The 72089-nt window shown below is 34.9% G+C and overlaps 1 long non-coding RNA gene across 1 annotated transcript; it reads left to right on the top strand.

The window, feature by feature from the left end:
• Positions 1-39237: 39237 nt before the first annotated feature.
• Positions 39238-45492, top strand: LOC129060807 (uncharacterized). Its single transcript, XR_008527702.2, has 3 exons — positions 39238-39308; positions 41846-41907; positions 45298-45492. It is a non-coding gene; the product is annotated as an uncharacterized LOC129060807 (long non-coding RNA).
• The last annotated feature ends 26597 nt before the right edge of the window (positions 45493-72089 follow it).

Genomic DNA, 72089 nt, shown 5'->3' on the forward strand with positions numbered 1-72089 from the left:
CCAATTTATAAGCCTAAAATAAAAATAACATCTACTTCCTGTGATTGTGATATATATTTAGTGCATCTAGATTGAAAAGGGCACTGCCGAGCACAGAGTAAGCACTAAATAAATCGTAGCTTCTAAAGAACTGGGAGTCTAGAATGGAAAGTTGTGCATACAAATATGAATGTAATAAAAAGCCATATGCAGAATAACAAGAGACTTATCTTCATAGAGTGGTCGTAAAAGAAGGAAGTAGCCAATTCTTATGAGGGAAGGATTTTTTTATGGGTGAGGCAAATTGAATTTTGAAAGATCAATATGTTTTACCTGATAGATAAGGTAGAAATGTATTCTACGAAGTGTGGTGGAGACTATGAAACACTGAGAAAGAAGATAATTATCTTAGACTGAATAGCAGTGGCTAAATCTGAACTGAACTTGGATGGAAGTATAGGAAAGCTAAAACAGTGAGGCAAACATATTTTAGATGTAGGTAGGGACCAATCATGGGGGACCTTATGCAATCTGATTTGTTTTTTACTGAGATTGAGGGCTTGGAAAAGGGAATCATCCAATCTCTGAGAAAACTATTAGGCCCCCAAAACGTTCCAAAACAGTGTAGTGGCAACTTCTAGTATGGCTCATGTTACACCGATTTAGTTAATAAGTCCAGGTTGATTTAGAAAGTGTATTATAGTACGGCAGCTAACAGGAGTTCGTTTGGATCATTTCTTTTAGCCTGTGAAGTCTTATGGGGGTGATGCGAGGGTGGCCTAAGTGAATGTTACACAATGGTCTGTGTCAAAGCTGAGAATACTGAGCTTAAGAAACTCACAATCCAAGCACTGCCCGGAAGTCCCCTTTCACTCTGGATGCACTAAACATATATCACAACCATATGAAGTGGATGTTATTTCTGTTTTAGGCTTATAGGTTACAGCAATGCTCAGAGACGTTTTTAGATAAAGGAGGCAGGACTCTCATCAAATTCTTTCAAATCCCAAGGCTCTAGTTTGCTTCACTATGTAATTAGAGCACCTGTTAGAACCAGGAAATAATATGAACTTTATACAGATAAGAAATCTGAGTCTCGGATATTTTAAAACATATTCATGTTCAGAGATAAGATCTGATAGGCCAGAAAAACTGCCCATCTTCCTTTCCAGAGAGAAATATTATCTTTATTACTTTGGAATATAAGCACATTTTCTCTGGAGGGAGGAGGGGTTCATCTTTGCCATCTTAGAATATACGTGGGGAAGGAGACATACTTTAAATCTGCACATTTTCTAAATCTGAGTAAATTAAATACACTTTGAATGTCTAGGAATGAAGACATGTAAGAGATTCATTGAGATAGATTATTTTTTATCCAACCAAGAGAACTCCTAAGCATAGATTTCAATGAATGTGAGAAAGCTAGCACTAGAAGATCTGAAAATGAGTGTTCCAGGAAGTGAGGACAAAAATTTAAAGTTCTCAGTTTCAATACATGGCATATTTGAGGTAAACAAATACGGCATGTTTGACAAAAGCAGAGTAAATAAAGGATATGGTGTCAGAAAGTTAAGTCAGAGAGGCATGCATAGGCCAGATTACATAGAATGTTTATTACAGGTATCAATTTGAACCTCATCCTGGGTGTATTGTGAAGCTACTCAAGGGTTTGAGAAATGGGATGACAAAATTTAATTCAAATTTTAGTAACTGCACTCTGGATACCATGTGGTTGAAAAATTCAAAGAAAGAGGACCAGTTAAGGAATATGACAGTATTAGAAACCTATGCCTGGTGCGGTGGCTCATGCCTGTAATCCCAGCACTTTGGGAGGCTGAGGCAGGTGGATCACCTGTGGTCAGGAGTTTGAGACCAGCCTGGCCAACATGATGAAACCCTCTGTCTACTAAAAATACAAAAATTAGCTGCACATGGTGGCATGCGCTTGCAGTCCCAGCTACTTGAGAGGCTGAGGCAAGAGAATCGCTTTAACACAGAAGGCGGAGATTGCAGTGAGCCAAGATTGTTCCACTGCACTCCAGCCTGGGTAACAGAGCGCGACTCGGTCTCAATAATAATAATAATAAAACTGAAATGATTTTTGCATGTAATACATTGAATAGATTTGGTACATATTTTGAAATCAGAGTTGATAGAATTTTTTGGCAGATGGAATACAAGAAAATAAGAGTAGTCAAAAATGAAACCTGTTATTTTGACCTGAGTGTTAGAGTAAGTTGATTTGCCATTATGACCATGGAAAAAAATAAATTTAGGAGAGAAATCAATAGGACAATTTGGATAGAATGTCTGTGTTTATCATCCAAATCAAGATCCCTTTGATGTTTGATGGAAACAATATTTAATAATTATGAAGAGACAATAAGGCAATAAGTGTAAATAATGATTGTCTTGGGTAAACTGGGGTTCTTGGTGACCCCAATTTTAAATATTTGAGATGTTTACTAGATATTCAATTGTATAAGTCAAGTTGGGAGTTGTATAAGCAAGTCTAGCATTCTGTGAGGAGGTCAGATAGAGATTTAATTTGGAAATAATCAGTGAATGGATATTGTGTAAAACCATAAGAATAAATAATATTACTATGTTAATTAATGTAGAAATAAAAGAGACCTGAGAAAGAGCACTGGATAAGTTCACCTCTTAGAGTCTGAGAAGATAAGGCAGTGCCATAAAGAAGACTAACTGGGCTAAGCACAGAAAATGGAAGACTGAGCTCCATAGGAACAGAGAATTTTGTTTGGTTTTCTGATATACCATGATATTCTAAAAATATGCTTGGCACATAATAGGCACTCAATAAATATTTGTTGTATTAAACATTTTAGGCAAAAACTGTTGGCTGCAGATAAATCACTTAATTTGATTGTGAAAACTCTTTAAATGGATGAAACATCAATAAAAGCTACTTTTAGAGTTTGCCTGATTCTATACTATTAACAAGGTTACTTAAATATGCATCACACATGGTGCAAACGAGACAGTAAATCATTAGTCAGTGTCATGAGTCATGTTTGCATTAGGCCAGCAAAACCAAAATGAATAAGCCCATTTAATTGGCTGCTTCAGAACCCAGCCATAAAAATAAAATGTTACCAGAAAATCTAATATTTTTCTTTAGTTTATGTATATAATTCTTACCCAATAAAATGCAAAGTTCTTATATTTTTTGTTTTGATGTGTTTTGAAATTGTGTACAATTACTGCCACTATCCAACATTAGATGTAGAAATCACCATGGAAAGTACCGTTAAGTTGTTTTTCCAATCAATTCCCAGTCTTTCTGCAAGTCTCCATTCACCCCTCCCATTCTCAGGCCTTTGAGGAGACCATTCTCTATGTTGCCGTGATTATTTTGCTTATTCTTGGATTTCATACAAATAAAATAGTAAAGTATGAGTAGATACAATTTGTCTAATTGCTTTTGTTAAATTTAATGCTTTTGTATGTGCAAAATTTTTTCTCTGTCAAAGATTTTTTTCTAGACTGAAGAATGCTCTTAATCCAAAATTGCTGAAGATTTTTATTACAAATCCATGCTGAATATTATGTTTTTTTCTGTATCTATTGAGGTAATATACTCTTCTCCTTTATATTCTTAATGCATTTAAGTAAATTGATTTCCAATGTAAAATTAGGTTTTCATTATTGAGATGACTTATTTGGTAGTGACATATTAACCTTTTTGTATGTCACTCTATACAATTTGCTAATATTTTGTGAAGGAGTTTTGCACCTCTGGTGATGAAGTGTTATTCTGTGATTTTATTTTTTATAATGTTCTCATCATATTTTCATGTCAGTTTTATTGACTCATAAGGTGGTTTGGGAATTGTTCCATTCTGTTGGATTTTCTGAAAACATTTGTGTAAGATATTTTATTAATGCTTCATAAAATTCATCAGTGAAGCCATCTAGGCTTAAAGTATTTTCTTATTATCTTGATATAGTCTTGCTCTGTGTCCCCACCCAAAAATCATCTTGAATTTTAATCCCCATGTGTTGGGGGAGGAACCTCATGGGAGGTAATTAGATCATGGGGATGTTCCGCCCGACAGATGCTGTCCTTGTGATAGTGAGTGAATTCCCACGAGATATGATGGTTTTATAAGGAGCTTTTCCCCAACTTCGCTCTGCACTTCACTCTCCTGCTGCCAAATGAAGAAGGATGTGTTTGTTTCCCCTTCCACCATGATTGTAAGTTTCCTGAGGCCTCTCTAGCCATGCAGAACTGTGAGTCAATTAAACTTCTTTCCTTGGTAAGTTACCCAGTCTCAGGCATTCCTTATAGCAGTATGAGAATGAACTAATATATATCATTTTAATTGCTGTGATATCTGGACTATTAATATTATCCATTCTTTTATTGCTGATATCATTGATATATTTTTTCTTTTCTTATTTTCTTGATTTCTATCCCTGACAAGACAGATAGCATATATAGTTGGTTCTTTTTAGACTAACATAACTAGTAAATCTTTTATAGTTACATCGCAGTGATGGCTCCTAAAATGATAAAAATAATGTACACTAAGTGAGGTAGAGATGTCTGTAGTGGATATAATAGAATGAATACACTATCTACTCTATAAAACTCATGAAATGCTCATGTACCAGAGGAGAGCTTGGAGGTTATTCAATTTACCAAAGTGATAAGGAATGCACTGGTGAGTGGGGCACTAGCATCGTGGCAGCTCAGTGGTGTCTTCTCTCAGAGAGCCACAGCTGACCATAGATGATTCTTTTACTTGGGATCACTAATAACCATAGAAATATTAGGATCCTAAAACTAGATAGTCCAAGTGTCAATGCTTAGTCATCACAAGCCAGATACGTTCAACAATCTTAATAAACAGCAATATCAGAATAACAGGAAAGACCCAAAGAATGTTATGGGATATTAATTCTAACTTTGCACCATCACAAGAAGTCAAGGATGAATGGCCATGAGTATGAAGGCAGTTATTCCACAAAACATTATGATGTTTTGCTCAGTTTCTAGACCTAAGTTAGTTATTTGATTCAAAACAGATTAACTGAACTAGATATCCAGTGCCCAAAATGAAGGACTCTACATTGAAATTATATAGATTAATGATTATCTCAGTCATTCCCAAAGGGAACTAAGAGACAATTTCCCCAACAACGCTGCACTGATACAAAAGGAAATTAGGAGCATACCTAAATATTTTAAGCACTGCTAGTGACAAGGTCCAGTTTGCCATGAATGTCTCTAATGACTATTGGTATATGATTCGCCATGGTCCTCTCAATTTCTACACATCTTAAATTAACTTTTGTTCTGGAATATGTTTTAAATAGTGTTTATATAGAAAACAACCTCAGAAGATAGGATCTCTTTTCAGAGCAGAAGTAATATTTGTTTGCTCACCGTAATAAGAATAATATCTCTCTCTAGGCAGACATTCAAGCAAAATTTCTAACAGCCCCTTTATCACAGAGTATGCTATTTTTTAAAACCTGAGATCCCTCAGCTGTGATGCAAAGTCATTGCTTGTGCACTATCCACCTGGTTTTGTTCTCATGGACTACCATGGCATGTGGAGAACAGAGGAAACTTATGCAGGCATGGAACTCAAGATTTCTCCTTTGTGTTGAGTAACAAAATCCTGTCTTTGACTGAGGCATCACATGCCTTCTGCTAGCATCTGTGAACTTGTGACAGGTTTGCCTATTATCTTGCAAGTGAAAAATGCTGACTTTTCTTAGTTCTTGATAATCCCCTGCCCTCACACCTGCTGCATAACTCTGGAAATAAAGGGGGTAGGTAATAAGTTGAGTTCAGACCCAGTGGACCCATAAGGCATAACCACTATGTTTGGTCCTTGGCCTGTGTGGTAGGAACTGTTGTAGTCTGAAAGTCTATGTGTAATAGCCTCTTAAATTATCTTCCCCACGGCAAAAATTTGAATTTGAAAAATAAAAATCACATCTTTAAGGGAATGGCAAAAATTAATGATACCTGAAAGAACTAAAGGGTACACGAGTGGTAGACTTAAGATATTTTGATTTAATTCATAAATCCAGACCCTGCAAAAATCGAGCAGGATCTGGAGCATGATAATTGAACATGATCATTTGAAGCAAGTGGTGACTTTAATTTCAGACACTCTACCAGACATGGTATCTGTAGTAGAGAGAAATATGGCTGGATGCAGTGGGTCACGCCTATAATCCCAGCACTTTGGAAGGCTGAGGCAAGGGGATCACTCGAGGCCAGGAGTTCGCGACCAGCCTGGCCAACATGGCAAAACCCTATCACTACTAAAAGTACAAAAATTAGCTGGGCATGGTAACCCAAGCTACTCAGGAGGCTGAGGAAGGAGAATTGCTTGAACTTGGGAGGCGGAAGCTGCAGTGAGCTGAGATCACGCCACTGCACTCCAGCTTGGGCAACAGAGTAAGACCTTGTCTCAAAAAACAAATAATAATAATTAGCATGATCTCAGATACATAGTATGTGGCTATAGATTTATCAAATTAATATGTTTATATCTCTATTAGGAAAGATAATCAGAATTAGCTCACATTCATTAGGAAGTTATAATAGTACACAGTTACAGTTTTTCAATATCATCCAAAGATATCTAGAGTGGACATCCTATAATATACCACTGGCACACTTAATTGATAATATCAAACAAATATGATAGGATGAGCAAGAAGTGACTAGTATACTGGTGTGTTCAGACATGCACTCCAGAGGGTGGAAAATAAAGACTCAGAGACCTGCTACAATGGCAAAATGTTTGAGGAAGAACACTCACAGAATGCTGAGAAATATCCTCCATAGGAAAAACAAATTATTTTTTCTGGCTCTTCCATCATGAAGATTTATTTGATTTATTCCTCTATCTTACTTTCTAGTGGTTGTTCTAGAATAAATAATATCTATTTTGCCTTATCATATTTTGTCTTTTCAAATAACATTACTGACTTATGATGGGGTCATGTCCCAATAAACCAACTGTGAGTTGAAAAATATCATAAATCAAAAATGCATTTAATACACCTAAACTACCAAACATCATAGCATAGCCTAACTTGAAGGTGTTCAGAACACTTATATCAGCCTACAGTTGGGCAAAATTATCCAAAACATAGCTTATATTATAATGCAGTGTTGAATATCTAGTGTAATTGATTGAATATTATATTGGAAGTGAAAAACAAAGAATGATTGTATGGGCACTTGAAGTATGGTTTCTACTGAATTCACATTGTTTCTGCACCATTTTAAAGTCTAAAAATTGTAAGTTGACATCACAAGTCTGTCACCATCTGTATACTGCCTCATGAACAATATGAAAACTTATAACAATATAATTCCACTGATTTCTTTCCTATACTTTGTTCTTGATATGGTTTGGCTGTGTCCCCATTCAAATCTCAACTTGAATTGTATCTCCTAGAATTCCCATGTGTTGTGGGAGGGACCCAGGGGAAGGTAATTGAATCATGGGGGCCAGCCTTTCCCATACTATTCTCATGGTAGTGAATAAGTCTCACGAGATCTGATGGGTTTATCAGGGGTTTCTGCTTCTGCTTTTTCCTCTTTCTCTCTTGCTTCCACCATGTAAGAAATTCCTTTCACCTCCTGCTATGATTCTGAGGCCTCCCTAGCCATGTAGAACTGTAAGTCCAATTAAACCTCTTTTTCTTCCCAGTCTCAGGTATGTTTTTATCAGCAGCGTGAAAATGGACTAATACAGTTCTGTTGTTTCCATATCCTTTGAATATAAAATATTCAATAGCATATCATTTGAATATAAAACAGAATTTTGTTTCCGTGACCTTTGCCACCTGGTGCCACGCCCAAGGATATGTTACATAAATGAAAAAGGGGTCTTTGCAGATGTTATAAGGTTGCAAATCACTCAACCTTAAAATAAAAAGATCATCCTGGATTATTCAAATAATTTAGTATAATCACATAAAACCAGAAAAAGACAGAAAAGGAAGTCAGAATTAGAAGCACAAAACAATATGACCTTCTATTGTTGAAATAAAGCTAGAGGAGGTCATGTGTAAAGCACAGGAAGAAAATTAATTCTGGCAGCAATCAGGGAACCTGGAAGTGGATCCAAAGCACAGAAGATAACTGCAGCCCAGGCCAATACCTTGATTTTAGCCTAATGCTAATGAGACCCTGAGCAGAGGATTTAGCCACTACATGCCAGGCTTTTAACCTACAGCAATGGTCAGATAATAATTTATGTTGCTTAAAGTGATGGTAATGTTATAAAACAAAAGAAAGTGAATTATGTATATTATGTACATAATTCTGTATATTACTTTTGTATACTACTATTTATGTATTATGCACTGTATATAATTATGTATACGTATATTTGTAATGCATAGAAAATAACTAATGCATCTTTTTGTGTTGTTCTTCCCTCCTACTTCTTGTCAATGTGGGCTTCCATTGATTTATCACTTCCCATTAATCTGAGGAATTTAGTGTTTATTGAAGTGCATATCCATGAGAAATGAAATTTCTCAGATAACATTTTTCAGAAAATAGTTTTATTTTACATTCATTTTTGAAGGGTATTTTACTTTGTATATAATTCTAGCTTGAATTTTACTTTCTGTTAGCATTTTAAAGATATCTTTCTACTTATTTTTAAATCTGACAAGAGAAGTTAGCTGTCACTGGTGTCATTTTTCTGTTTGTAGAATATGACATTTTTCCTTTGAATTCTTAACAATTAATCTACAATATGCCTAGCCATATTTTCATTTTATCTTCCTTCATGTTCACTACAATTCTTAAATTTGTGGTTAGTTTTTCACTAATTTTGGAAAATACTCACATATCACATATTCACACATTTCTTCTGTCCTACTCTTTTTCCTCTTCCTTGCAGACTCTAATTACACATTATCTTAGAAAATTTGATTTTGTTCCACACATCTCTGACATTTTTTTAGGGCCTCTACAAATTTCTATTTTTACTATTAAGTTTGGATACTTTCTACTGATCTGTCTTCAACTTCACTAATCCTTTCATCTGTTGATCTCATGATGTTGCTAATCGTATCAAATAAGTTCTTTATTTCTAATAACATATATTTTCATTTCTAGAATTTCCATTTTTTATTCATTTTTCTCTGTAGAAATTTTCTATTTGTTTTTATGTGTTTTCAACCTTTTACAATTAATCATTGAACATATTTATCATAGTTCTTTCAAAGTTCTTATTTGGTCAATAGGCTATGAGAACCATATCTTGGTCTGCTTTTATTAACTATTTCCTCTCTTGACCTAAGGTCACATTTTCTTGCTTTTTTTGCTATCTCATTACTTTTAAAATTTTATTTTATTTTTAACTTGTAAAAGCTCAGTAGAGGCTGAAGCAAATAATGTTTTTTTCCCAGAAAAATACACATCCTTTCTTCTTTCAGGCTGCCATAGGGTAACTGAGTCAATGTAATATATTGTTGTCTTGGGCCTGGACTTTGTTGCAAATTTAGTTAGAGGCAGTTTAACTGACTTCAGATATTTTGATGGCAGAATTTGTGCTTGATTTTAGCAGGGCTTAGGGTCTGAGCACCATAAAGCCTTTGATCTTTTTATACTTTATGTAAGAATAAAGCCTTCAGTTTCCTAAATCATATTACAATTCTTCCTGCTGCCAGCTTGTAAGTATCTTAATAGTTCTCATTGCTCTCAAGCCTCAATCCTCTCACCCTAGCCTCCTTGCTATTAGGTAATCTTTTTCCAGTCTCCTGTTTAGCATCAAATCTTTGGCCTGTAGAATCTTAAATGAATTTCTCTAACTTTTCCTGGACTGTAGATTTCAACATGTTGCTACATTTACTTGGTATGGCAGAAAGATTCAATAGTGTCTCTCATGCTTCTCACCTCCTGCTATTTGTACCTTTGTCTAATTCCCTCTGATTCAAGAACTGTAATTTCTTTTAATAAATGGATGTGTACAATATGACAACGCATGCATGATTACATAAGAATATAGCACCTATGTCTAGAGTCAGATCCTTTCTTCTTTTTCCGAATTGCTCTTTCTCCCTTTCTCTACCACTTCCCAAAGACAGCTGCTGTTAATCTCACAGGTGTAAGAAAATGAAATATGCCAATGTCTGGAGGGAGCATGGATGTAGATTATTTCTCAGTCAAGACTCGGATGAGATACCAGAACTAGGGAATACCTTAATTATAATCTGTGTGGTGCTCTATGGAGGACTCACATAAGCCATTCCTGTTTTGTAAAACCACATAATCCATGAGAATCCCTGGTTCTCTTCAGTTCTCTTGTCCCATTCTCACTGTTCTATGTATTACCTTCACACATTTGAGGAAGATTTGTAAAGAGGAGTTGTTGGGCAGAAGAGGACTTGCTTGTGTTTTGGTTGTGCCTTAAATTTCAAGACTTAAGTTTAAAATCATAAGTTATGCTGGCCAAAACATGACTGATAAACAATATTTATATATCTGTCAGGTTCTTCCTTTCCATTCTCTATGGGATATTCTTTCTCCTTCGGCCAATCCACTAAGTTGACAGCAGTATTGGTCTCTCCTCTGCTGAGAAAGTCTTGCCACATTCTGGAATTTAGTTCATTTAGCATTGATACTATATCTTACACAGCAGTTACAATGAGGGTAATACTTTGTTGAACTAAAGTCAGTCAATAGTAATTCTTCAGAATTTATGATAGGAACACTATTTCTTTAGGGCTTTAATGGGATTACTAATATGATATTTCCCTGGTATGCAATGTTATTTTTGACTTACAATCTTGGCCAATGTTAAAGGACAGATGTAAAGGTCTCATTTGGGCTTTATACACTGTGATAGTGTACTTGTCTCATAGGCCAATATTTCAATGTGGGAGTTACTTCAACTTTGAAATATGTCAATCTAAATTATAGCCTCAGGAAATGCTCACTGGGGGATTCCAGGTCTCAATGGGCTCACTCCAAAAAAAATCATTAGTCAGATATCTTTTTATTATATGATGACTGTAAGTCTCCATTCTGCTATAACAGAGGATTCAACAGATATCAATGTCAAGTCAAACCTTGTGTTGAATAGTTTTCAACATGTCTGAATATATTCTCCTTTCCCCAGTGTATTGTCACCTGAGCAGGATGGGAATAGACTTGTCAAAGATTGGTATAATCCATATGGTATATACTTTTCATGGAGTTTCATGATTCTTCTACTATAGTCCTGGTCACCTCTCTTATCCATGGATTCCAGAACAGAAAATAGGTTCAAATCTCAGTAATGACCTTTTCTTTCTATGACATCCCTTAGTTTCCTTCTCCTTTATTTTCACCTTCATCTATAATTCTTCCATAGCAGAACGCTTGTTTGTTCCTTGTCTGTTACAATGCAGTGTTTATTAATCATCTTCACAATGGCCAACAAATCAAGCCCTCTTGCCGGCTCTTCTAACTAGGCCTGATATTTTGGTATGTTTTTAACACTGGCTCCATTGATTAAGTGCCATAGTTTGGCATGATTTACTTTGGTGTCTTATCATCATAAGGCTAATAATAAGGTCAGCTTAATGACCACTTCTGCCATCATCAGCCCTGATCTGTAGTAGAAAATCCATAGAATATATATTATGCTAAATTAAGGTCATATTTATACTTGAAAGTTATTGTTTATAAATTTACAAGCAAAAAACAACCCCATTAAAAAGTGGCAAATGACATGAACAGACACTTTTCAAGAAGATATTCATGTGGCCAACAAGCGTATGAAATAAAAACAAGTTCAGTATTACTGATCATGAGAGAAATGCAAATCAAAACCACAATGTGATGCCATCTCACATCAGACAGAATGGCTATTATAAAACAGAGTCAAAAAATAACAGGTGCTGGCAAGGTTGAGGAGAAAAAGGAATGCACAAACACTGTTGGTGTGTGAAAATTAGTTCAACCGTTGTGGAAAGCAGTATATTGATTCCTCAATTACCTAAAGGCAGAAATACCATTCAGCCCAGCAATCCCATTACTGGGTATATACCCAAAGGAATATAAATTGGTCTATCATAAAGACACATGCACACGTATGTTGATTGCAGCACTATTCACTATAGCTAAGACATGGAATCAGCCCAAATGCCCGTCAAGAGTAGAACGGATAAAGAAAATGTGGTATATATACAACATTGAATACTATGCAGCCATAAAACAGAGTGAGATCATGTGGTTTTTTTTGTTTCTTTTTTTTTTTTTGCGCAGAAATATAGATGATGTTGTTGGCCATTATCCTCTACAAACTAACCCAGTAACAGAAAACCAAATACTGCATGTTCTCACTTATAAGTGAGAGCTAACTGATGAGAACACGTGGACACATAGAGAGGGAACAATAGGCACTGGAGGCTATTGGAGGGTGTAGAACAGGAGGAGGGAGATATTAGAAAAAATAACTAATGAGTCCTGGGCTTAATACCTGGTTGATGAAATAATCTGTACAACAAAAACCCATGACACAAATTTACCTATATAACAAACCTGCACATGTACCCATAAACTTACAAGTTAAAAAAAATACAATAAAATGTATCGATTATTTGAAATTCAAGGTTAAGTGGGTCTTAAATTTTTTCTGGCAGACACAAGTGGATAATCACCACCAAGTATTTTTTTGATCCTTGTGTCACTCCCACCAGTTCATCCCTGATGGCATTGATAAATGGTGAGTCATTTTGGCAATCCTAGTGAGTATGATTGTGTGGTAGATCTTATGGCCAAATATAACATGTCCAGTCAGCAGGTCCATCTGAACTTTTTGGTATCATCCTTAATGTCTGTCAGAGCAACTCAGAAATTTATACTTTGCTTAACTTGGATCATTACTTTTCTCAGGCTGCAAAAAGCCACCCTAGAAAAAGGTGTATCTTATTCCTGGAAGTCCTTGCCAGGCTACGAATTCCTGTTTCAAAAAAAAAAAAATCTCATGAACATCATTTTTACCTAGTACTATGTTATAGTCTCCTTGATCAAGCACCCTCTCGCGTTGAATTTCGGGGATACTTTCTGGCTCATGGTGGAATACGTTGACTAGATTATTAGTCTGTTTTGCATTGCAATAAAGGAATATCTGAGGCTGTGTAATTTATAAAGAAAAAATCTTTATTTGGCTTATAGTTCTGCAGGCTGTACATGAAGCATAGTACTGACTTCTGTCCCTGGTGAGGCCTTAGGAAGCTTACAATCATGACAGAAGATTAAAGGGAGCCAGCCAGCATGTCACATTGCACGAGATGGAGCAGGGGAGGGGAATGTGCCAGGCTTTTTACAACAACTGGATCTCATGTGAACTCTTTGTCATGGGGAAGGCACCATGACCCAAGGACCTCTCCCCAGGTCCCACCTCCAACATTGGGATCACATTTCAACATGAGATCTGGAGGGGACAAACATCTAAACAACATCATGGATCTTTCAGTCACTTGAAATAAAACTACTTTCCATGCCTAGTAAATTCAACATGTCCCTAGACGGCTTATGAAGGTATAACCTTTATGTAGGGCCTATCAGTCAGGACAGTAGCTCTTGAGGAGGTCCCCTGGTTCCCTGTTACCCTGTAGAGGAAAAGGCTTATGTGTCATCCTTCATGTGGAAGTGCTACTTCATGCCACACAGAAGTGGATGACCTCTTCCATTTCTCAGCAGCCTTCAGATAAAAATTTTTCACAGGCCTCCATGGAGATATCCCATCCCATGTTGGAGGGTCTCAGATTTTCCAAACTGTGCCTGACTTTAGGATGCCAGACCGTCCTTGATAGCATTTAAACACCTCTGCAGCTCTCTTACCAGGTCTTATCAGATCTTGGATTCTATACTCATCTGAGTTGTTGCACTGCATCGTAGGAGATAAAGGCCACTTTGAATGCACCCAAATTGAACATATGGCTCTCACCTTGATCCTTGAACAGTTTCACTGCCCTCAGTTATTTCTTATCCTACTATAGGACATTAATGTAGTTTAGACATAAACAGACAATTATACTGCCTTTGCAGGCATTATTTTCCCCACATCTTTCAAATGTCTACATCATCTCATCCAACTGGATAGGGCACCCCCACTACTGGAATATTTTCTCAGGTTACACCTTATAAAATCTTTCAGAAATAAACTCGCCACCTTGCACACTATCAGTACTCAGTTCCACTCAGAATGGAGTCATTTTTGCTCGGTAGGCTTTGAGGGAACTCACCTTAAAGTGACCTCTTACCAGCTTGTTATCTCAGGACCAGGACCTAGACCAAGACCACTTGATCTAGTTCAGGTCCTGTAAGAAGAAACAGATTCCAGGACATGATTAGTCCCACTTGCCTTTTTGTTTTCTTTTGGAAAAAAACATCTTTGAAAGGTAAAAGATGAGAAAGAACAGCCTCTGATACCCTGAAGCTGGCCTGATATGGTCATCCTGTTAAGAATTGGCCAAGCATTCACAGTGCTGGGTATTGTCCTATTTAAATGAATCATTTCATAGAGCATCAATATCTGTCAAAGCCACTCTGTAGCCATGATAAGTCAAAACAAACAAACAACCAAAAATCCCTCTGTAAAGGTACACATAAAATACAAAAATTATTCAAGCCACAAAATGTCAGACATCCCCTTTTTTCAGCTAACCTGTGGGACTGGGGCTTCATTACCAATCATAGGTTTATCCTTTCATTAGTCTGGCCTCCTCGTAAATAAAATTTCTTAAAATACTCAATCATAAGTTAAACTCACTTTCTGACGGCATTCAATCTAGAGCTAAGATATGCTTTTTGAAATCCTCCCATAAATCACTTAGCAGAAGCCCAAATTCTATTCTTTCTGACTTTCTGAAGCTAAAACTTTCAATGGTTTCTTGTGATGCACACTTCATCTCATGAGAATGAAGAATAACCCCACTTTTTCAAGAACAAGAGGGTTTCTTGTGCTTTTTGCCTAGATTTAAAAACAAGTATGAGGGAATAGGCATAGACAGGTAGAACCTTCTATAAACAAAACAAAAAATCTCCAATATTTGTGAGGAGAAAAAAAAAAAGAGGCTTGGTCAGGAAGTCTTAGAATACAGCACAATTCTTTAAAAAAATCTTATCCTGGCAAATGGGTAGTCCCCAAGTGAATATCTCATATTCGAGATGCCCTTCATTTGGCAAAAATGACTCAGTTTTAGCTGAGAGCAGTCTGGGGGAAGCATAGCCTTGGTGTGATTGATGGAGCAAATCCAAATGCCTGGCAGCTGACAGGCACCATTCAAATATGCTTCTCACAACAGCTTCTCTTGAAGGGATATCTGAGTAGTGCGCATCCATAGATGCTACAGAGAGAAAATAGGTAATAGTGATATAAATTACATGGACAATATATTATCACTGATGAAAGACATCACATTTTGAGAATGTTAACAAAGTAATGGATGCAAGTGCAAATTCAAAGATATGATTATTACAACTTCACACTGGATTGGATATTGGGGTTTAAAGAACAGAAAGAATGAATAGATTTGAAGCTGGGGGAGCTGGGGAAATGGTGAAATTAAACAAAATTACAATAAGAACAGTTTTGGAGGAGGATATAGTGAGATGATTTTGATATTCTGGAGAACTTTATTGGTCAAAATTCCAGCAAAGTTTAAAAAAGTTCTGTCTCTATGTTATAAAAGGTAGGGTAAGATTTTTAAAGGAAAAGAGAAAATAAATATTTGATATATATTTACTTTAAGATTATAGTTTAAATGATAGGAGGTCAAATCATTAAGATAACCAGTATAGAAGGAAGGAAATAATGCAAAGTCTAGGAAACAATATAGAAAAACAGCAAAAGTAAGGCTTAAGCAAGAGGGAGATATGCTAGTGAAAATCAAGTCAGTGTCCTAAAAGTTTGTGTAATAAGGGATGATACAATATCATGCATTCCAATGGAGAGTATATAAATGAAGTGAAGGAAAATGACAGATTTTCAGGGAAATCAAAGACAAGAATAATTAATTTACAAATCAGAGCATCTCTGGTATCCATTGAAGAGGGTGGATATGGAGTTTGTGGCAGAGGATGATATTCTAGGGATAGAAAACGTTTTCCAAAATTCATTCAAGAGCCCACTTGGATCAGAAATAGAGGTTCCTGGGCACTCCTCAGAATAACTATATCAAACTCTATCAGAATATGTTGAATGGGCCACCAAGTGAGTTATATATTCAATGTTTCAAACCACTAGTAATATCAACTTTCTAAGAAAGTTTGGTAGCAAATGATGAGATACAGAGAGGTTAGAAAAATAGACAATCACATTTTAATAAGACTAATAAGACGTTACAAAAAAAATTGTGATGAACTCTATGGAGAGATGCTTGAGATAGACCATCTGATAAGTAATGAGCCAATCAAGAACTCCCAGATGGCAGGAGAAGAGGGAATGAAACTTACATATTTATAGTTACCCTTACAATAGAAAAGAGCCAACTCTTCATTGGGAGGGAGATAAAGAAGGGAAAGAACAAACCTTGGTGAAAATAAACTCATGAGAGAAGAGTGAGTTGAGAGAACACTTGTCAAGAAGTTTGAAAATAGTTTGAGCTCATTTCAGCCCTCTCAAATTACCAATATATCACTGCCTAAAATTATCAGTAGTCCTTAATCTTTCTAACTTTAGATACAATTTATTTTTGTTTCTTTGTTTTTCATACTGATGGGCATGTAAGTATGTTAAGGAAATTAAAATGCTGCAAACTGCACAAAGAGGTAATATTTACATGTGATCAGAGTGAAAAATTATTCCAGACTTGTGAGAAGTATGTCACAAGGCCAAAAATAGCAGAAAGATTGGAGACTTAAATATCTATTCCATGTTCACATCTCTATAATGGGGGAAGGAAGGGAGAAGAGTGTTTTGATAACCTACTCCAGCATCTATCACTTGGATATTCTAAAAAGCCACAAGTCACAGAATCATCAATAAAGAGTACACTTTATTTTTAATATAGTGAATGGATTTTATTATAATCTGCTTATTTAATAGGGCAAAGAGAAATACTGATTTATTACATTATTATGTTTTGGGTAAACACAGTGTGTGAGTGGGCATGTGTGTGTTTGTGTGTGTGCGTGTGTGTGTGTGTGTGTGTGTGTAAGTGGGGAGAGAGAAGGCACATGTATGTGTGCCATACTTCCAAATTCTGGTAATTGAGCTTTATATTTAAGCTGATATTTAAAGCTTTGGAAATTGGTTTTCTCATCATGAAGTACCATTTAAAAAATCGAAATCAATTTTTAAAACTAAAGAAAATATTTTCATTGTCCTCATTTCACAAAGTCTGTGTTGTCTAATAAGGATATCATTTACTTAGAATAAAATGACTCTATAATATGTAATAGTAGATAAGGTGAGAATTGAAACAGTTGCTTTAGAAATGGCATATGAGGAGGTGATAAAGAGAGGGATAAGAACTTGAATAATACTCAAGTTATATACCTTTGGGTTTCACAAAAGCTGGACATTATTATTATTTTTTATAGAGACAGGGCCTCACGTTGTTACCTAGACTGGAGTGTAGTGGCACCATCATGGCTTACTGTAACCTCAGACTCCTAGCTTCAAGTGATCCTCCTGCCTCAGCCTCTGGAGTAGCTGGGACTATAGGTATAAGCCACCACGCTCAGGTAATTTAAAAAAAAAATTTATTTGTAGAGCTGGGGTCTCGTTATGTTGCCCAGTCTGATCTGAAACTCCTAGACTCAAGCAATCCTCCTGCCTCAGGCTTCCAAAGCACTGGGCCTATAGGCACCAGCCACTGTGACTGGCTGAGCTAAGTATTAAATAAGATGAATAAGAATAAATCTGCTTTGTTAGATTTTAGCTTTTAATGTAAATAATTTTAATATGAATTATGAAATAAATGAATTTTCATATACTGTGTTATAATTAGATATTAATATTCAATGAAGATTAACTTTTATTCATGTTAAAATCTTTAGATGATTATTTTATTAGAAGATTACATTTTACTAATAAAATGTTACTAACTTGTATTTGAAATATGTTTCAGACAAGTCAATACTGAGGTGTAAATTTAAATATATTTTACATAAATTTCACTCAATTTTTTTAGTAAATTAAATGTTCAGAAAAATAGTAGAGTTTAGATTTAGGTATTACATGGCACCATGTCTTTCTTCAGTTTTAAATGGTCTGTAGTAATAAAATATGTCAGGACCATCAGCCTTCCTGGATTTCCAAAATGTCATTTTAATTCTAAAAACTGAAAAACAGTAAAAAAAAAAATCAGGATTCATTTGCCAAAAAAAATTCGATTTATGAACCACTGGGCACTAATAAAAATAATTTTTAAATGTAATGAAATTAATGCTAAAGAAGATAATAATATACTGTTTTACAAAAGGAGAAAAACCTCATTTTATGACAGAAACAAATTTGAGACCCAGCTTTCAAACTTAAAAAAAAAAAAAAAGAAAATTGTTAATTGATAAGGTTTGGCTGTGTCCCCACCCAAATCTCATCTTGAATTGTAACTCTCACAATTTCCACATGTTGTGGGAGGAACCCAGTGGGGGGCAATTGAATTATGGGGGTAGGTTTTTCATGCACTGTTCTCATGTTAGTGAATGAGTCTCACGAGATCTGATGGCTTTAAAATGCAGAATTTCCCTACATAAGCCCTCTTTTTCCCTGTCGCCATCCACGTAAGATGTGACTTGCTCCTCCATGCCTTCCACCATGATTATGAGGCCTCTCCAGCCATGTGGAGCTGTAAGTCCACTAAACCCTTTTTTCTGCATAACTTACCAAGTCTTGGGTATGTCTTTATTGCAGCGTGAAAACAGACTAGTAAATTGGTACTGGGAGTGGGGTGTTGCTGAAAAGATACTGGAAACTGTGGAAGCAACTTTGGAACTGGGTAACAGGCAGAGGTTGGAACAGTTTGGAGGGCTCAGAAGAAGACAGGACAATGTGGGAAAGTTTGGAACTTCCTAGAGACTTGTTGAATGGCTTTGCCCAAAATGCTGATAGTGATATGAACAACAAAGCCTAGACCGAGGTGGTCTCAAATGGAAATGAGGAACTTGTTGGGAAGTGGAGCAAAGGTTACTCTTGTTATGTTTTAGCAAAGAGACTGGTGGCATTTTTGCCTCTCCCCTAGCGATTTATGGAACTATGAACTTGAGATAGATGAATCAGGGTATCTGGTGAAAAAAAATTCTAAGCAGCAAAGCATTTAAGATGTGACTTGGGTGCTGTTAAAGGCATTCAGTTTTATAAAGGAAGGGAAATATAAAAGTTCAGAAAATGTGCAGCCTGACAATGTGAAAAAAAAAGAATGCTATTTTCTGAGGAGAAATTCAAGCCAGTTGCAAAAACATACATAAGTAACAAGGAGCTGAATGTTAATCCTCAAAACAATGGGGAAATGTCTCCAGGGCATGTCAGAGGTCTTTATAGCAGCCCCTCCCATCACAGGCCCAGAGGTCTAGGAGAAAAACATGGTTTCATGGGCCACACCTAGGGTCCCTGTGCTTTGTGCAGTCTAGGGACATGGTGCCCTATGTCCCAGCTGCTCTAGCTGTGATTAAAAGGGGCCAAGGTATAGCTCAGGCCATGACTGCAGAGGGTGCAAGTCCCAAGCCTTGGCAACTTCCACATGATGTTGAGTCTGTGGGTACACAGAAGTCAAGAATTGAAGTTTAGGAACCTCCGCCTAGGTTTCAGAGGATGTATGGAAATATCTGGATGTCCAGGCAGATGTTTGCTGCAAGGACGGGGCTTTCAATAGAGGACCTCTGCTAAGTAAGTCCGCAAGGAAAATGTTGGGTTGGAGCACCCACACAGAGTCCCTACTGGGGCAATGCCTACTGGAGCTGTGAGAAGAGGACCACTGTCCTCCAGACAGAATGGTAGATCCACCAACAGCTTGCACCATGTGCCTGTAAAAGCTGTAGACACTCAACACCAGACCATGAAAACAGCTTGGAGGAAGGAAGTAGCCTGCAAAGCCACAGGGGCAGAGGTGCCCAAGATAGTGGGAACCTACCTCTTGATCAGTGTGACCCAGATGTGAGACATGCAGTCAAACGAGATCATTTTAGAGCTTTAAGATTTGACTGCCCTGCTGGATTTTGGACTTGCCTGGGGCCTGTAGCCCCTTTGTTTTGGCCAATTTCTCCCATTTGGAACAGGTGTATTTACCCAATGCCTGAACCTCCATTGTATATAGGAAGTAAATAAGTTGCTTTTGATTTTACAGGCTAATAGGCAGAAGGGACTTGTCTCAGATGAGATGTTGGATTGTGAACTATCGAGTTAATGCCAAAATGAGTTAAGACTTTGGGGGACTGTTGAGAAGGCATGATTGGTTTTGAAATGTGACAACATGAGATTTGAGAGGGGCCAGGGGTGGAATGATATGGTTTGGCTGTGTCCCCACCCAAATCTCATCTTGACTAACTCCCGCAATTCCCACATGTCATGGAAAGAACCTGGTGGAAAGTGGTGGAATTAAATGGGCAAGTCTTTCCTGTGCTGCTCTGTGATAGTAAATGAGTCTCACAAGATCTATTGGTTTTAAAAACAGAAGTTTCCCTGCACAAACTCTCTTTTTGCCTGCTGCCATTAGTGTAAGACATGACTTTCCCCTCTTTGCCTTCCACCTTGATTATGAGGCCTCCCCAGCCTCTTGGAACTGCAAGTCATTAAACTCTTTTTCCTGTGTAAATTACTCAGTCTCGGGTATGTCTTTATCAGCAGTGTGAAAACAGACTAATGTACTAATATTCAGTGTTTAAGACTTATCTATTATTTCGTTGTTTCTTAGACTTTTATCTTCCATTCTGGATAAACTTAAGCATTAATTGCTTATTGACAATTTATATAAAATAAGAGCTAAAAATGATTATACACTGCATTGTGATAAAGAGATTTCTCTACCAAAATATTGTCTTTATTGCATATTTTCAACACTGGCTTTGAGAGATAATATTCCTGTAATCTTCAGGTTTTATGAGGTAAAAATGTACAATTTTTAAATACAGATAGTCCTGAAAAACTGAAATTGCTTCTGTATCCTCATGCTTCGTTGGAAATTAATATTGTGGAATTATCACATATATTTCATGGGTAGCAGCATTTCTTATTTTCACATAGGCAGAGACTATTCATCACCATATGCACTGGTAAACTACAAATTTGAAAATCCTTTCTTGGATTCTATTATATTTATTGTGTACATATAAATAAGAAACCTTCATATGTAAGAAGTGGAATCTTACAAACTATTTGTGATTATAGAAACATGTAAATTGTGGTTACTATTAATAAATGTATTTTCATGACATTTTCATCTTTCAAACATGCTTTTAAAAGATAATAGAACTCTTGCTTTATCTATGGTTCCTTGTCTTTTGAAGATTTTAAAAGAGGCTTTGAATTCTTAAAGATTACTGTCTGGAAATGTTTTATACTTAGCATCTGTGGTTGTTAAAGTCATTAGGGTGGTGTTTTCTCTCTTATGGCCGTATTTCTCCCTCTTTCTCTGTGGGATTCCTGGAAGTATTTCTTCTGTTGGTTTGAGTAACTTCTCTCATTCTGATGTTTGGCAGCATTTCTCAGGATGTCTGGGCAGACATTTGAGTTCTATTGGCTGCGAACTTTCCAAGACACAATTTTTTTTTTATTCAAAAAATTGAATATAAAAATTGTTTCTGCTTATATATTAACCTAATAGTTGTAAAAATTACCATATACCAGGGTATTTAAAATGAAACCTTTAAAAGTAGAAAATATCTGTCTAGTTTCATTACAGATTTTTTTTTTTTTTTCCTGAGATGGAGTCTTGCTCTGTCACCCAGGCTCTGCAGTGCAGTGGCCTGATCTTGGCTCACTGCAACTTCTGCCTCCTGGGTTCAGTGATTCTCCTCTTCAGCCTCCCGAGTCGCTGGGATTACAGGTGCGCACCACTATGCCCAGCTAATTTTTTTTTGTATTTTTGGTAGAGATGGGGTTTCACCATGTTGGCCAGACTGGTCTTGAACTCCTGACTTGGCGAGCCGCCCACCTCGGCCTCCCAAAGTTCTGGGATTACAGACATGTGCCACCACACTGGCCTTCATTACAGATTTATACACAAAGATTTGTTTATTAAGAGGGAAACAAAAGGAAGGAAATAAACCTTGCATCATTGAAGATGAAAAACATGTAATGCTAATGATACAAAACATGTAAGATTGCATATACAGAATACACACTCAGACTGTAAATAATATAACTTGTTTTTTAGTTTTTAACTTGCTTTATTGGGTATAACCAATTTATGATTATAAATATAAAGGAAATGACAAATATCAACAATCTGTGCATATTATAGATAATAAATTATCAAACAAAATTTTCCTTTTCATTTCTCTATGGCTTCATGTATATCAAATACAAATTTTTGCTGGAAAATAACAGAATAACTTATTTGCTTAAATTATTTTGTAATATTTGAACCTACATCATGTAACTTGAATATTACATGATGATAGTGGAAATTTACTTGAAATATACTTGAAAATTATGTTTTTTATAAAAAAAATTTACCTTAGAAAGTTAAAAGATGAAAATATGCTATAAAATTGTAAAAGTAAGCTGTGTTGCATTTTTAATGCTTTTTGTTAAAAATGACTCAATATTAAATAATTTCTTTGTCCAGAGAATCAAAATAAGTTCATAGTACCTTGTTGACAACATGATACATAATTACTGTCTCTAGCTTTAACAAGTAGCTGACTACATAATGAAATAAAGTTACTTGAAATATCACTTCCACAGGATGTATACGTCTTGAAATTTACAATAGTTGTCACTATTCGTTCAGAATATATTTATGAACTCTTAACTGTTGTCAGGAAACCTACTAAGAAAAATGGATGCAAAGATAATCATAAAATACAGTTTTTTTCTATACTATTCTTACAGAGTAACTCCCTTAAGTAGAAAACTCTTTGGTCCTCTCAAGGCATGCTACTTACTTGATCAGGGCAAATATATTAAAGCTGTAGCACAAAATAAACTTTCTGTTTTTCAGAGAAATTTACAGCTCAACAGAAATTGTTATAAGAACATTTGATGCTTCGTCAATAATAAAGATCATAATAATATAATACTTCAAACACAAATTCAGAATATATGAAATTAAGGTATTAATATTTTATTGTTAGAACTTAAAATTTATTTCAATCACAAATGCTGCAAGACTGACATGTTAGAGTATATTTCTGAGCTAAATATTGAATCTGATCAACAACTTCTGTTAGAGAATCAAATTTTCAATATTTTTAATGAATCTGGGGTTTCCTGCAAAACATCTAATTTTTAAAACAAGCAATGTAAGATAAGAGCTGCCTTTCTCTCATCACCGTCTTCCTACACTCATCTTGTTTCAGTATCTTGTGCATCCCAAGCTCTTTCTCTTCTCCAGGGCCTAAGGAATTTCCTATTTCATCTGCTGAAACATTCTTCCACTTGCTCTTATTTTTTTTCTCTCATATTTGTGCTTTCCATTTAAAGGCCATCTTTTCAGAGTCTTTCATTTCCTACTTGAGATGATTTTACCATTGTTCCATGATCACTCTCTATTTTATAACAGTTTTCAGTGTAGCCCCTTACTTCTTTGATTAATTTCTTAATCAAAATTAATAAACAAATTATTTGATTTTTAAATTTTGAACACAAGACTACAAGTACCATGAGAAAAAGAACCATGTCAATCTCATGTGGAACCTTTAGTGTTTACAACTTTGTACTGTCAGTTGACTATCTAATGAACGAATATGGTTGAGTGTTAGACTTATGCTAGCTTATAATTTTGAATTCCAGGGAGAATTATTTCAAGCCATATGAAGAAAGGATTTTCTAAATTTCAGGACTGCTTGAAGAGAACTTTGAAGTTACTGCTACTAGAAGGGTTCAGTCAAATGTCAAAAATTCATTTCATGGGCATTGTAAAACAGAATATAACGGTGATTAACCCATTATAATATAATATTTCTTTCAGGAATCATGCTTTTACTATGGTTTTATGATGCTTGTTGTGTATCTTTTGGAGTACACAATGATATTACCAGGTCATTAATACTTTACCATTAAGACTAGTTAGTAGTATGACTGTTAAAATGGGAATATTTTCTATTAAACAGTTTTTCTATGTGTTGTGATACGGCACAATGGAAACCTCAGGAAATTTGGAATCAGACAGAGCTAGGTTTATCAACCAGTGGAGGCAGTTTCTAGCTCTCCGAGCTTTCCGAATCTCAATGTTGTCATGTGTAAACATGAAAGCAAAAAATCCACCTTTCAAAGTTGAGATCATCATTAGGCAAAACAGTACGTATAAAAGGGACTAGCGTGATGCCTAGAACAACATATCTTCAATTACAACTTTCTCCTGTTCTTGTTGTACTTTAGTAAAACTATATTCCCATTTTTAGACTTTAGAAAAATATCCTGTATTTACTTTAATTTATTTAAGAATGTGTTGTAGAAGATTCCTCCCATAAAGTATATAATATACTTTCCAAAAAGAACATTTACAAAACAATGGCAAAATACAAATAAATGTATGAATTAATATTAATACATATACATAAGACAGACATCAGCATGATTGATAAACATAACTCCAAGATTTTTAATAAACAAAATGTGATTTTTTTCATACAACAGAATGTTATTCAGCCTTAAAAAGAAAAGAAATTTGAAGACATGCTGTAACAAAGATGAATCTTGAAAACATTACGCTAGGTGAAATGGGACAGTCATGAATGAATACACTATTTGTATATATACTTTTATACTGTTGTGCTATATATATATATATATATACACCTGTTGTAGTATAAAAGTACCTGTTACCACTGAACTGTGCACTTAAACGTGATTTAAATGGTGAATCTTAAGTATTTTGTTTTTAAAGTACCTTTAAGTTTGCAAAGTACTTTAAGAATTTTATGTATATTTTACCACAATTTTTTTAAAAGTTAAAAAATGTGGACACAGAAACTTGCTTATTTTCTTTCATAAGGAAAAAATCATGCAATAATTTGGAAAACAACAAAAGAACAATGTTTCTTGTCTCTAATTACATCAGACATCATATAGCATACCATATGATACCCTTCAGCTTCAGCAAGTAATGACGGGGTCCAAGATTCAGTAATTGTTAAATGTACTACCCTGGTGATTTTGATGAAGAGACTGAATTGGGGGAAAATTGTGATAGTGGAAAATATCTTCAGTAGCATTTGTACCAAGAGTCTAGTATAAATTAATATAGTTCTACTCTGTCACTACAAATTTAACATGTTTTAATTTACCCCAAAATGCTACAGGCTGCTTATCGAATCACTTCTCTGAGGCACTTACACCAAAAAGTGACATTCTCTTTTTCCATCGACCTTACCTCACCCATCCAACTTCACTTGGAATTGGGTAGCTGTAAGCTTTTCCTTGACTTTATAATACCAGGATTATTTTTGTAATATTTTTCCCATTAGCAGGCATTCTTACCTAAAAAACAGGACTCACCAACAAAAGTGAACCTTATAGCCAAGTCTGTTTAGATCACATGGGGAATGTAACCAGTGTGATCCAAACTGAGACACTAGTTTAGATCACATGGGGAATGTAACCAGTGTGATCCAAACTGAGACAATCAGATGTTTTCTTTTTTGGAAGACAGTGGCTGAAATTTACAGATATTAGAAAATCATAGTCTTTATACTGGAATCAGCATGATGCCCATAGGTTTATTCCTCATTGGCTTTCAAATAATGAGATCACAAGCTTTTCCAGGTCATGTAGAACTATGCCAAGTCTCTGACTTTTATACTTCACCCAAACTTTTAAATCTACTTTTTTCTTCATTAAGTTAAGCACTCTTCTGTGTTTTCCCATCCTACTCAAATCAATATATAATCACCAGTTGATTTATAAAAGGACTGAAGAAAGTTTTTTTGGAAAACTTATGCCAGGGAGGTTGCTGTATTTCTTCGGAAAATGTGGGAGTGTAGGCCTGAGAATAAGGAGAGGGAAAAAACATAAATCTGGCACAATGGTAAATGGTTGTCTCCTTATATAAAAAGCCTTATTCTAGGATCTCAACTCTGACATATTTTGAATAAATTTTATTAATGTCACAGTAATTGATGTAAGGAAGGGCTTAGTTTCATGCACTGGGTGATCATAACATATGGCACCTTATGTCTAAGAACAAGAGAACAAAGGATTTAAAATGTTTATGTTCCTTGGAAATTAAAGGAAACGGCTAAAAGCTTTGGATTGTACAGCCTGGCAAAAGGTACCGTGGCAGTGTCTAGCTATATCAAATTTGCGATTTGGTTCCTATTTAACGTCCTTTTTGGGAATATGTAAATTTGCAACATGCAACTGCATTTTCCTTTAACCAGGACTCTGAAACTCATCTAGTAGTACCGCTTCATTATGCCTAACTGATGGATTCATATTACTTCAAAAAAGTGGATATTTACCTGACATGGCTCCCATGTTAATATCAGAGCAAGTTGTGGAAACTACTCTGAGTTTAGTCTTGCAACATTGGTGCAATGTATCTTTCAAAACTGGATGTTTCCTTAGAAACGAAGTGTCTCCCATGCAAGGCCAACTCCTTAAAGAGATTATAGCAAAGACATTCTCTAGGAAATTGGAAAGTAAAGAAAGCAATTAGAAGAGTTTATACTCAAACTAAATTAAAAGATACATTTGTTTTATATTCAGTATTTACAAAAATGAGGAAAAAGGAACCCATATATGTATATTTCTTATACCAAGACAGAATTTCCTGGAGATTGTACCTCTTTGAGGGCTAGCAATCAAGAAAGCATTGGTAGCACTGAGGAGGGAGTGCCTGCATCTGGAAATTATAGCCATGTAGTGCCAGGGCCTTGAAAAAATGATAGTGATGTGAATATTCAATTGAGATTAGGGCATTTTATAGCAGTATTGCAAGAGGAGGCAAAAAGGTAATTACTAACAAAGGTCTTGAATATGCAACAGGAGTCACACAGTCTCAAAACTGTCAATGTCTCAGGGTCTCAATGTCTCAGCAATTTTTGATTAAACAATTGCATTGAGTAAAATGTTAGCACATTAAAAATATACAGTATGCATGAGTCTTGTTCCATTCCCTACCCACATATGCACAATTCTGCTAGTGACCTTCAGTTGCTTACATCAGGACTTGAATGTCATATTGAGAGTGGCAGGAGGCAGCCAAGTGCCTAGGCAGATAGGGGCATGTCCCCAGTGAAACCCCACCTCCAAGCCAAATACAGTTTAAAACCTGAAAGCCAAACTATAAGTGAAATTCTTGGACCAAATTGAGAACTTGTCTTCCTGTTGGTGCGTTTTCCTCTGATTGATCCCCATCCTTCACTTGTTATACATATACCTGCCATTTCCTAATTATTTTTCTACTGTGTCATGCCCACCTTTGAGTGGTGATTTCAATTTAACCTTTTTTGCATACTCACAAACCAATCGGCATGCACTACCCATTCTGAGAAGGCCCTGGACCCAGCTAAACAAGGGACTTTCCCACCTTAGGGTAGGGAAATCACCACCCATGTCCCCTCTTTGCTAAGAGCTTTCCTTTTGCTTAATTAATTTTACTCCATTGACTCTCCAGTGTCCACATGCCTAATTCTTCCTGGTTTTGCGACAAGAGCTTAGATCTAGCTGGGCTAAGGAGAAGAAAGACTGCAGCAATATGTTAGTCTAAGTCTTGTTTTCTATTAACTCTATGTCTTTTCCTTTCCTTTCTAAATCTTACCAGTTAAAAATGATGCTATATTTCTTCAATCTTTCCTCTTTACCTTTTGCTCTTTGCTCTGTAATCCCTCACTCTTTCTCTTTACATTTCAGCTCTTTATGCTCCCTTCAATCTTGTTCTATCCTTGTGCACATGTATAAGCACTTAGCTAGCACACATATCGAAACCAATACTTATACCCACACATACACAGTCCTGCGTTCTCACAATTCACATGAAAAAGAAGTTAAAAAAAGCACAAGTTTCTTTAAAACTGATTGAAAACATGAATGGGAAATCATGACATTCAGTTTCTATTCCCAAGGCTTTATTTTTTGCTATGTAATCTCCTGAACTTATTCAAATACCTGATTTTCTTTCCTCATAGGAATTATAATATCACCTTCATAATGATACCAAGTCACAGATGAATGAAAATAACTAAAAATTCTCCAAAAATATAAAGAATCATACAAGAATAAGGGTTAATAATGCCTATAGTTTAGCGGTTTGTCACAAGTCTCTGTGCTTTTGATTTCCTAACTCAACACTGTTATGTGATTGATTTCTTGTGTCTATTTTATTGGAGTCGTCCTCACCAGCAGAATAACAAAGAGGAAATGAAAATTATAACTATTTCTCACTGCATTTCTCTTCCAGTATGCTTAACATAGTGTTGAAATATGCAACAAAACTAGGATCTGTTTGCTATTTCCAAGTTCAGTTCCTTTGCTGAATCAAATGCTTTCTTTTAGATTCTCAACTTCTTTCCTCCCCCACAGTAACAATCTCTGTTTCACTGAGATCATGATCTGTTGTTTACATGCCATGATTTTAAGCCACTGATTTATAGCTAGATGCTGCAGGAAATTCCAACTTACGACCTCTTGATCAGTAATGGAGGTATGCTGCTTCAATTGTGCTTTGCTCCTTTACTTGGTAACAGGCCAAATTGAAAAGCAAAATGGACTGGGAAAATACAAATGATTGCCTAAGATAGGTTACATAGTACTTTGGAATACAGAAACTCCAGCAGTGTGCAATCTGAAATTTACAGTAATGAATATCTCACTTTGTGAGACTTTGCTATTGTGGTTAGAATACGTTGTAACAGAGAATAGAGAAGGAGAGCTAAAAATAATCCATTTAATTGTCCTGTTATCTATGTGGCAGTTCTACTGTTTAACACTTCTGCCACTTTGTATGTGGAAACCAATTGGATATAGGAAGCTTTTTGGATGGTACATAAATAATTCAGCTAGCCCCATTTCTTTTTAAAAGGCATGATGAGAAAGGAGTGAAGAGATATGTAGAATTTTTGTGTGTGGGTGACAGGTAGATAGGAAGAGATCCAGCTGCTAAGAATTATCCTTGTTGAAGTGTAATGGACGTAAGTATGCTGTTAACGCATTTATTTTAGTAGTTTTTCTATCAAATAACATGTTTTAAAGAAAATGAGCCAAAGCTACTATGTTATATGAAAACAATCACTAAAGTTTCTTCCTCTCAAAAACCCCACAAGAATAATTTATGGAAATATATTTTTTCTTTATTATTCAGACACCTGATATGTTTTCTAAAAATTAAATAATTGTGACAATTTTAAATGCAAACTGTTTTCATTATGTTTAAAACTTGGTTGTGAAAATCAGTACCAAGCTAGAATTTCACATTGTGAGCACTTAGCAGAGGGCAGTGACATTTCAAGTGCATTTTATTTATTATATCATGGACTCAATTTCAAAGAGATTGGCTAATTTAATACTGGAATAATACCAGAACTTCAGTACCCCTCCACCCCTTGCCCAAGACATCCATCCACAGTACTCTGCATAAGCGTGCTCTGGTCTATAGAGACTCTTCCAATACACAGATTTGAGAAACTTGGAGAAATCTCAGCAGAGCATAGAGAACAGATGAATAACTTATTCTGAAAAGTTATTGGTTCAGTGATCTAAATTATTATCTTACATTGGGTAGTGTAGGGTTTTGAGAAAGATCTTTGGAAAGATTTAGCAAAAACATTTTGTCAGCGTGGGCAAAGTACTACGGTTCATAATTTTCAAGTGAGCTTATTTCAGATACACCAATGCAAAATGAACAGGGAAAAACAGTGATCAATGTATAATCGTCAATGATCTGGGCTCCAGTTGAAGGAGAGACAATTAAAAGCAAAAATAAAAAGAAGATGAAGAGAGTTTTAAAAGTACCACATTATGATGGCAACAAGGATACTACATTAAGAATCAAGAGATGGAGATTTGAATAATTAAACCATAATTTGTTTTCTGTGACCAAGAAAAAAAAAAATTTGGCTGGGCGCGGTGGCTTATGTCTGTAATCCCAGCACTTCGGGAGGCCGAAGCAGACGGTTCACTTGAGGTCAGGAGCTCAAGACCAGACTGGCAAACATGGTGAAACCATGTCTCTACTAAAAATACAAAAAATAGCCAGGCATGATGGCAGGCACCTGTAATCCCAGCTACTTGGGAAGCTGAGGCAGGAGAATCGCTTCAACCTGAGAGGTGGAGGTTGCAGTGAGCCGAGATCGCGCCACTGCACTCCATCCTGAGCAACAGAGCCAGACTCCATCTCAAAAAAAAAAAAAAAAAAAGAAAGAAAGAAAATGAATTATTCCCTTCTTTAGTTCTTGTTGTCTTCAACCATGGCCTAAGCAATTTGGAACAAGTTCACTATGAAAATCCACCCAGAAATTTAATTATTTATTTCTCTGTAATATCCGTTTTTATTTTTTCTTTATGAATGCTAAATTTTAAATCCCTTAGCTTTATAGCCCATTAATAATTTTGTATTTATAAAATAAACTATTAAAAAGTTGACTTTATCAATTATCATCTAATTTCTATTTTTAAATCTTATGAATTTTATTTTATGAACTGAGATGAATTCCATAACATTGAAGGGTAATAAGAAACATAAAAGTCAACACTATACTATTTTTTAATGAAATCAAAAGTATATAATTAAAATAAGTTTTTCTTCTGCTCTTCTGAAAGATATAAAATGTTCAAGAAAACAAATTGTCCTGCAGTCTTGGGACACTTGAGACTTTTAACACCCAGCAGCTGGGCCTTTCAAGCCTACAGTCATTTTTGGCTGTACTTTTGGGCATCATCCATAATGTTTTCCACTTTCTGTTATGGGATGCTACTGTTGGGACAATTAAAAAAATATATATAAAGAGAATCTCATTTGATGATTTTCTCTTTATTAGGTACACTGTGGTTTTCTAATAAAAACTGAATACAGTGTTTTATGTCTGAATGCTGCATTTTTTTCAACTTGTAGATAGAAAACCTAACATCATAAATCTGTTTTCCTCACCATTGCCTCAAAATCCCTAAATGTCTGCCGCTTGCAGATGGACTCACTGGAGCAAACCAAAAGGCTGAATTTCACCTTTAGTTGGGTTTTATTTGGTTCTTTCTTTTAAGGTAAGCCATTTCCCATAAGGGGACATTTTCTTTTTTTTTTGCTTTGTCAAGTTTATTTTCTGAGTTTGCATCTCCCTCCTTCTGTGTGTTTGTATATTACATTTGAATATAATATATATTATATATTAAATTTGAATAAAATATATATGCATATATATTTACATGAAGTTTGATGGAAAACAATCCTTCTAAGAGTCAAAAAGTGATCTATAAACATAATATCCCAAGGCATATTTTTATCTTCCATGTACACTGACTGGTTACTTAGTAGCAAGTCTGTCAATCTGCTGTTCCAAATGGTTTCTGTCTTTGCCAAAGTGGATTAAAGTACCAGACCAAAGATTGTGTTCTCTTCTTGCTGTGTTGGAAGTAGGCCCACAAGTCTAAATGTAATAAAATGAGAATATATACCTCATCGTCCAAAACCAGGGGAAGTGTTACATTGCAGATGGCAGAGGTTTAAGGACTTATTAAATTGATGTACAAATTAATTTTAAAAGAAATAGATGAATAGCTTTGGTAGACACCCCCTGCCAATTTGGCACTCTCTATGAAGAGTTATATTAATTTTGTGGCAAGTGGTGAATATGATAATGAAAGGAAGTCACAGGCAAGGGAATAGTACATAGTTACTGAAGGGAAAAGAAATGTGGCAAATATGGATTTGTTGCTGGATTTAAAAGCCTGGATATTTTCATAACTACATTATTTAATAAAAAGTAAAAGAACATAAGCTAATATTTATCAAATAGTTTATATGAAGTGATATTGATTATAGTGTTTTGCTTTCATATAAAATATGTGTAATATATAGAATCAATAATTTCATGATATCTTTTATGCATTTTACTACCTCATTAATTAAATATTGATAGGTCAGATTTCAGTTCCATCAGGTAAAGAGCTTGGAAGTTTGCACATCTGTTCTTATAATAAGAAAAAGCTCAAGAAACTGAAACTCAGTGACTTTTCTTCAACCTATCAGAGAAATAAGATTGCAGAGCAAACTGCCAACCCAAAATGTTGAAAGGTAAATAAATCCAGAGAGTTATATCTGAGACAAATTAACTACCTGGAGTAATGTATGCGTGATCATATACTATAGCCATACTGAAATGGTCATTTTAATGGACCAACTGCTGGAGGCTGAGTGTGAATTAGAATGAGATTGAGAAACACTTGGAGGTCATAGCTGTAGGAGAGCTTCCACACCTTCCCAGGCCTACCTCCAGAAGGTCCACTGCAGTCTCATGGTGAAGGACTGAGAAAGGTGCCCTTATGGTTCTGGCAGTAGAAAGGGGAGATTAATCCTTGCAAAATCCGTCCAGATTCATGTTTATAAAAAGAATTACTCTCCAAGACAAAAGGCTTTGCCAAAGCCTTAGTTAGGTGACAGGTATTTTTATCCAATCTAACCTCTTCTAGCCTTCCTGTTGCAACCTAAAATTGGGGAAACAAGATAACCAACAGGAGTTAGAGTTCAAGAAAAGAGATTCAGAATACTGTAGTCACGGAAGTGAGTAGGGGACAGAGACAGTGGGGGTGAGGGAGAAACACTGTACAACTGGAGAAACACTTTTGAGGGCCACAGCCCAAAGAGACAAGCTTACTAAAAACTAAGATTCAGTTGTACAATTATTGAATACTCTCTCTTTTCCCTGTACCTTACTACTACACCAGTGAGGCTCTAGTATAAGAACAGTGGCTTACAGCTAAACAGTCTGAAAAAGGCAGACTCTCTCTATGAGAAATACTTAGAGAAGCCCAAAGTCAAGAGTTGTGACAAAAACAATGACACTGGAGGAATTTGATGCATCTGGCACCTATAGCTACAGCAAACATTAAACAGAACCCAAATTCTACTCATATTAACATAAATCAACACTAAAAGCACATTTACCTCAGTTTCTATTATCAATACAACATGTCTTGCTTTCAACAAAAAATTAACATACATGCCATAAGGCAAGAAAAAACAGTCTGAAAAGTCAAAATAAACACCAGCATCAGACTCTAAAATAGGAGATGTTGAATTATGGAGCATAAACTAAAATAATTATGATTATTAATACATTAAGAATTCTAATGGAAAAAAACATACAACATTCAAGGACTAATGTATAATATAAAAACAGATGGAATCTCTAAGAAAGAATAAAAAGGAAATGATAGAAATCAAAATACTTCTAACAGAAATGAGGATTATCTTTGATGGGCTTATGAGTAGATTGAAAATGGCTAAGAAAAGAACCAGCGAGCTTGAAGATAAGTTAATAGAAATTTTCAACACTGAAAAGCAGAGAGAGAGAGAAACAGAAAAGGCATTATATTTGTAGAGCAACAATAAAGATTATAGCAGGTTCTTCTTAGAAACCATTCAAGCAATAAGAGAAAAGAGAAATATTTAAAATGTTGAATGAAAATAATCATCAATCTAGAATTCTATATTCAGTGAAATAATTCTTCTAAAGTGAAGGAAGAACAAAGTTTTTTTCAGATAAACAGAAATCTGAGGAAATTTACTAACAGCAAAATGTAGCTGTATGAAATATATGAAGAAGTATGTTAGGCAGGAGAAAAATGTTATAGGTTAGATACTTGGATCTGTGTAAAAAATCAGAGTCAGTGAAGGAATAAATCAAGGTAAAGAAAGATACTTTATTGTTTGTAATTGATCTAAAAGATAGCTATTTAAAGTCATAATTACAAATATGTGTTGAATGATTACAGTGTATATCCATGAGAAATGTATAACAGCATTGTCAGAATACATGGGCAGGAGGAATGGGGATATCTTATTATTAGGTACCCACACCATCTATAAAGTGATATAGTGTTATCTGAAGATGGACTTAGAGTGCTTAAAATGTATATGTGAATTTTAGGTCATTCAATAAAAAATATTTTTAAAAGTATACTTGATATGCAAATAAAGGACATAAAATGGAATCGTTTAAGATACCCATTTTTCAACAAAATAGGCAGAAACAATTACAAACAAAATAGATATATTAATGATTACTATATATGTGAATAGTATAAACATTCAAATTAAAAAACATATTGTCAGATTAAATATAAAAGAAGAACCAAATATATGTGGTATATGAAGGAATCATTTTAAATAAAAAGACTCGTGTGTTAAAAATTAAGAAATAGTAAAATATATGCCGTGCTAACATTAATCAAAAGAAAACTGTAGAAGAAATATTAATTTTAGACAAAGCATTTTTCTGAACATGTAATATTTGGGATAAAGAATATTACGTGGTGAAAAACAGATAATTTCTCCAAGGAGACATAACAATCTTAAATATGTATGCACTTAATAACAGGGCTTCAAAGAAAAAAAAAAGGAAAGAGACAGAAGCAAAAATAGAAAGAAGCAGAAACATTCACTATTATAATTAGAGACTTTAACACAACTCTCAGTAGTTGATAAATCTAGCAGGCAGAAAATGAGAAAAGATATATTTGATCTGAATATCACTGTCAATCCATGTGGACTTATTGACATTCATAGAATTTCCAAACAAAAACCACACAACACACATTGTTCTCAAGTTCACATGAAACAGTCCCCAACACAGACCATGTTTGAGTTATAAAACATAGCTCAACTAACATAAAACAATTAAAAACATACAAAGTATGTGTTTCCATCAGAAAGAAGACTAGAAAGCAATTAGGTGAAGATAGCTAAAAAGTTGTTATTAAATATTTATAAATTAAAACAATTCTGAATAATTCATGGTACAAATAATCAAGAGAATTAAAAATGCTTTGGACAAAATGAAGATATAATGTATCAAAATTTGTGCGACACAGTGAAAACATTGCTTAGAAAGAAACTTAAAGAATTAAGTTTACATATTAGAATAGAAGAAAAATCCAAAATCAGTAATCCAAACTTTCACTTCAAAAACCAGAGAAAAGAGAGCAATTCAAGCTTAAAGCAAGCAGAAGAAAATAATAAAAATTATGATAGAGCAAAATTCATTGAAGTTGAAAAGAAGAAAATGATAGAGAATATCAATAGAACAAAAAGCCTGATCTTTGAAAAACGAATAAAATTGATGTCTCTGCTGAGAATATTCAAGAAAAAAAGGCAATAGACACAAAGTACCAGTATTAAAAATGAAAATAGGTCATTACCACTTACCCCATGGATATCAATAGGGTAATAAAAGAGTATTATGACACAATTTATGTGTCCCTCCCACCCCAAATTGGTAAGTTAGAGGGTATGGAAAAATTTCTTAAAAGATACTATCAAAGCTCACAGAAGAACGAATAGCTAAACCAAAAGATTTAAAACAACACAATTTACAATCGCAACAAAAGGGCAAAAGCCTGACAAGCTGATCTCAAGGAAATAGAGAGTAGAATGATAGTTATTAATACTAGAAGCTGGGAAAGATATGTGTGTATGTGTGGGGACTGGGGATGACGACAGGTAGATTAATGGGTAGAAATATACAGTTAGATAGAAGAAATAAGTTCTAGTGTTTTATAGCATAGAAAAGTGACTAGAGTTAACAACAATACATTGTATATTTCAAAATGGCTAGAAGAGAAGCTTTGAATGTTTCCAACACAAAGAAATGCTTAATGTTTGAGGTGAGGAATATCCTAAATATCCTGACTTGATCATTACACATTCTAAGCATGTATCAAAATATCACATGCACTTCATAAATATGTACAAATGTTATGTATCAATAAAAATAATTTGAGACAGCCCGACTGAAGGATAAATGATCTATTAAAGAAGTTGAATCAATATGTTAAATTTCCATTGCTGCTTTAACAAATTACCTTACACTTAGTCTCTCGAAGCAACAATTATGGTTCTATATGTTGAAAGTCCAAGTTGGTCTTATTTGGCAAAATCAAAGTGTCATCAGGGCTGTATTTCTTTCTGGAGGGTATAAATAATTATTTGATTTTTTTTTGTCTTTTTAAGTTTCTAGGCCACTCACATTCCTCAGCTCATAGCCCCTTTACTTAGTGTTCAAAGGCAGAACTTATGGATTGACTTATTTTCACAACATATCGCCCTGATTTCTAATTCTACTTTTTTCTTCTATTTTCATAAATACATAAATATATAATTTAAGACACTCTTCCCAGTATAACTCTGTTAATTTGCAATTTGAATTTCATCTGAAAGTTAATTACCCTTTGTGATATGATATTAACATATTCACAGGTTCTCAGGATTAGAGTGTGGCCATTTTGGGTGAAGCCAATGTTCCGCCTACCCAGTAAAAAATGACTTTCAAAATAAAGAACTAGGCCATGGTTTACCTGGTGAACTTTACTGAACATTTAAGGAGGCAATGACCCCAACTCTCCACATGCCCTTCCAGAAAATAGAAGCAGTGACAACATTTCCTAAATGTTTGTCCCTTTTATGAAGAGACATTTTTGGTCACTTATATCTGTATTGCATTACCAATCACAACAGGAAATTCTATTTATCATCATATTTTGACAAAGTATACATTTTGAAAGTTTTCAAATTTTTGTCTTTCCAGGGCTTAATAAAGAAACTGACATGTTTTGGTTAAACTTGAGAACACAATGTATGGTGCCGTATTTAGTGCTTCAGTACATTTCTTTTAGAGCTATCAAGAAGAAATATGAAAACACAAAAATTTTAAGACTGCATATGTTCTGAATAACCTGATTACATTTTGAGGAATTGGTCAAACTCAGTGTAACAGAAGTATCTAATTCAAAATCAAACGGATGACTTTGAGTTTAAAAAATTTTCATCAGTGAGATTTTGGTAGTCATTTGATGTTGGTTGATTTAGTAGGGGATTTAAGCATTTGGTAGGACAATATTTGTTAAATATTTGAGAGTGATACAGTTTTCTGTTTTAAAATGTTGTGAACTTTTGTTTTACTCTGCTTTATTTTGGTCAAAAGAAAGTGAGTGCTTGCATTAAAATTGCATTTAAAAATACATTTGTAGCAATTGTACTATTCTGAATTCTCATTCTCTTTTGTATTGTTTTTTGATAACCTGAAATTTTTTTATTTCAGAATACTTAGAAATGGTTTTTATGCCTCAGCCTCCCATATTTTGTCTAGTTGGAACAAAAAAGCCACTGGTCATGTGTTCACACATGATACATACCCATACCAACTGTCCCTAATGAACAAATAATTTACTACCAAAAGAAAAATCTATATTTTAAAAATTTTTTAAAAAAAGAATTGAGTTTTCAGAGACATTTAAAATGCCACTAGAACACAAGAGATATTTCTCTCTATTGTTGTGGGACATCAGAAGCAGGCATGTAGTTAAAAACAGAGCAACCACAAAGGTTATTAAGAAATGGAAGAGCAACTGTTGTGCTTACATAGACTGAGTGGCAATCCTACTTCTTTTTTTTTTTGTAGTTTTATTTATTTATTTATTTATTTATTTATTTATTATTATTATACTTTAGGTTTTAGGGTACATGTGCGCAATGTGCAGGTTAGTTACATATGTATACATGTGCCATGCTGGTGCGCTGCACCCACTAACTCGTCATCTAGCATTAGGTATATCTCCCAATGCTATTGCTCCTCCCTCCCCCCACCCCACACCACAAAGGTTATTAAGAAATGGAAGAGCAACTGTTGTGCTTACATAGACTGAGTGGCAATCCTACTTCTTAAAGTTACCCATTCTCAACACAAAAAATATTGAGTTTATGGCTACCCTCAATTAATACCTTCAAAGAAACTGCTTGCATTTTCCCTGGCATGGTGGATTTTCTACCCAAGAATTGTTCTCAGCTCTAGGGCATCCATAAATTAGGAAGCTTTCTGGGAGTGGATTTCTATGACCTCCATCTTCATGGCTTTCATGCTGTTTTGTTGTTGTTATTTCTCCTTAAATTCCACATACCCCTGCCATATTTGCACCTGTTTTACTCTGGTTTCATGTTTTACCAAGCATTTTAACTGCATTTCTTCATTTCCAAGAACCCCTAAAGCAAATTGTAAGTCAAGGTATAAAATTAGCCTACGATGAATGCCTTTTTATTAATTGTTTACATAAAACAGACAAAAACAATTTGTTATGGGAGTTGATTTAAACATAGATTTTGATATAACACATGCTAATATTTTAAAGACAATTTTAAGGTAAGTTATGAAGGAGATTTTACTTTAAGGTGAACTCCTTTGTGTAATAATTCTGGATTCTCACGAATGGGTATTCACTTTATATCCCAGACTTCTTCTTTCAGACTTAGATAATTGTGGCCAACTTCTTACTTAATATGTAGACCTGGATGCCACTCAGGCATTTTAAACATAATATTTCCATGCCAGAGACAATGCTATGTTATCACTTTATTGTTTTTTTTTCTTTCTTGGCAGATATAAATACTACATTTTCTATTTTTTCATGCAGTTAGGTTTAGGGCTATGAAACTAAGTTCTGATCAATGGAATATGGATGAAAGCAAGTGTCTTCTAGGCCAGGCTCTTGAAACATCCCAACAGATCCACTGGCCCTTGAACAGAAAATTTGAAAGCTTTGTGTACCAAAAGGCATAGATACAAAATGGTCAATGAGCCGGTCTTAGGAAGACAGCTATCCAATCAGCATTGGTCTGTGACATGAGTAAGAAATAAATTTTTCTTGTATTAAACCAATGAGATTATGGTGTTAATTTATTAAGGCATCACAGTCTTCCTTTAACTTGTGGAATGATTCCACCTTCCACCCAATAAACCCTGTTCTTACTTCTTAAACTTGTCAAGCTCTTCTCATGCATCAAGAAATTTTAATATTTAAGTTTTTTCCCCCATAATGCCAATGTATATGCCATTTTCACTGGCCAGGTCCTTTTTACTCTGTTGTTTCCTCTACACTCTTCAGTACATATTATAATTTTATTTTGTGGGTTAAAATGGTTTATCTTGTCTCTTTTATTAGACATTGCTCAATGAGAGAAAAAAAAAAAGCAAGTTTGTCTTTCTGATTGCAGTAACTCCAGAAATTAAAGTAAGTGCCTGTTATTATAGGTTTAATATAGATATGAGTTCAATGAATGAGTTATTAAGTGAATAAAAAACCTTTTATCCCTTTCCATGATGAATATGGTTTAATATGTTAGCACTTTCACTTTCAGCTTAACAAAAATAATGTCCCTGTAAAGGCAGAGAAGATAGCACCCACTAAATGTGACTGCCATTAACCGTAGGGTTACTGACTCACAACCAAGGTATTTCATGAACAGAAGTGACATCAAATTCAGACTTCTGACACTGTGAGGCATAAGTAAATGGACAAGAAATATTCCACTTTTATTTCCCTTGCTATGGGAATTCAACTGATGCTTGCAATGTGGTTAATGCCATGAAGAGGAAGTCAGATCTGCTCTCCCTCAGTTATTACCACTTTAAAATCTAAGTAACTGTGGCAACATTTATTCACCCTCAAAGCTTTTAAGATGATTTGAGATTACGATTGAAAAGAAAACCCAAATGATTTTCTAGAAATTACAGTTACCTAAAGGAAAAACAAAAAGATCTATTCATTAGAGACTGTTTTTGGTGAAATGCAATAAATTCTATATTCACCAGAGTTGATATTTCAGTAAATATTGCTGAATAATTTTCAACAAGCTTTTACTCTAAACCAGCACTCTAGAAGTTACATAGCAAACAGTGATTGATTGTCAGAAGTCAGGACTGCTGCAATATTAGAACTAACATGAGTACATAGAGGTTGCTGAAGAAAACGTGGTTTCAATAGTTAGCAAATAAATCACTGTGTTTAGGTAACAAGGAGAATATATAAAGTTTTCTTACAGCTTGGACATGCTACATATTTCAATAACAGCTGTAATCAAACAAAATAATAATTTGACCATTCAAAATTTAACATTTTACTTTGTTTCCTGGATATGCAGTATGTGCATGGCTTTTCAATACATAAATTTAGGGAGTTAAAATATTAGGTTTTCAACAAGAAGCAACTAATCAGTGTGTTGTGTACTGTATTTTACTTCTTACACTGGAAAGTGTGGTCAAAGTGTCCAGTGACAAGCAATCATTTAAAAGCACAGTTTGTGAATTCTTAACAAAAGCAAAGATACATTGCCATAGATTGGCTCTTCGGGCTGCTCACTTTGTGGAATCAGGCATGATTATCACAGAAAAATTGATGCAATTTGCATATAATCAATAATTGATTGGTAAAGTGTTCTTTTCAATTGATTATTTTTTGTTTTCTGAGCAAAAGTATGTAGTGAGGAGGGAGTAATATTTTAAAGCAAATCTAATGTAACTTTGCCAAAGTAAAAAGAATCACATAATCTTACTTCTGAAATTTATACAATGTCAAATCAAATAAAAAATGTCCAACATCACATCACTGAACTATGAATAGGAGATTAATGTGCAGTTTCACAGTACCTATTACTGATGTGTATCTACTGCGGAGTTAGTGTATTTTTAATAAAAAGCTCATATATGCAAATCTTGAATGATCTGTGCACTTTCAAAGTTCTCAGATCTTCCACTAGTTGTTTCACATATAGAAACACACACAACACACACACACACACACACAATTTCTTAAGTTATGGTTAGGAACACCTATTATTTTGTGTAGCGAGATTGATGATTTCCCTCATTTACATATTTGGGGAATCAGATACCTTATTTTTCTTATGAGATTTGTGTTGGAAGTCTCAGTATTCCAGCTCTTAAAAGTTAAAAACTATGAAAAACATAAGAATGCCTTTCGTCTAGTGTAGATTTTTAAAAACTTAAGGTAAATAAAGGCCTTTTTACAAAAGCTAGACACACAGCTCAAAGGGCCTTTATATTAGCATTTGAACTCTGCTGAGGAAAAAATGGCAAACTATCAGAAAGATAGACCTGCACCTCAGTATATGTTATTATACTATATTTTAAAATCAAATTTTCCCTAGGAAGTACATGATAGTGTAAATCAAACTATGTTCAATACTAGGAAAGTTACAAGGTCACTGTTACAGGATCCTTGGGGTGTTGCTTTTCCAGCCAGAAATCTCAGTGATTGGCGGCACCTTTGCCTGAGTTTTGCTAAGGGCCACTGGGTTAGTTCTGCCCACTCGGCCCGGCAGGCTGCGGTTCGCTCGCATTACCAGCCTGGATCCCACACGTGCCAAGGGTGAGCCACGCACGAAGTAGTGAGGGCTATGTAAACAAGTGAGCATGGGGTCTGGCCACTGCTCACAACGAAGCGCTGTAGTGGGGTAGGCAGCTCCACGCGCCAGCATGAGTGTCAGGTCCCTGTGAGGCTGAGGCTGGACCAGGCATACCACAAGCAGCTTCCACAGCTGGGACCAGGGACCAGGAACACGGTGGTGCCCAGAAGCTTAGAGATGCCAGGAACCACAGAGCCCCAAAGAGGGTGTCACAGTCCTAGTTTGGAGATTCCTAGGTCTAGGCTCCCTGAAGGGCCTCAGCTCTTCTTTCATCTCTTCTCTCCTTCTCATTGCCTGCAATATGGGGAGCAAGGGGTGTGTTTCAGCCCTGTTTTTGTTACAGCTCTCTCAACTCAAGCCATTTGGCAGGTCCTGAGTTCTTGTCCTGCATCCAGGAAGACTGAGGTACGTGGACAAGTGGAGGGTGAGCAAGGTAAACAGATGTTTTATTGCAAAAGAACAGCTCTGAGGAGACCCACAGTTGGTAGCTCCTTCCTGCAGGCAGGTTGTCCCAACGAGTATCCAGCTGTCATCAGAGAAGAGTCCCACAGTGGGTAGCTCCTCTCAGCAGGCAGATCCTCCCCTTGTCTGCCTAAGTCTGTCTGAATGTAGGTTTTTTACGGGCTTCAAAGTGAGGGAGTGTGGGCTGATTGGTCCATGGGTGGCCATGGTGGACCGGGAAAAAGTACCGTAAGTTCTCACTTTAGTCCACCAAACTGACAGCCCAGTCCCCAGGCCTCAGGCCTTCCCTGGCCTGAAGGTGGGATTTCACCAGGGACTAGGCCACAGCTTTGCTCTGAAATTGGAGCAGCACTAGGAGTGGAGAGAGGCCAAGGCAGCAGGAGCAGGAACTTTTGAGCCTGTGGGGGCAGTGGTCTTCCCAGGCCCCCAAGAGTGCAGAGATGCCTGGGCCCACAGCTGCAGCCCAGAGACTGCAACTGCACTTGGGAGGGAGGGCAGGGCTCCTGCCCCTCCAACTTGGAAGTGGTTGGGGCTTCTGCCTATTTCTGGCTCCTGTCAGCTCCATGAAAAGCACAACCTGGGCTGCGGCTCCCCCACTGCAGCCAGCATCACGGCAGCAGCAGCTCCAGATGGGCCACGGCTGCCAACATCACTATCAATGGAACAGGAAGAGCCTCTGAGTGTCAGTAACCAGAAATCTAGTTTGAAATCCTGCATCTTGTCACTAATTTGGGAATACTCAGATTCTTTTTAGAAGATACACTGTCACACCAAATTGTTAGATATACTGAGGTCAAACTACTGTAATCTGTCTAACTAGTCACTATTATATCAAAAACCATCATCTTTCCAGCTGTGTTTTTAATTGAAGATAGTTTTCTGTAAATTACTAACATTCAGAACTACCCAAAATGAGATATTTGCAAATATTAATTTAAAATATTCTAAACCATGATAGAGGCTATACAAATCTATTGTGTTTTGGCCACAGAAACATTAGTAGTCTCTGCTATTAGTCTCCTTTTATGTAATATGTAGCATTTAGTGTGTGAATTAATGAATGATTTAAATTCATTCTCCTTGCCATAGCTCCCAATTGACTCTGTTTCGTTTTATTTTAAATTTTATATAAGGGTGCATAACTGGCATGATGGAAAATGCGTTATAAAACCATAATGGCAACCATGGGGTTTTCTAGCTAAAAGGAACAATTGCAATCAACCGTACCTGTTATGTTTCTCCCACTAGCAATTGTTCAGTCTTGGTTCTATGGCAAACATTTCAAATAAATAATAAGTGTAATAAAATGTAAAACTGGTGTTCTCTCTTGAATTATTACAAATAAGGCACACTTTAAGTATTATAAATACCTGCTCCACGAGCAGCCAAGAATATTAAAAGGCAGAGTAATGGGCTATGATAACTGATGCAAGTATATAAATTGCATACTGTTCTTTAAGTCAGAAACATATTCAGATAAGAGAAAACCATAAGAATTTCAGTAGAATGCAGAATTATTTGATTGAAAGGAAGCAAATGATAACCTGTTTTTGTATGAGGTTTTTTTTGAAAATGTTTACTCTACTCATTACTTACAAGGGCAAAGTAAATTCCCCTACTTATTGATTCTGTGTTTGCCTGTGTGACTTGTTCTGGAAGATAGGACACAAAGCTGAGTGGTGTTGCTCCCTCATATCTATGCCACAACCATGAGAAAATCATGTGCCGCTTAACCACTGGTCCCAGGAGTGAGATACAATTCACTGGGAGAGTGCTAATTATTCCCATCTTTGCCCAGCCTAGATAAGTTCTGAGAATAACTGACAGTGGGTTTTAACACACTGACTTATATGCTTTTTTTTAGCCTTTTTATGGCAATCACTGATTACACTAAACTCAAGACATATTCTACAGTTTTACAATATCTTGATACATTGGATTTCTGCAACCTGAGGTTCTCATGCCCTTTTCACAGCCTTTCATTGCTCTTTTCAAATGCCACATTTCTCTGAAAGCACTCTCTTATCAGAAATTATTTTCCGTCTTATGTCTGCTTCCCGGGACACAGCTTTTGCAAACACTATTAAATTATACTTTGTGTTATAACTTTCTGTGTATTCTTCACATTTCTGCTACTGGAGTATACCTCTGAAATATGGCTTGTGTAATATCTCACAATTCCCTGTTTTTAGAACCTGGATATTGGTTATTATGTGTATTTAATAATGGTTTTAGAAAATCCTTGGTTTTTTTTTCATTTAGATAAGAGCATCTGTGAAATAAGTGAATAAACTAATATATTTTGGAGTCCTAAACATACATACAAATCTATTATTGTTTTATTGGGAGATATCATATGAAAGTATATCAATTATTATAAGAACAAAATAAGCATGTCTTATACATTTTGTAAGTCAGTTCTGGAATCATCAGCTTGCAGATTTGAAAGCTGGCTTGGTTGTTTCTGATTTCCCACAACCATCAATTATTTTCTTTCCCTTAATATGGTTAGAAAAACTCTAGTCTCATTCCACTGATATTAAAGAGATATATTCTTCAATTTTTTAACAATATAATAGAAGGGCACTTACTTGATGCACAGATGTTCTTACCTAAATGAAAAATAACTGAGGATTTTTAAGCTGGAATATTAAAATATCTTTAAATATTTCTCCTGCCACAACCCAGAATCCACAAGGAGCCTTGGTACATTGTTGGAGAATAACATTTAGAAACCAAGGTATGGGCTGGACTATGAATGCTCGCATTACCACTGGGTGGCCTTGCTTATGGGTGTTCTCAATATAGAGAGGAAATAGACGTATGTTTATTAATCCACACAAAAAATATTTGTAGTTTTGCATCTAACTGAAAATGTATATGTGTGTACGTATACACACATATGTGTATATATAGTGTATGTATATATAATTTTTATATATCACACCATACGTTTATAATATTAATAACTGAATTCCAATACAATACCACAGAATTTAGCCTTTTCCCCTTTTCTTACTTGTAAATTATTCAACATTGAGAAACCTAGTTCTTATCAGCTGTAATACATTATTTGTTTGGTTTGTTCTAGTATACATACAAGGCACTCTCAGAATTGCTAACCTATATCCCTGTGGCGAGCATATTTATTGTATTTGTATGTAGTATTTTTTGTTTTTATCCCTACAGTATCCAGTCAGGATATTATTTCCAAAGTTACTTAGAATAGTTCTGTTCTTCCCCCAATTTTTGTGTTAATAGAGTATGTTTGTTAGTGTTTGTTTTCTATTTTTTTGTTTTCCTCATATTATAATTGATTTTAATTTTTTTTAGTTTTTCTTTAGGGTATATGAAGGATATGTGAAATATTACTGTGGTGCTAGCAGTCCAGCTATAAAAACAATATACTCAAAGAAACATCACTTCCTCCTAAACTCTGCTATCTCATTAACGATACCTGCTGTGTTCACTCATTTTCTTCCTACTCACCACGGAGAATAAACTAAACCCTTTAATGTCCAATTTATCCTTTTTTTAGTGCTAAAAAATAAAGACATGCACACAATAAGATTCAAGTTTATTGAAAAACACAGGAGCCAACCTGAAGTAGCCTAACAATTTGAGCAAAAATAAATATCATAGTACTTGATTATAACCCATAAAACAAAAAACACATGTGTGTTTGTGTGTGTGTGTGTGTGTGTGTGTGTATGTGTGTGTACTACAAAGGGAAAGACAGTAACTTTGCAGTGGAGAAACTGAGCAGGTCAACAACACCAGTAACAAGACATAACGTCTTGAGAACTGTGACATGATACCTTGAGAACTCAACACTGGCTTTGTGACATTCTTGACAAAAATACAGAGCAGCTTTCAGTCATGCAGAAGCATCAGACCTATCCAAATTGAATGACATTAGACAAAACACATGATCAACATATTTTGAAAGTGTCAAGGTTGTGAAAGACTAGGAAAGCCTGAGGAACTATTTCCAGACTACAGGAGACTAAGGAGAAGTAACTAGTTGCAGTGCAGAATCCTGAACTTGATCCTGGATGAAAAAGAGACAAATAGTGGGAGAAAATGGTAAGATTTGAGCAAAATCTCTAGTTAAATAGCATGCTACTAATGTTAATGGGCTTTGGTTCTGACTGCCGTGCTAAGGTTATATAAAATGGTAATAAAGAAAGCTGGGAGAGAAATCCATGAAAACTCTCTGTAGAACTCTGCAACTATTCTCCATGTCTAACTTTAGTTAAAGAAAAAAAACTTTAAAAAGATCTCTAAGTTTCTTTGGATTTGAATATTTTGTTAAAAATTATCAAAAGTGTGCTTAGCTTAAAATATCTTTCATGCCAAAATTTGGAGTAGATTCCTGCTCTCTTGATTCCAAGTTCAATAATCTTTCCAATACTCTATGTCCTTCCAAATCTTTTAGTGATATTTTTACTCAAAGCACAATTGAGTTGGTAATGCATTAAACCTCAAATCCATTGTTTGGTTATATGAAATATAAAACATATTTTAAAAAATCTGTGCATACCCCTATTCCTGGCTCTCCTAAAAATAACCTATAAGCTCATCCACTTAATTTTGTGGTTACTCAATTAGTTATACTCTACAAAAGAGATGAGAAATCCAAGATTTATTTTTAAGACTGCAGTAGGTTGGCTTCTTTTATAGATCTTAGAATTGGAGGACAGAGAAAAAGCATTTAGAATACTTTTATATTCATTTTTCCTATCCTAAGCTTTTTCTTTAAATTTGTTATGCAAATTATCTCTGCAGTTCTAAAATGCCCTTTCTGCTTCTTTAGGAACACTAAAAATTATCTTTAATAAGACAAGACATATTTTTAAAATAGTACCAGTGGAGAACAAATAGTAATTATCAATGTGTACAAGACATGATATTTCTCCATACCCCCAAAATCAACATTGTCACTCCTAAAGTCTGGTTAAAATAATACTTCCTGATGCTAGATTATTAAATAATACTATTAGGAATTATTGGCTATGTCAGTGATTTTTTTAATTTTATTGTATTTTCCAGCACCATTCAGTTATCTGACTGGTAAATTGTTATTTAAATACCACCAATGACTATTTAAATATGCAGAAAATGAAGTTCCCAAACTTACAGGCTGAATTATACAGATGGTCCTGGAGTGCTATTGCTGATAGTATTGAGCAATTGATGTTTCATAGCATTTAATAAGAATAAAACTATAAAACTGGCATATACATAAAAGTCATTGGCAAAAAAAGGAAACATTGTTATTTTGGAACATATTAGTAAAATACAGATTTTATTAAATTGTCATTCCAGGTTCTGAAATAATAAGCTGGCTGTGACACCATGACATGTTTCCCTGTCCCCATAAATTTAATTTATTTATAAAATTCAAATTTATATCATTTTCTTACATCTTGCACTATGGCAATATTATTATTTAAATCATTGATTTTTGCATAAGTTACATTTCTATTTTGATTAGCTAATTGAGAAGATTATGATCATCATTTTAACTTGGAATTTGAAGCGCATTTATTTATAAGAAAGATCCTGGACAGAAACTCACAGAGACAAAGCCATTTAAACAGCACATTGCTTTGAGAATCCCACAGAGCTGAACTTGATAGGAGTTGCTGGTAATGCAAACCCTGGGGACATCCTTATTAGTCTGCCCACTGAGTGGACTGTGTGTGTGTGGTGTACTCCACGGGCCAGCAATAGCTAATAATTTAAAGCTGATAGAAGAGTCACTCCAGACATTTAAAATGCAATCACCTACCTTTGCTGACATTTAAAATAGAATGAACCAGTATAGCTCCTGAAGTTAACTTGAGATCCTCCAAAGGGATCCATGAAGTTGTCATGTGGTTTTGTATTCCCAAGTTTAAGTTCAACATGAACCTTTAGGCCATGAGGTGGCGGACAGGAGAATGTACTATATCATCAAATGTTTATTAAGTACTTGGTCTCTAGATGTAGAAAGTTAAAGGATTTCCTGCCTAAACTAAATCATTTCTGAAGATAGGTCATCCTCTAATAAAATAACTACCAAATGCCTGCTGCTGCTGCTGCTGATGGCAATACAATATTTAAAATGTAAATACCAACAAAAATACAAATATCAGAAGAGATCAATTAAGATAGGATATAGTTGTCAGAGTTCAAAACAGGTGGACTCTGAAGACTCCTGCTCTTATTTATGACCTCGAATTTGTTTTTCTCCTCTCTTCATCTGAGTTAGGGTGTGTTAATAGTGCTTTAATGAAATAACTTCTACTAACTTCCACTAACTAAAGAGAGAGCAAGGCCAAAATGAGCTTTCTTTCAATCTGTTCCTATTTGTTCTATAGATAGCAGAGTTTCTAAATTTAAAAAGTCACATAGAATTTAAATTTGTAGTGCTTTAGAGATCAATCCCAAATTACTCACTATTTTTATTCTCTCAGTTGTTTCATTGGAGATCTTGGAAAGCATAAGTAAACCTAAGTTTTCCAGGTTACTATATTTCTTGAAAATCTATGCATTAAAGTTCCCCATCCTCTACAATGGAAGATTACTATAACATATTGTAAGTCTGAGAATCTCATAAGTTATGAATTACATAGGATCTTCCAGTCTAATTTGCACAAAATCCACATCTCTTAATCAAGAACAATTAAGAAAAGTCTGACAATGGTGCCTGTATTAGCCTGTTCTCATGCTACTTATAAAGACATACCTGACACTGGGTAATTTATAAAGAAAAAGATGTTTAATAGACTCACAGTTCCAAATAACTGGGAGGCCTCAAAATCAGGGTGGAAGGTGAAGGAGGAGCAAAGGCATGTCTTACATGACAATAGGCAAGAGAGAGAGTGCAGGGGAACTGCCCTTTGTAAAACCATCAGATCTCATGAGACTTATTCACTGTCATAAGAACAGCACAGGAAAAACCCACCAGCATGATTCAATTACCTCCCACCAGCTCCCTTCTATGACATGTGGGAGCTATGATTCAAGAAGAGATTTGAGTGGGGACATCTCCAAACCATATCAGTGCCATTAGAAGAAGCATAAGGCAGAAACTCATTCACATCCCAGGTTTGTTTACAAGATATAGGCACAGAGACTGCTGGAATCAAATAAGCTTTTGGTCCCATATTGTTATAGTTTAATATATTGCATAGCTGTGGAAACACAATTAGTTACCAATGAACTATGTGATACTTTTCTTTACCATTGAAGAAAACATCTTGTGCATGTTTTTAAGCTTCACCTTCAAGTGAACCTAATATTTCAGTGTTGTTACCCCCAATTTCATGCTAGTCTTTGCATTCTTAAGCCTTAGTGGATTTAAAAGTTGGTGAAAAATAGCATCATAAAAAATTGGCTTTGCTTTAGTTTGTCATTATCAGAAATAAAATTTATTTAATATCAATTCCTTGTGGTTCTGATGTGATAATCATGCATAATATTATGATTTCAATAGCTACATTTTTGAAGACTGACTATGCATCCAGACCTGTGATAGGTCTTTTACTTATATTATTTCATTGAGTCATCTCAGTAGCTGTTTGATCATTTTTGTGTTCAATGAAACGCAAAGTTGAATAAAAATTGCCACACAACTAGTAAAGGTAGGAGATTTGAACCCAGGTTTGATAGACTGATACCTCTGTGCATTTCAACATTTCATCATAGTTTACAAAATCATGGAAAATCAGATAAACAATTAGATTGGCATTCTCAAAGACTCAAGGACAACATTTATTAGTGAAGTGTAAATTTTCCCCCTCAATTCTTAGGAAAACGTTCAGCACTTTACTTACAGTATTGCCTGCTGGACCTTTTATTCAAGCCTTGTGTTGATCAGCAGGCATAGGATTAAAGTGTTTTTTCTTCACAAGAAAATTGTAGTTTCTAGACTGGTGTTTCCGTAGTTCTGTAGAAAGCCCATAGTGATCACAATTCATATTGCCTGACAAACTTGTGAAATTTCTCTAGCTAAAAGGAAAATTTGCCTTTACTTCTAGTTGAATATGATATAAAGCTATTAGAAAAGTTGTGGATTTTGGATGACTATGAAGTTTGTATTACTGGTTTATAAAAAGGCTCTCTTTAGTTTTTCTCTACTTGGAAAATAGATGCTCCTTTGAGAAATGGACTCCACGTCTATCATTTTGTTATGATTCATCACCATTGTCATCCCTAACTGTACACAAAAGTGATGAAATTTAAAAGAATACATCAAGACCTACTTTGTCAAAAAGTCGCTCTACTTTTTGGCAACTTCTAAAATGGCAATTAAGAGACCAAATTGTTTGGCCTTTCTCCTACAATTATCATAAGGTTAAAATGTAGTAAGATTCCCAGTTAAGGGTAATTCTATTTACATTGGAAACAACTATGACATTTACACGATACTTTTACCAGATTTTGTGTAATTCACAGTTGCAGAAAATGGGTCTAAAATGAATATATAATAGTTAAATTTCATTTTAGGAGCTTGTCAAGAAATGTCTCAAATTGACTTTAGGACCCATTCGTGAAGGAGTACTACCAATTTGAATGGAGTGCATACTGAGGGAGAAAATCCTTAGAAAGTCAGATTCTGATTTAGATAATACATACATTCTGATTTACTCTTTGAAAATCAAAGAATTGGCATTCAGATATTATAGGTTTGGCCTCAATGACCAGTGGAAGTGATAATATTTCAATATCCAGAATGCAATCATCAGGAAGAACATGTCTTGGAGGGGTTCCGTGTTTCAATTTAATTTAGAAATGGGTTTGGACAGGTGGTTTAATACAGAAAATCTTCCCATATGATTGAGAGACCCATAAACAAGGATCCAGTTTGTGGATATGAGGTTATATACTGTTCAGTGCCTTGTCTTGTGGAAGGGACATACTGCCAGATCCTTTTTGAATTGAAGGGAATACCCAATTGTTTCTTATCAAAGTAGCGATCTCTGTGGAATTTCCATTTTTCCTGGTTTTCTATTCACCATCCCTTTTTACTAACAGGAACTAAACTTTCGTGTGTGTGAAATTATACACTCCCTGTTAGAAAATGTTGTTTTACTTTGCTTTGCTTTATTTTGTTCTGTTGTTGTCATTGATCATGATGTTCCTCTGAAGAAAATATCATATGCAGGCTGAGACTTTTTTTCTCTTCTTCTTTTTTTTTTTTTTTCCGAGACAAGATCTCACTCTGTCACCCACGATAGACTGTAGTGGGACAATCATAGCTACACCCTCAAACTTCTAGGCTCAAATGATCCTCTCACCTCAGCCTCCCAACTAACTAGGACTCAGGTGTGAGCCAACATGCTAAGTTATTTTTTTTTCTTTATTTTTAGAGATGGAGTCTTGCTATGTTGCCTAGGTTGGTCTCAAACTCCTGATCTCAAGCTATCCTCCTGCCTCAGCCTTTCAAAGAGCTGGAATTACAAGTGTGAGTCATTGCACCCTGTCAGGCTTAGTTTCAATGATTGGAGAAAAATGCCAAATAGAGGTTTAGAGTTGCTTTTCACAGGCATGGTGGCATGCCTGTAATCCCAGCATTTTGGGAGGCTGAGGCAGTGGATCACTTGAGCTCAGGAGTTTCAGACCAGCCTGGGCAACATGACGAAAGCCCGTCTCTACAAAAAAGTACAAAAATTAGCCAGGTGTGATGGCATGAGTCTGTAATCCCAGCTAATCTGGAGGCTGAGGTGAGAGGATGGCTTGAACCTGGAGGTCCAGGTTGCAACGAGCAGTGATTACACCACTGCACTCCAGCCTGGGTGACAGGGCGAGACTCTCATCCCCCGCAAAAATAAAGTTGCTTTCACATTGGTTTACTATAGGACCAGCGAAAATGCAATTCAACTATTATTTAAAAAATAAAAAGATATAATTGAGTGGACCATATTCTAATACTTACTGCTTCTTCAGGTTTACTATAATTTTGATCATGGACTGTCATATCTACATTCTTTTGAGTTAGGGGCAAATATTTGTTCTGAGTTAGACCAATGCAATTTTCTTCTCCTAGAATTTAAATATAAACTAACAGAAACTTATTCATTCTGGAGCTAATACTCTGATGTCCTGTAGAAATTACCTTTTTGTTCCTATTACATATTATATCCTTCTATTCTGAGGACTACCTTATAGTCTTCATATTATTATAACAACTTTTGAGTATTTTTTGCTTAGATTGTTTTTGTTGATTGTAACACCAAAACAACCATAATCACTTCAATCCCGTATACCAAATTACTATTAATTTTGTCTTTTCATTGTAAAGCTGGAACAGGATGATGCATTTAAATCTAAACTACCTCTGGGAAGATATACTGCCTTGGGATTTGTCAATTGTCCTTTGTTTACATTACATCCTAATTTCTCTGAATCTGGATTGTCCCTTTGAAAATAATCTTTTGCTATTCCAAAAAAATGGCATTAACTTGAATTTTAGTGCCTTTTCCCGACCTAAATAAGATTATATCGTTTCTGGAACTCAGCTGATTTTCCATATTTGCAATTCCTGAGTTGGATCCCTTTCCATTAGAATTTTTGTGTGTAACAATAGACTGTGGTCACTAACTTAATATTCTATTTCCAAATCCAAATTTAGACGCTCTACCTATGAGTTTTGTATTATCATATTTTAAAAGGCAGTTCTGCTGATAAATAATTCTCAGAGAGTTATTTCTCTTTATATTAGTAGATAATTACTCCATTATTTTCACACCGCATATTTGATGTTTTTATTAGAAAACTGATTTTCACTTAATTAGTAATAATGGTAATACGGCTTAAATATATTTCAGATTACTTTGCAACAAACTGTATTTATTTAAAATAATTTATATTTGCTTAGCCCCTAGAAAAATGCCTAGCACCAAAAAGGCAGACGGTGTATAAATTTTATTTAAAAGAGTGAATGAATTAATATAGAAACAATATGCCTTTGTATCAGCAAAAACAAATAAAAGTTAACATTTAATTAATACATTAAATAAATACATATAATACTGAAAGACCACAATTAATCTAAGAAATATTTAAAATACCAGTGTAATATTAAAATATATGACTTACACAATTTTTACAAGTAAAACAATGAGTTTGAAGTCAATTTTTTTTAAATGTGCCTATAACTTCAAAAACATTTATCTGTATTTGAATATAATTTCAATTTAAAAGTCAAAAGCACATATTGTATTCTTATCATGCAGGTTTTATTTTTCTGTTCTTTAGTTGTCTCTATCATCAGTTTGTGGGACTTTAAAAATAGAGATTTTAACATTAATTTTGGACTCTTTAGTTTTTAGAGTGATGTAAAGTAGGAAACAGGCACTCAGTATGTATTTAGAGATTAAATCAATTAGCAATTATAAATATTGCTTCATAATCTTTTCTTATTGCAAAGCTGCACTGGTATAATCCCATTTTAAAATATTCTATATCAATTATTAATAACAATTGTCTTGTGGTCAGAATATAACTTATATATGCATTTCTTAAACACATTGCATTCATTGACTCTTCTTTCAGCTTTCTGCCCACTCATTGCAATATCTTCTTAGTATTCATACAGTTCATTTAGTATTTTTTTTTGAAAAGAGTACACTGAATATCCTTCTTCCTTATTATTTGGTTTTACACATTTTTTGAATAGAAGGAAATGCCTGTCCCTGGATAGTTCTCCTTTTTACACTTTTCACACCTTTCTTTCTAATTTTATTACTTGACCACAAGTTGATTTTTTATCTATATAATTTTTATGCTAATCCCAGAGATCTGTTTTCCACCCCAGGTAGTCTGTTGCTGAAGCTTTTTGTTTTAAAATACAGGTTTTATTGATATTCAAGTATGGCCAGGCCAACAGACCAAGAGACTACTGCCATTGAAAAGGTAGTTGGGTATATGCACAGATCCCAAAAGGGCCATGTCACCATGCCACAGGGAAGCACCATGGTTGGCCAGGAGGCACAGGGAGCAACGGGAAAACCTGGGCAGGATTTTTTTTTTAAGAGTTGAGTTTTCACTCTATCACCCAGGCTGGAGTGCAGTGACATGATTGTTGCTCATGGCAACTTCAAACTCCTAGGCTCAAGGGATCCTCCTGCTTCCACCTCCCAAAGCACTGGGATTACAGATGTGAGTCACTGCACCGGCATGGCAAGATTCTGTATTGTGGTTTTCACAGAAAGGAATTGTTAGGGTAAGCACAATTAGGATTTTCTAGTTAGAATAATTTCAGTGGCTTCTGGGACATAGGTGCCGTTCCTAGTTGCCTGATACCTGGCCCTGGCATAACTAAGGCAAGGGACTAATATCTCTGAGTATGAGAGCCTGCTAAAGTAGTTGTGGGTGAGGGTCTGGCTTGGGACCTGTCGGTATCCATATGAAAGTCACATTTGCTGGCAAGCATTTTGCCATCTGTAATAATTAGCTAACCCTGTGTGGGAGGAAATTGGGGAATGGAGGATGGCGGGTAGTCTCTCCAGGGTATGCAAGGCTGCAGACATCAGAACATCAAAAATATAGATCATAAAAGACATGCTTATTATGCACTTTCATAATTATTTTTAAACTATGTATTTTTAATCCTTATTGTGATCCATTAGATTATTACATATCAAACCAAGTACTCATGAGATGTTAGGCAAACTTTCAGAAATCTTGTTGACTTTTACTTGTCAGATTACAGCAGTTTAAGGATTCAATGAACCTGTCTTTTATTGATTCCAACATGCTGCCAAGCATAGGCTTCCACATCTGTTTTTAGCTCTCTAGGTGCTTTCTGGACCCTGCATAGAGATAAGCATAGCACGGTGGAAAAATCATCTAATTACAAATTAGTAGTAGAAAAAGTATACGTTTTAAACAATGGAAGTTTCTTATTTTTGGTTTGCTTTACATCTAGTAAATGTCACCTTATTTTCTTTATTTTTTTAATTAACAAAATTGTATATTTTTGTTTACAACATGTTTTGAAATATGTATACACAGAAGAATGCTAAAAACCTAATTAACATATGCATTACTTCACATATTTATTTATGTGGGCACACTTAAAATCTCTTAGTGATTTTCAAGAATAGAATACATTGTTATTAACTATAGTCACCATGTACAGTACAATAGATCTCTTAACCTTACTCTTCCTGTCTAATTTAATTTTTTGTGCTTTGATCAACATCTCCCCAGCACGACTAACCACAACACCTCCCTCACCTGCTACCGCCCTAGCCCTTGCAAACCAATATTCTACACCCTGTTCCTATGAATTTGACTCTTTTAGATTTGTATATGAGTGAAATCATGCAATATTTGTCCTTCTGTGCTTGGCCTATTCACTTAACATACTGTCCTCCAGGTTCATCCATGTTGTGGTAAATGACAACATTTTCTTTTTCTCAAGGCAGTAGTATTCCATTATGTATATATATGTGTGTATGTATACACATATACATATATACATACACACAAAATGTGGGGTATACATCCACACACACAGCCCCCACATTTTCTTCATCCATTCATTCATTGATAAACACTTTGGTTGACTCCGCTTGACTCACTTCTTGGCTATTGTGAGTAGTGCTGCAATGCACATGGAAGTGCAGATGTTTCTTCCACATACTGCTTTCACTTCCTTTGGATATATACCTGGTGGTGGGATTGCTGAATTATATGGTAGTTTTATTTTTAATTTTTTGAGGAACTTATATATTGTCTTTCAAAATGGCTTTATTAATTTACATTCCCACCAAAAGCATAAAAGGGTTCCCTCTATTCCACATCCTGGTTAACATGAGTATCTTTTGTCTTGATAGTGGCCATTCTTACAAGTGTGAGGTGATATCTCATTGTGATTTTAATTTGCATTTCCCTGATAATTAGTAATGTTAAATCTATCTATCCATATATATATACCTCTTGGCCATTTGTATGACTTCTTTTGAGAAATGTCTATTCATATCCTTTGCCCATTTTAAAATTAGATTATTTTTTTTCTTGCTATTGAGATGAGTTCCTCATGTATTTTGAATATTAACTTCATATCAGACATATAATTTGCAAATACTTTTCCCCATTCCTTAGGTCTTCTCTTCACTCTGCTGATTGCTCTCTTTGCTGTGCAGGAAATTTTTATTAACTTGGTGCACAAATAATTGTGGTTTTTGCCATTAAAAGGAATGGCAAAATCCACAATTGCTATTGCACCAACCTAATAGTTTGCTGTACTCCCTTTTGTATATTTTTGCTTTTGTTGCCTGTGCTTTTGAGGTTATATTAAGAAAACCTTACCCAGGCCAATGTGATAAAGTGTTTTCCTCATGTTTTCTTCTAATAGTTTTACAACTTTAGGTCTTACATTTAAGTGTTTAAACCATTTCAAGTTGATTTTTGTACATAGTGTGTATTAGGGTTTAATTTCATTCTTCTGCATATGGATGTCATCTTACTTTAATGGCTTATTCAAATAAAGTTCTTTCTGTTTGGTTAGTTTGCTTGTCTTAAATTATGTTTGAATTTTAACATCTTTTCTAACAGGCATTTAATTTTTTGCTAATTCAGCTTATGGTTTATCATATGTTCTGCAAAAATTTCCCTTACTTTTTTTTTATTGAAGATATTTTTATACCTTCAACAAAATGTATAAAATAAATAATACATTAAAAAAATGATTATAAAAGTCTTGTAGAATCTATTTGTTAGACTTCTATTTTATGATCTTCTGTTTTTAGGTTAAACTTTTGAAAGGCCTCCCATACTTTGAAATTGTAAAATTATTTAACCAGTCTTTCTTATAATAGTTTATGTTGTCCTGTCACAATTTCAGTTTCACAATTTCAATGTGTATCTTTGATACATCTTTAATTTATTTTGGTTTTATAGCATCATTTTAATCATAGAGTAAAATCTAATATATATTTGGGACTCTTTACAGATTCCTCATTTTCTCTCGTGACTTTTTTGGTTACTGTTAATACAAGTTTTAGGAAATGTCAGATCCTTTATTCCTCTATTATTTTTCTTTCTCCTGAATATTTCCTGTTTCTTCTTATATGACGAATTTCCAGAAAAACTCTATAATTTTATCAATTTCAAAAAAAGATTATTTTAATTGGGATTAATTTCAAAATACTGATAATTTTGAAAGAATTGACAGTGTAAATATTTGGTATTTTAACTCATAAGCATTATTTGACGATTGTGTTTTAACTCTGGTACGGAATGGTAAGATGTCTCCTCAAGTGGTATCCATATCCTAGTATTTACACTTTTGTACTTCCATCTCATTTATCATGAGTGGGATTTTTAACTTGCTTCTAACAAATTGAAAATGCTACAGATGAAAAGATGGCACTTCCTTGATTATGTTACATAAAATTGTAGATTCTTGCTACAAGACTCTCTCCCTTGCTGGCTTGGACAGAACAAATTGTACTGTGCAATACAGTATTTATAGGTCCATACGGCAAGGAACTAAGTGTAACCTCTGGCTGACAGGCAGGAAGAAACTGAGGCCCTTAGTCTCACGGCATCAAGGAACTAAATTCTGTCAATACCAAGTGATCTTCAAAGAGGATCCTTCCTCAATCAAACCTTGGCATGAAACTGCAACCCAGGTCTACATATGGGTTGAAGTTTTATGAAGCAGAGGGCCCAATGAAGCCATGTTGAGATTCTTGATCCATAGAAATAATAATGTGAAATAATAAATGTGTATTGTTTTGAATTACTAAGTTTGTGATAATTTGTTATGCAATATTAGTTAACTAATATACAACTTAAAATTGTGTGGGTTTCTTCTTACGTACACTAAATATTTCATGTTGGTTTATTTTTGTTTTACAAATAATTTATTAACCAATTTTAAATGAACTATTTGCTTCCATTGTATTGTATAAATGATTATTTTTATACAGATTATCGATTTATTGTATGCATCGGTTGTGTTAGCATTCCTCTTTCTTGTACATATTATTGGTTCTAATGAGTTTTCAGTTTAATCAGATTTTCATTGAAATTTTATTGCACTATTTGCAAATTATACTTTGATATTCTTTTAATATTCATAATGAATATTTTTAATCTAATATTATTTAGTAATAAAATAATTTCAAATAAAAGGCATTTTCTCTTCCTTACATCAATGGGAATATATCTAGATTTTCAGCAATAGCATAGTTACATTTTGTATTGTGTGCTTGTATATATATATTTTTTGTTTTGTTTTGTTTTGTTGAGACAGAGTCTCGCTCTGTCGCCCAGGCCGGAGTGCAGTGGCGTGATCTCGTCTCACTGCAAGCTCCGCCTCCCGGGTTCAAGGGTCTCTCCTGCCTCAGCCTCCTGAGTAGCTGGGACTACAGGCCCCCACCACGACGCCCGGCCAATTTTTTGTATTTTTAGTAGTGACGGGGTTTCACCATGTTAGCCAGGATGGTCTTGATCTCCTGACCTCGTTATCCGCCCGCCTTGGCCTCTCAAAGTGCTGGGATTACAGGCATGAGCCCCCGTGCCTGGCCTATTGTGTATATTTTTATTGTAAGGTAAATATCTTCATTTTCCTGATTAAAAAATATTTGTACCAGGATTAAATGTTTGTTTTTTTAACATGCCTATTGACATTTTATTGATAATATGAATTTTATTTCCTGATCTATTAATATGCTAAATTTTGTTAGCCCATGTAACATTGAAACATAACTTTATCCCAGACCAGAGAAAAACCTTATTTACATAAAATGTACATATACTTAATATACTAATGAATTATATAAGCCAGTATTGTAGATTTTTACATTTGTATTTTACAGTTGAATTGATTTGTAAATTTTACCCTTCTTTTTATCTTTCTAAATTTGGTGTCAATGCTGGATTGGCTAATTAAAATGGTAAATGGGAAAGTTTCTTTTTAATCTTACAAAAATATATATTATTTTCTTCATTACAATTTGAAAAAGTTATGCAACTTCCCCATAACATACTCATCAAAAACTGAGACAATAATCTGTGTAGACCTGTTTACTGATACTCAGCATGTTTGGCATTTAGTAAATGTCAGCTAATTTCATTAATAATGCAATTCATATAGTTTTGCCAGTTTCTTCCAAGATATTTAACTGTTTAGGTTTTCCATTATAATAGCATTTTCAGAATTGGTTGTTTATATTTTGTCTAATGTTTCAAATTATTAGCATGACTTTTACAAAGCATTTTGTTAACTTTTTCAGTTTCCTCAGCATATGGTGTAACTTTTCTTATTTCTCTTTTAGTGCATAAATGGCTTCTCCCTGTTTTAATTTTGTAGAATATATTCTTTTTACATAGGATTATTTCTTATGTATTTATTATTTTATTCATTTATTGTTTACTGATTTATTTTTTATTCTTTTATATATTTTGCTTTTGTATTGTATTTAAATTCTTAAAGTATTCATAGATGATTGATTTGATTTTATTCTCTCCTTTAGTTTGGAAACCATTAAATTTAATTTTTTTCTCTTGGAACAATTTTAGGAATATCCATAAGTTTAGATACGTAATGTTTTCATCAACACAATTAAATATTTTCTAAATATTTAGAAATTTTAGTTGTAAAATTTTCATTTGGATACCAACAGTATTTTCAATTAGCTTTCTTCTAGGATATTTCTGCTTTGTTTCATTTTCTCTCTTGTTATTTTTACTGCTTTTATATATTTGGTTACGCAATGTAGCCTGTACTATTTGATACTTTTTGAAATTTTGTTGAGATTTCTTTTGGAGAGTAATATACAATCAACATCTAAAAATGTCCCATGAGGATTTGACAGGGACTTTAAAATTTGATACAAAGATTAAAATTTGATAGGATTTGACAAGAAATATAGAACTCAGCATACTTTTAACCCTATATTGTTAGTCAAATATTTCATTCTTCAACATCCATTTCACTTTAAGTTTGCATTTTCTAACATGAACTGATAAAGAAAAGTTAAATTTTTCTATTTCCATTGTGTTTATGCAGAGTTTGTTTTTATAGTTCCTATATTTTAAGACAGTAATTTAATTTTTAAGGATTCATGATATTTCAATCCTAATTTTGGAATTTATTATTTATAATTTTATGTTACCCCATCTGTTTTATTTAATGCTTTTTTTTTCTTGAATGCAAACTTACCTACTGTTAGTACCTTGAGCTAGGCTTTACCTCACTAATCCTTGTCCGGCAATTTTTACTTGTCTTCCACTAACCTCTGTATATTTTCAAATCTGAGTCAATACATAGAGTGACTCAGTATCTAAGTATCTAAGTAACTATGCAGACTCAATGAGGCCAATGTGTTCTCAAGCTATCCTCTCAATGTTCCAAGAATGGCAATTCTTATGGCAATTACATTAAAGAGACGAACAATTATGGGTCTCCCTATGGTATAATTCTATCAGGATTAGTACTTATGGGAATGCAAAGCACATTGTAGTAGTGAGATCAGCATTATTTTAAGCACTAAAATGCAACTTACCGAGGCTAAATAACCCAAATAATAGCATTCACAAAACATCCTTGGGTTTGAGGTTAGCAAATGTTGTCAGTGTCTTTGGCTACATAATGTATTCTGTAGAATTACAAACATAAATATGTTATTAAAAATAATGTCTTATGGCATAGATGTTAAAGAAATTGATTTTAAACTCTTTACATCTTGCATAATGTTTTTTTGATGTGGTATGGTCCCACTTTTTGATGCGGTATGGTCTTAATCTAACCAAAGTGTTTGTTACCTTAAAATATAAAAAGCTACACATAGACTTTTTTTCTTTTCTTTTTTTCCCCCTTTCTCCCCTTTACTCAAACTTTGCAGAAGAAAATATTTAATGTTGCTTAGGTCACAGATGACCCTAAACTAGAAACCATTTTTATGACTAAGAGCCTATGGTGGATTGGAGCAGTGTAATTCAAGAGGCATTATGTCATTGTCTTTTTGATCTAAAAATGAGCCTGGCTCCATGCTTATCTGTATATGGCTTGCCTGGGTTATGTGCAGATGAAATATTATCTCTTGCCTTTCGTGGTTCAGGTGAGGATGCTCATTTCCTCCATAGATAGTTATGTTCCACTTGGACCTGTTTCTGAGGGCTGGAGGTTGGCCAAAACGAGATTAGAAGCAGCAAATAAAAATCATATCCCTGCCTGATGTCTAGTCCATGGCCTAATGTCCCAGCTGAGGTATTTCTCAGGCCTCACTGAAGCTGTGAATGAGAGCTTTAGTAAACTCTCTGTGAAAATAAAACCAGACTATGAAACATAATGTAAGCAACCTTCTTTAAATTCTTCTTTTCAGCCTAACATTATTGCGAAACTTATTCACACTGATACATATAGCTCTGGTTAATTTTTTTTCACAGCCATATAGTATTTTACTGTTTGACTATTCTATAACATTTTTAGATAGTCTTTTGTTGGCTGAACTTTTGGATTATTTACTTTATTGTTATAAAAATACTGTCTCTATGAATATTTTTCACATCTCCCTACAAACAGGTAAAATAGCTTCTTTTTGTTATTTACTTTTATGGGTATTGCTGGATTACATTATTTGTGCATAACTTAATGAATATTTCCAAATTTTCCTAAGCAATTTTTAGTGCAGGATATTGGTCCCAGGACCTCCCTTAGATACCAAAATTTGAAAAGACTGGAGTTGTCATTCATTGACAAGAGCAATTTACCAGTGACTTACTATACCTGAGAGCCAATTAAGAATTATCCCGTGTAGAACTGGGCATGGTAGCAGGTGCTTACAATTTCAGCTCTTGTGAGGCTGGGGTGGGATGATGACCTGAGCCCAGGAATTTGAGTTCAGCTTGAACAACATAGCAAGACCCTGTCTCTATTTTTTTTCAATCCCTTGAGAGAGGAGGAATGTTCAGATATGCTACCATTTTGTTTACAGTGAAGGCATTCTGTACACAGTATACAAATAGGGTATGTTAGCATATTAAGTATCAGGCCTCTTTGAAGCTATTCAGAAAGAAAATCCAGAAAAAATTGTGGATAACTTGGATAGCCAAGAGCGGACTCTGGCTGAGAGAATAATTTTTACAGAAAAAAACTATTGTTTTAACTTATTAAATTTATAAGAAAGGTATTTTAAAATATTTTTTATACATTTAAAATAATTTCTTATTGTGGGTTATTATACAGACAAGGTATAAATGTAAACTGTATTTGCACAGATGGGAGAAGTTTTAGTTTAAAACAGTGTGCAAGTTAGTAACAATATTTGTAAATAAATTATTGGTCAGCATGTATTTGCATATTGGAAAAAAACTAAAAGCAACAATAAATTATAAAGACCTTTGGTGGAAGTAAGGATCGTTTAAGTCTGAACAAGTGAAGTAAATTTAGAAGGAATAAGGAAGATCTGACTGTTCTATGAAAAAGATATTATGATTAAATAAGTAGAGACAAGACGGCAGGAAAGAATGCTTGAAAGTTATCTGAATGGGTCGTGGGGAAAGAATGACATAATCACCATGCCTACACCTTTTGAGATAACTTCTTTACACTCATGTAGCCTAATGAACAAATTAAATGAGTAAATAAGTGTGCATGCTAATGAAGGAAAAAAGGTATATACTTTAATATACTACTTAGATACATTAGATAATATCATAACACAGCTCTCTCTCCTGTTGTCCTTCTTTATACTTGAGCCTTTTGTCCCAATTATTTAATTGAACCTAAAATTTTAAGTTCTCTTAGAATAAATCTTTACTTTGACAAATAGCAAGATTAACTGTTTTTACTTTAGTAAGAGCAATAGCAAAATTGTCCATTTTACCAAACATACAATATACCTCCGAGATACGTTGCCAAATATTCTGTTTATGTCTTTTAAAATGACTTCCACTCTTGTGTCTGACATGAGGAACTTCGTGATGTTAGTTTTCAGTAGGAAAGAAAATTAAACCAAATTTTGTGGGGCCTCAAGTTTGTGTTGATATAATTTAATTAATTCTAAAACCCTTTGCTTACATCTACGGCTCTGTGCGAAATTATATAAGAGACACAAGTAGATGTGACACACATCTCTGTCCTTAAAGCTTCCAAACTAGAAAGGTATGTCAGACTATATGGTACATAAGTCTTTTTGTTTTTTTGTTTTTTGAGACAGAGTCTTGCTGCGTTGCCCAGGCTGGAGTGCAGTGGTGCCAGCTAGGCTCACTGCAACCTCTGCCTCCTGGGTTCAAGCGATTCTCCTGTCTCAGCCTCCCGACCAGCTGGGACTATAGGTCTGTACCACCACGTCGAGCTAATTTTTTGTATTTTTAGTAAAGATGGGGTTTCATCGTTTTAGCCAGGATGGCCTCAATCTCCTGACCTTGTGATCCACCCGCCTCAGCCTCCCAATGTGCTGGGATTACAGGCATGAGCCACCGTGCCCGGCTGGTACATAAGTCTTAAACCTTTTTATTAAGAGACTGCCACTGGCAAAAGTGGTTATTTTTATTTTTATTTTTGAGACAGGGTCTCATCCTGTCATTCCAGGCTGGAGTGCCGTGGTATGATCATTGCAATTCAACCTCCCCCAACTCAAGCAATTCTCCCACTTCAGCCTCCTGAGTAGCTGACACTGTAGGCACTTGCCAACCTATCTGGCTAATTTTTGTACTGTTTGTAGAGATGGGTTCACCATGTTGCCCAGGCTGGTCTTGAACTCCTGCATTTAAGCCATCTGCCTGCTTCAGCCTCCCAAAGTGCTGAAATTACAGGTGTGAACCATGACATCCAGCAAAAGTGACTGATACTATTTTTTAAACAAAAGAAATCACAGATATCATGCAGAAATGGAAATCTAGGTTGGGTCCCAAAACATGGATAAAGCTTTAACTAAAACTGATGAGGATAGGAAGGGCCTGCTAAAGAGGGGGAAAAAACATAAACAAAGGAGAATTGAGGAAGAGAATGCAGGAGCGTTCACTGAGCATTGAAGAGTGCCACACAGATCACTTGGGCAAGAAAAAGCAACAAGTGTAGGGCCATATCATCAAAATTGGGGATATTAATTTGATATTTAGTTGGGCCTTGGAAATGAATTAGGGTGCAAATCAACATTTTCACTATGAAGTCATGTGATGGGCCATTTACTTGGAAAAAGTTATCCTTTTAAATTTGTTGGAAATGGTTTTAATGTGTTAATACTATAGAATATAATACAGCTATTAACATTTCTATTTTATTTTCTATTTTAAAAAATCTATATAAGATTAGTTAATTCAACAGTACCATCCTCCTCATTTATTCACTCATTAGACAATTGCTGAGATTCTATACACCAGACGTTGCTCTAAAATGTATAAGAAAAACTCATATTTCTGAATAGATCACAATCTATTAGAAGATAAAGATAACATTAAAAGAATGGAATTCAATATCTCCAAAATATCAAAAATTTCAGAGAATCTCCAGAAATAAAATGCAAAATCTTATGGGACTTTAAATAAATCAAAAAGTACTTCTAACACCATTTGATGATTCATTTCACAGCTATGTCCTACTCCGTAGTAAAGAACAAGTCTCACCCCTAGCCCAAGCAGCATTTGTTAAGATAAAAAAATAATATAAGTATCTTAGTGAGTTTATAAGGGTCAACTTTTTTTGAAGTTTTATTTTCCAGAAGTACATACACAAGTTTGTTTCATGAGTATATTGCATGATGCTGAGATCAGTGGTACAAATGATCCTGTCATTCAGGTAGTGAGCATAGTATCCAGTAGGGACTTTTTCAAACATTATCCCCTCCCTCCCTCCCTTCTCTAATAGTCCCCAGTATCTGTTGTTCACAAATTTATGTCCATGTGTACCCAATGATAAGCTCCCACTTATAACTGAGACAGGCAGTATTTAGTTTTGTTTCTGTGTTAATCCACTTAGGATAATGGCCTCCAGCTGCATCCAAGTTGCTGCAAAAGACATGATTTTGTTGCTTTTTTATGGCAGTGTAGCATTCCATGGTGTATATTTATCACATTTTCTTTACCAACCCACACTGTTGATGGGCTGCTAGGTTGATTCCATGTCTTTGCTATCATGAATAGTGTTATGATGAACATATAGGTACATGTGTCTTTTTGGTAGAACAATTTATTTTCCTTTGGGTATATACCCAGTAATGGGTTTGCCAGGTTGAATAGTAGTTCTGCTTTTAGTTCTTTGAGAAATCTCCAAACTACTGTCCACAGTGGCTGAACTGATTTACATTCCCTCCAACAGTATATTAGCATTCCCTTTTCTCCACCGCCTCTCCAGCATCTGTTGTTTACTGACTTTTTTTTATTATTATTATACTTTAAGTTCTAGGGTACATGTGCACAATGTGCCGATTTGTTACATATGCATACATGTGCCATGTTGGTGTGCTGCACCCATTAACTCGTCATTTGCATTAGGTATATCTCCTAATGCTATCCCTCCCTCCTCCCCCCACCCCACGACAGGCACTGGTGTGTGATGTTTCCCACCGTGTGTCCAAGTGTTCTCATTGTTCAGTTACCACCTATGAGTGAGAACATGCAGTGTTTGGTTTTCTGTCCTTGCAATAGTTTGCTCAGAATGATGGTTTCCAGCTTCATCCATGTCCCTACAAAGGACATGAACGCATCCTTTTTTATGGTTGAATAATATTCTCTGGTGTATATGTGCCACATTTTCTTAATCTAGTCTATCGTTGATGGACATTTGGGTTGGTTCCAAGTCTTTGCTATTGTGAATAGTGCTGCAATAAACATAAGTGTGCATGTGTCTTTATAGCAGCATGATTTATAATCCTTTGGGTATATACCCGTTTACTGACTTTTTAATAATAGCCAGTCTGACTAGTATGAGATAGTATTTCATTGTGGTTTTGATTTGCATTTCTCTGATGATTTGTATGTTGAACATTTTTTCATATATTTGTTTGCCACTCATATGCCTTCTTTTTAGTAGTTCCTGGTCATATTTTCTGCTTACTTTTAAATGGGGTTGTTTTTGCTTGTTAAATTGCTTAAGTTCCTTAGAGAATCTGGGTATCAGGGCTTTTTCTGATGCATAGTTTGCAAATAAATGCTCTCATTTTGTAGGTTGTCTCTTTACATTGTTGACAGTTTCTTTGGCTGTGTAGATGCTCTTTGGTTTAATTAGGTCTCGTATCAATTTCTGATTTTGTGGCAATTGCTTTTGATGACTTAATCATAAATTCTTTTCAAGGCAAATGTGCAGAATGGAATTTCCTAGGTTAATTTCTAAGATTTTTGTAGTTTTGGGTGTGACATTTAAGTCTTTAATCTATTTTGAGTGAATTTTTGTACATAGTGAAACATAGTGGTCCAGTTTTATTCTTCTACATATAGATAGGCAGTTGTCTCAGCACCATTTATTTAATAGGGATTCCTTTCCCCACTGCTTATTTTTGTCAACTTTGTTGAGGATCAGATGATTGTAATTGTAGGTGTCTGGCTTTACTTTTGGGTTCTCTATTCTTTTCCATTGGTCTATGTACCTATTATTGTACCAGTATCATGCTATTTTGGTTACAGTGGTTCATAATACTGTTTGAAGCAAGTAATGGGATGCCTATGGTTTTGATCATTTTGCTTAGGATTGCTTTGGTTATTCAGAGTCATTTTAGGTTATTCAGGGTCAAATTTATAATTGCTTTTTTCTAATTCTGTGAAAAATGATATTGGTAGGTTTGATAGCAATAGTGTTGAATCTATAGTTTGCTTCGGGTAATATGGCCATTTTAATGATATTGATTATTTCAATCAATGAGCATGGAATGATTTTCCATTTGTTTATTGTCATCACTGATTTTTTCAGCAGTTGTTTTTTAGTTCTCCTTGTAGAAATCTTTCAGCTCTTTGGTTAGAAGTATGCCTAGGTATTTTATTTTATTATATTTTTGTGGCTATTGGAAATGAGGTTGCATTTTTGATTTGGCTCTCAACTAAAATGAGATATTGGTGTATAGAAATGCTACTGACTTTTGGACATTGATTTTGTATCCTAAAACTTCACATAAGTCATTTATCAGTTGCAGGAGACTTTTGGTGGACCCTATAATATTTTCTAGTTATAGAATTATACAAACAGTGAAGAGAGATAATTTGACTTATTTTTTACTTGAGTGCCTTTTATTTCTTTTACTTGCCTGATTTCTCTAGCTAGGATTTCCAGTACTGTGTTGAAGAGGAATAGTAAGACTGAGGATTATTGTCTTGCTTCAGTTCTTAAGGGGAATACTTCCACCTTTTAACCATTGAATATGATATGGATTTGTCATAGATGGCTCTCATTATTTTCAGGTATGTTCCTTTGATGCCTAGTTACTTGAGAATTTTTGTCACAAAGAGGTGTTAAATTTTATCAAAGCGTTTTCTGCATCTATGTTGATTGTCATATTTCTTTTTTCTTCTGATACTGTTTATGTAGTGAGTCCCACTTATTAATTTGTATACATTGAACCAAACTTGCATCCCAGGAATAAAGTCTACTTGGTTGTAGTGAATTAACTTTTTGATGTGCTGCTGGATTCAGTTTGCTAGTATTTTGTTGAGGATTTTTACATTCAGGTTTATCAAAGATATTGGCTTGTAGTTTTCATTTTTCATGGTGTCTTGGTCATGTTTTGGTAGCAGGATGGTGTTGGCTTCACTGAATTAGTTAGGGAGGATCTGCTCCTCCTTTATTTTTTTGGAAGTGTTTCGGTGGGATTGGTATTATCTCTTCTTTGTATCTCCAGTAGAATTTGGCTGTGAATCCATCTGGTCTAGGGCTTTATTTTTTTTTTGGTTGGTTGGTTTATTACTGATTCCATTTGGGAACTTATTATTGGACTGTTAAGGATTTCAGTTTCTTCCTGATTCAGTCTTGGGAAGTTGTATATTTTCAGAAATTTAGCCATTTTTTCTAGACTTTCTAATTTGTGTGCATATAGTGTTCACAGTAGTCTCTGAGAATCTTTTATGTTTCTGTGGGATCAGTTTTAATGTTTCCATCATTCTAAGCAAACTATCACAAGGACAGAAAACCAACTACCACATGTTCTCACTCGTAAGTGGAAGTTGAACAATGAGAACATATGGACACAGGATGGGGAACATCACACACCGGGGCCAGTCAATTGTATTTTTAAACTCTTTTGATGAGTTTTTAATTCCAGAAAATCTGGTTAATTTTTAAAGATATTTATCTCTTCCTTCATTTCCTGGATTGCTTTAGTAGTTTCTTTGCATTGATTGTCAACTTTGTCTTAGATCTCCTTAAGCTTCCTTGTAATCTGTGCTTTGAATCTTTATCTGTCATTTCTGAGTTTCCATTTTGGTTAAGGGCCATTGCTGAAGAGCTAGTGTGATCCTTTGCTGGTGTGATAACATTCAGATTTTTCATGGTGCCAGAATTCTTACACAGACTGGTTCCTTCTTATCTGGAGAAGCTGACACTTCTACATTTTGTAATTATTTGGAGGAAAATAGGATTCTTTTTCTTTCGCTTTCCCGCCCTCTCTAGGGTGTGTGACTGTAGATTATATTGTGTAGGTCCTTTGGCTTTACTTCTATAGCCCTATGCATTTCTATTAGCAGGTTTTATATGTTGGGCTGTGCAGTTCAATCTACAGTAGATGGTACTTACAGGTAAGAGTCAGCTGAGACACAAGCAAACAGGTATGTATCTGATCTTTGTTAAATGTAAGTTGCTTTCTGTTTTTTCAGTTGGTCACCTAGACAGTGGAGTGCCTGGTGCCCTGAACCTCCTGTTCCACAGGGATGGGAGCATATAACTTTACAGAGCTGAAGCCCTTGGCTTGCCCACAAATACTCCAATGCCAAGTGCAGGCACAAGCCTTGACAAGGGTGGCTAGGGACAGCTACTGGTGAAAGGTACTTAAGTCTCTATGTTGCACGGATGTGTTGGCAGGCTGCACCTGCTCTCCATCATAGACAGGAATAGGATCTGTTTCCCTGTCACACCCCTTTTCTGGGGCTCATTACCACTAGTTCAGATGCATATTGTAGTCCATTTCCAGACCCCAATGTAGTTGAGAACCATGGGAAAAATATTTTGAAAATGCTTAAAATTCAGTGATGTAAGAAATGATCAGGTTTTGGCAAAGACACAGCAAAAAAAAAAAAAAAAAAAAAAAAAAAAAAAAAACGGGGGAAAATACAGGCCAATATTCCTGATGAACATGGATGCAAAAATCCTCAGAATACTAACAGATAAAATCTAGCAGCCCATCAACAAGTTAATTCATCATGATCAAGCAAGCTTTATTCCTGGATTGCAGGGTTGCTTCAACATGTGCAAATCAATAAATGTTGTTCATTACCTAAACAGAGTTAAAAACAAAAACATATAGTTGTCTCAACAGATGCAGAAAAATCCTTTGATAAAATCCAAAATTTCTTCATGATAAAATCTCTCAACAAACAAGGCATTGAAGGAACATACTTCAAAATAATAAGAACCATCTATGATAAACCCACAGTTAACATCATACTGGACAGGTAAAAGGTGGAAGCATTCCTCTGGAGCACTGGAACAACACAAGGATGCCCACTTACACTACTCTTATTAAACATACTACTAGAAGTCCTATCTAGAGCAATTGGACAAGAAAAAGAAAAAAAAAGCGTTTAAATAGGAAAAGAAGAATTCAAACTATCTCTCTTCACTGACAATATGATTCTATGCCTAGAAATCCTAAAGACTCTCCCAAAAGGCTCTTGGAACTGATAAATGACTTCAGTAAAATTTCAGGTTACAAAATTAATGTCCAAAATCAGTGGCATTTCTATATACCAATAACATTCAGGCTGAGAGACAAATCAAAAACACAATCCTATTTTTCAATAGCCATTAAAAAAATAAAATACCTAGAAATATATCTAACCAAGGAGCTAAAAGATATCTACAGGGAGAGTTACAAAACAGTGCTGAAAGATAGCAGATGACACAAACAAATGGAAAATAGTCCACACACGTGGATTGCAAAAATTAATATCATTAAAATGGTCATAATGCCCAAAGCAAACTACATGCTACTGCTACCAAACTACCAAGATCATTTTTCACAGAATTAAAAAAATGTTTTAATACTTATCCAAAAGAAAAAAAAAAAAAAACAGCCCAAATAGCCAAAGCAATCCTGAGCAAAAATAACAAAGCTGGAGGTATCACGTTACTTGAAATCAAACTATAGTACAAAGTTACTGTAATCAAAACAGTATAGTACTCATACTAAAATGGAAACATACACCAATGTAAAAGAATAGAGAACCTAGAAATAAAGCCAGACACCTACAGTCATCTGATCCTTTTCAAAGTTGATAAATAAGCAATGGGTAAAAGACTCTCTCAATAAATGGTGCTGGTTTAACTGGCTATCTATCTGCAGAAGAATGAAACTGGACCCCCACATATTTTTTCTTTTTTTAATTTTAGGTTTGAGGGTACATGTGAAGGTTTGTTACATAGATAAACATATGTCACAGGGGATTGTTGTACATGTTATTACTTTATGCAGGTATTAAACTCAGTACTCAGTAGTTACCTTTTCTGTTCCTCTCCCTCTACCTATCCATTTTCCCACAAAAGACATAATGTTATTCTTTTTTTATGGCTGCATAATATTCTATGGTGCATATGTACCACATTTTCTTTATCCAATCTGTCATTGATGGGCATTTAGGTTGATTCCATGTCTTTGCGATTGTGACCAGGGCTGCAGTGAACATTTGTGTGCACGTGTCTTTATGGTAGAATGCTGTATATTCCTCTGCATATATACTTAGTAATTGGGTTGCTGTGTCAAATGGTAGTTCTCTTTTTAGTTTTTTTGAGGAATCACCATGCTGATTTCCACAATGGGGATTTATACTCCCACCAGCAGTGTATAAGGGTTCCCTTTTTCCACAATCTCACTAACATCTGTTACTTTTTTTTTACTTTTCAATAAAAGCCATTCTGATTGGTGTGAGATGGTATCTCATTGTGGTTTTGATTGGCATTTCTCTAATAGTCAATGATGATTGAGCTCTTTTTCATATACTTGTTGGCTGCATGTATGTTTTCTTTTGAGAAGAGTCTGTTCATGCCCTTTGCCCACTTTTCTATGGTGTTTTTGGCTTTCTCTTGTAAATTTGTTTAAGTTCCTTACAGATGCTCGATATCAGACCTTCGTCAGATGTGTAGTTTGCAAATATTTTCTCCCATTTTGTAGGCTGTCTGTTTACTCTGTTGATAGTTTTGTTTGCTATGTAGAAGCTCTTAAGTTTAATTAGATCCCACTTGTCAATTTTTGTTTTTATTGTGATTGTTTTTGGTGTCTTTGTTATTAAATCTTTGCCCATTCCTAGATCCAGGATGGTATTGTCTAGATTGTCTTCCAGGGTTTCTATAATTTTGGATTTTACATTTAAGTCTTTAAGCCATCTTGAGTTGGTTTTTGTATATGATATAAGGAAGGCACCCCTACTTTTCGCCATATACAAACATTAGCTCAAGATGGATTAAAGATTTAAATAAAAGGTCTCAAACTCTAAGGATTCTATAAGAAAACCTAGGAAATGCCATTCTTGACATTAGACTTGGGAAAGAATTGGTAAGTTTTCAACAGCAATTGCCACAAAAAGAGAAATTGATGTTTGGGACCTAATTAAACCAAAGAATTTCTGCACAGCAAAAAAAAAAAAATCAACAGAATAAACAGACAACCTACACAATTAGATAAAATATTCACAAACCGTGCATTGAACACAAGTGTAAAACTTAGACTCTATAAGAAAATTACACAATTCAACAAGCTAAAAGCAAATGACACTGTTAAAAAGTGAGCCAAGGACATGAACAGACATGTCTCTTAAGAAGACATCCAATTAGACAACAAACATATGAATAAATGCACAATATCCCTACATATCAGAGAAACGCAAATCAAAACCACAATGAGATACCATCTTATACCAATCAGGCTTGCTATTATTAAAAAGTTAGAAACAGCAAATGCCGGTGAGGTTGTGGAGAAAAGGGAATGCTTGTACATCGTTGGTGGGAATGTAAGTTAGTTCAGCCACTGTGGACAGCAGTTTGG

The sequence above is a fragment of the Pongo abelii genome, chromosome 7 (genome assembly GCF_028885655.2).
Source record: "Pongo abelii isolate AG06213 chromosome 7, NHGRI_mPonAbe1-v2.0_pri, whole genome shotgun sequence".
NCBI classification, from domain to species: domain Eukaryota; kingdom Metazoa; phylum Chordata; class Mammalia; order Primates; family Hominidae; genus Pongo; species Pongo abelii.